The sequence below is a fragment of the Hemiscyllium ocellatum genome, chromosome 2 (assembly GCF_020745735.1).
Source record: "Hemiscyllium ocellatum isolate sHemOce1 chromosome 2, sHemOce1.pat.X.cur, whole genome shotgun sequence".
NCBI classification, from domain to species: domain Eukaryota; kingdom Metazoa; phylum Chordata; class Chondrichthyes; order Orectolobiformes; family Hemiscylliidae; genus Hemiscyllium; species Hemiscyllium ocellatum.
Window position 1 is genome coordinate 112694541 of NC_083402.1, and position 72089 is coordinate 112766629.

The following is a 72089-nucleotide window of genomic DNA, read 5'->3' on the forward strand; positions in this document are numbered from 1 at the left end:
TCGTGTGATGTATTGGAGTGAATGTTGTAATGTTCTGTTTAGATGTAAGCAGCATCATGTTTAACTTTAGTCGTATCCTCGTACAACCCAAGCAACACTTATGCCACACAAAAGTTAAGTAATGGACATCTCCTGCACTATCAACACCAATTTCCCATCTAAATTATAAAATATCCCAACTAGGTGCATTGAAGACTGAAGTGTTACAATCAGGGTTATGTGCTTACTTAGGCTACTGTTACATTATATTGTTGACTAGCTGACGAACAGGATAACTGATTGCTTAAATGTTCATGAAATGAATAGAGAATAAGGTAGAGGCCTCATATATTAAAGCATCACATGATGTGATGTCTTCTGGCTCTTTAAAGACATAGTGCCTCACCCAGATCTCTCCAACATTGAGACAAAGACCAAGTGTAGGCTGTGAATATATATTGCTATGCCTTTGAGATCTCCCTTCCTCTTACTTTTGTTTGAAATGTATGAATGGCTCTGCTCACCAAAAGAAATCAGTATCAGACAAATGATAAACCTATGATCTAACAGGTCTTTATGAGGAATCATGGTGGAAATGCAGACAATCACCAAAATGCTGAACCAAAGAAATAAGCATTGTTGTCAGTAAAATATTATCACGATCAGATCGATAGTGAGTCAAACACAGAGTTTATTGACAAAAGCTTTTGGAAAAAAGTCAAGTCCTCAAAGGGGTGCTTGGACTTCTCATTGAATATAGTTTGGGCTGGTTTATTTATATGATTTTATAGATCTGCAAGTTACATGTACATTTCGCAAGAAACTGCCTTCGTTCCCAATCACTGTTGTCAGCAGATATTCCAGTTTACTAGCCTTGGTCCTCCTTGATTTGATTTGTACACCCGGTGTTAATTGCTGTACAGTATTCACAAGCTCTTCTGCAAGTGCATCCTTGCCCTTTGCCCTCTTTGATTTGATTTGCTGTACTTCCATTCACAAGGTCATTACAAGTCTAATGTTCATTTTATGACTCACTTATATTATTACTGATAACTGTGGAGTCTTCCTGAGGTATTACCATGTGTTAATTACGTTGTTACAAGATCTTAATAATTAACGCTTCCTCTCTGCCTTCAATAACTTGCTCTCAAAGAAATCTCAGAAGACACTATCTATCAAAAGGTACCTTTTCCTGTAAAAATACTCAGAGTAAAAAGAAAGAAGGAGACCTAGGGAGAAGACAGCAGAATCGGAAGACAGCATAAGACATTGCGTGGACTTGAGATTAAGTTATTGTAATGCTAAGTAATTCTGTTATTGGAGCAGCATTTTTATAGAGGTTCCTCAAGCCTGGAAAAAGACTGAAATCCCGCACTTTTTGAATGAGAAGTGAGAGTGTCACCAAGTAACCACAGCTGATGTCTTCACAGAAAACAAAAATGATCTCAAAACATTGATAACAGGTTTATCCTAAAAGCCGTGCATTTATAACGTGTTCAGAGATTTAAAAACTATCTTGCGAATAGTTGCTGGTGATTATAAGGAACAGGTAGTATGAAGTGGAAAAGATAAAAATCATTAGTACTTACCCATGAGCTATGTCTTTTAGCTATCCTATTTTATCAATGCATAACTTGTCTGCATTTTTTGCATTTCTGTATCGAAATTGTTTTGTGAAACAGTTACACCAGTCAACTAAAATGTCCTGTTCTAAGCGTTTATCACTCTCTTCGTGAAGAGGAATAATGTGATGGAATTACCTTTTATTTGATTGAACGTGTGCCCACAGCACCAGTCTTTTCTTTCTTTCAGTCATCCACTGGCATTATTGCCCTATGTGAGAATGTGACATGGGGTCACCTTCTTGAACTGTTAGCCACTGCTTAATGAACTGAATGGCTTGCTGTAGTCAACTTCAAATGCAGTTAAGAGTCAGCCATATAGGTTATGGGACTGAAGTCATATATAGACTAGATTACACAAGGACATTAGGTTATCTTGATTTTTTTTATAAGCTTTGAGAGTGAATTCAACTCCTCAAATGGCAGTTGTCAGATTGGAACTCATGTCCTGGCTGGAGTGTAAGAATATTTCAGGGGCTTAACCATTACGCTATTGTACCTATGTGTATGCTAGCGTAATGCTTAAAGTATCACTCAAGATTCACCTTATCCCTTACCACTTACAAGCTTCTATATATCAATAATTCATCTTTCAAATACTTTAAATCTTTTCAGGCAAGTCTGTACACAAAGACCTCATAGCTTAAACTCTGAAAATTATTGTAAAAACTCATGATTATTTTGCACCTTACATCTGAATTTTTTTTCATCTGTCCCATCAATCAGAATAGGATGAGTACTCAAATTGTGGTCCAGTCAGAGTTTGATCACAACTCAGTTAACACAACTGATTACTATTTTAGAAGAAAGTGAGGACTGCAGATGCTGGAGATCAGAGTCAAAAAGTTTGGCGCTGGAAAAGCACAACCTGTCAGGCAGCATCCGAGGAGCAGGAGAGTTGACATTTCGAGCATAACCTCTTCATCAGGAATGCTCCTCAGATGCTGCCTGACAGGCTGTGCTTTTCCAGCACCACACTTTTTGACTCAGATTACTATTTTCACATTGGTTAAGACCTCGGTTGAGATTATCAACATCCTTAGATCATTTTTCAACATTATTCTCATCCATTCTAAAAGTATGTTATGTCAGTATATATTTAACAGCATGACTGTTTTCTGTTTCCTTTCTGTGTTTAGGAATTTACATCTCTGCCATCAATTTGATTGGCCATTGCTTAAGCAATGTATTTATTTTGGTTAACCTGTTCTACATTGAATGTGCTTTCCAAACTGCAGTAGAACAATTATAGCCAGGTGCAGTGTAGTCATATGTAATAAACAATGTTTTAAAGAAACCCAAGTTTAAAGACTGCCCTTGACCTTGCCTTCTCTTCTCAGTCTGTCTTAAACTCAAACCCATATAAAAAAATACCAAAATACTCTGCTGCTGTATTTTTAAAATGCAGGCCCTGTGTAATATATTAAACACAGCAGCAAAATTGCACAGTTTGAACAATAGTAACTGAAAAGACCTCTGATCTCTTGCTTCTATTTGATTCTTGTTCCCATATTTAAAAAATGTACAAAGGAAAAGGCTGGTCAAAGCTGCCTGTGAAATTCTTGCTAAAGTGATGAATATGCTCAGCCTTGTATGGAGGGAATAGAAATCCAAATTCAGAAGTATCAGACAGAGGTGACTTGAGTAAGAAATGCTCGTGATATGTGAAATTCAAATTTCCTCTCTAAATTGCAAGAATTCTTAACTGACAGGTATGAATCAGCCAAATTACAATGCTACAAGTCAGATCCTCCTTTCCTGCTTATTTCAGCAACATTAAAACTAACTAAGAATCTCATCATTTCATCACATTTTGTTATGATCCCAAGACTAGATTTCCATACTTTGTTATGATCTGGGTGAGAGATCATTTTCATTTTAAAGTCAACAAAATTAGAAATCTACATTTGACAAAAAGCAAAAAGCCACAAGATTTGCATGTAAACAAGCAGAAGAATTTTTTGTATACATGGGTTAACAATGCAAACAGCCAATATTATTTATCTTCTACTCTAACACCCAGAAACATAAGATGGGTAAACATGAGATAACAGGTAAACTGTGGTTGAACACATCACCAAGTACACACAAAAGTACAGGTACAGCCAGGACATATTTCACAAATATCTTTCACAACTCACCCAAATGTCAGTGCCACAACAATTCTTAAACTCTGACTTCTGAACAAAAGAATTTGCTCCTGTCTTTTAAGGATGGAGTCTTGGATTTCTCTCAACTGCAGTTCCTGTTCACCTTGGAGAACTTTTGGTTTCCTCTTTGCCCTGCAAGCAGTTATCAGGCTGAACTTGAACTTAGAATGCCGCAGCGATTGTTCATCCCTCAGTTCTTCAATCCCTTTTCCCCAAGGCTATGTTCACTGGAATCACAAGATGGTACCTTTGCATCTTATCACCAGCTTTATTTGTGTTTCCTAGCCGTGTTGAGCCTAACTCCACTGCTCTCAGGTTTTCCTATGGCCACCTATGCCAGCCTTAAGGGACAGGCAACTGCACCTTCAGCTCCACTGAGCTGACACTGCTCTCGGTGGGTTTCTCCAAGCCACAGCATGCTCAGAAATATGAGCAAGCAATCTTCTGCTACCTTCTCTGCTGTGACCTGAAAGACTGGCCTGTTAAATCCTACAACAGAGTGTGCCTCTGATCTGAGGTGAGGTCCCATGGTTCAACCTTGATATGTTTCAACTTTGGTTATTCTCTAATTTAGGTGTTAAAATCTATAGTTGAACAGAGGTCATCTCACTATTGCTAACATAATACACATCGACATCGATAAAATAAAGATTAGTTCAAAAACATAGCCTCCCTCACAAAATTTCCCTTGCGAGAGAAAGCAACCTCACTGTAGTGAAAATTTTATTTCATGGTAACTTTACCATTTCTTTACAAATGCTTATTGTTATAAACTTCCAATAAATAGCTTATTACCCACTATATAGTTAACAGGCACACATTGTATATACAAAGTTGTAAAGCCTTAGTTAAAGGAAAAAAAGAAGTAAACAATATTTAAACATTATACATGTAGTTCTGTTATAAATCAGTGCCTAATTTTATTTTCAGCTTTCCCACCCAGATTGTGGGCAGAATATGAAACAATATAATTTTCTTTCTGACAGAACTACCAGTAGCTAGGAAATAGTGGAAAAAAAACTACTGTTGCTGGAAATCTGAAGTAAAAACAGAAATTGCTGAAGAAACTCAGCAGACTTAACATTTTGGGTCCAATGACTCTTGATCCAAAGCATTGATTCTGTTTTCGCTCCATAGATGCTGCTAGACCTTTGAGTTTCTCGAGCAATTTCTATTTTTGTTTTAGCTAGGAAAAGGTGTTATGATATATGATTATGGACCATATTTTCCTACCTACTATCAGATCTGAGTGGACTTGAAATGTTAACCCTGCTTTCTCCGCTAAGGTGCTGCCAGGCCTGCTGTATCTCTCCAGCAATTTCTGTTTAAGTTTTTGATTTCCAGCATCCACAGTTCTTTGCTTTACTTCTCACAATCTTTTCATTCAATCACATGTTGACATTTAATTAGACGCTTTGAGACTAGCTTCTTTATCCCCACATATGTCATTTTTAAAGCTTTCTGGTGGAACACTGGTGGCCTCTGCCCATCTATTGAGAATGCATCATTTGATATGATATAGAAAAAATTTTCACAGGCTTCTCAACTATAGTGCTGAAGAACTTTCGGCTTTCCTTCCTCTTCTCCCCTCTAATGGAAACATGCCCTTGACTGATCCTGGAATATGTTACAGCAAATGTGTATATCCAATTAAAAAACTCAAAATATATCTTTCTCAAACACTTCCTTCCAGATAGATTTCATCATTTCACTGTTTTGGTCAAAACCAGATAAATCAATCGTTCATGATAGGGTTTTCTCTCCATTTGTTTCAAGTCATCTTCTAGTTTAGCCAAGGGATGTGCCATAGCTTTCTAACTACATTTGTATTTTCTCACTGATGTTTCAAAAGTGAAAAATTCAATCCCACAAATATCACAATTTCATCCTATTATTTGTTTGTCCTCTTAACTTCCAATTCTTTTTCAAGTTTGTTGACACTTGCGTTCTGCCAGGTAAATGTTCTTGTCAGTTCAGTGGCCTTTGTTTCAGGCCTCTGCACAACTCAACACGAGCATAGAATTCATTTCAGAATCTTTCTCCCATGGTTGCTGGCTGCTCCTTAGGCTTTTTCAACTTACTCATTAAGCTTTCAAACCATTGCTGAAAACTTTTCTCTCGTTTCTGCTTGTTTCTGCTCTTTCATGCTACACATCTCTTCCTTTCAATTCTCCAGATTGCATCCAAAATTCCAAAAATTCATTGCATTTTTCACAATGAAAATTTTATTAGATTGTCAGTCTTAGCTTTTAATTTTGTATTGACTCAACTGTTGTGGTTCATCAGAAATTCCCTTTCCTGTTCAAAGCATTTTTCCCGATGTTTAACAAACTTCTGATGCATAAAGTTCATCAATATTTTAATTGAACGTTTATCTTTATTGAAATTGCATTCACAAATTTATTATTTAGAAGCTTGAAATCCACTTTCAACTGATCCTGTGATCAATGCTTACCAGTTCTCATGTTTCATGAGCTAAAGTCAACCTTTGGCTTGATTATTGACTTTCCACATTGATTAGTTTTTCTTTAGCAGATGTAGTTTCTCAAGCAACCATTTGTGATATTTGCCTTGATTGTAATTGGTGACACTCCATAGTACTTCTGCCAGTGTTGTAGTATATGGTAAGGGTTGTTTGAGGTACTTCTTTGTCATTAATTGGCTATTGTCTCTATTGTCTTTCAACCCTATGTAATTATCTGTGGTAGAGGACAGGTCACTACTGAGTTGAAACAGAAAAGGCAATTGTTTTAATTAGCAAGATGGTTTATTGCATGATAATAATTAGTACAGCGCTGAAAACGTGTTGCTGGTTAAAGCGCAGCAGGTCAGGCAGCATCCAAGGAACAGGAAATTCGACATTTCGGGCATAAGCCCTTCATCAGGAATGAATCATGATGACGGGCTTATGCCCGAATCATCGAATTTCCTGTTCCTTGGATGCTGCCTGACCTGCTGCGCTTTAACCAGCAACACATTTTCAGCTCTGATCTCCAGCATCTGCAGACCTCACTTTTTACTTAATAATTAGTACAGTCCACATTATTGGTTAGAGATAATTACTGAGGAGTTGTCAGAGCTGTACAGAATACATTCTCCCCCATTTAAAGGCTAGTGTAGATCTCCCACCTCCACTCAAAGACTATGTAACATTAGCAGATTAGGTGGTGCTCATGCAACTTCAACAATATCCTGACTCCAGAACACAGAAAGAGTGACTGAGGGTGAAGAATCTTCACTTTTATTTTGGAATATCAGATGCTGTGAGGTCATGCAACTGCGTTGACATTCAGGCCTGTCTGATCTGCAGTTTGTTGTTGTCATATTACAACATTATTCTTTTCCCTTTAAAGAATGGGGACACATCAAAGCCAAGCCCCATATTGAAATATTTGAGTGGATGGCTGAAAGCTTGCCCCAAGGCACTGAAGGTACAAATACTGATGACAAATTGATTGAAATTAGTGATGCTCAAGAAGCTCCAGAATTTGAGGAAAATAAATAATTTGGAGGTTTGTAAGGCTCCAAGTGTTTAAAAAATTAGGGAGACATAAGAAAATGGAAGGCTTTAAAAACAAGGATGACAATTTCAGAATTGGGGCATGTTTAATCAATATCCAATGTAGGTCACCGAGCACAAGGCAAATGTGTGAATAAGACTTGGTGTGATTTAAGGGCAGGGGCAGCAAAGTTTTCTTATTAAATCTCTGGTTCATAAATTTTGCACAACTTCTAAAACATTTTTCTCTGTTACTTTTTCATTGCCAATCCACATCATATCATAGAAGCTTTCTGCATTGTTAGCCTGCTTTGAACATTACTGCTGTTAGAGGCAATACAGTCCCATGGTGCAGATCCCAAATACAATTGAGTTCTACCGTATCGCATGAACTCACTAAGGAAGCAGATGGAGATAAAAATCCAAAGTACTGCTGGGACAAATCTGTCCTTAGTAAATATATTCTGTTTGCAAATGAAATATTTAATACCAGGGCTGGGAGACAAACAGCAGACTGCACTTTAAGCTCAGAGACTATAAATCCAGCCAAGAGTGATAGAAGCAAAGGCTTCTCTCACCATTTATTGTAAATGTACTGTGTAGGATGAATTTAGGCAGTCTCCATCTTGGTTGATAGTGAGCACTGTCCCACAGCACAAATTTATTCATAATTCATTTCAAAGTTTACAGAGCCAGGCAGCATGGAAGGAGGACATTGGGACCATTGCAGCAGTGCTAGCAGTTTGAAAGAGCTATCCAATTAGTATTACTCTCTGTATCCTTTCCCTGTAGTTTTGTTTCTTGTTTTGAAAGCTGGTGAATTTGCTTCCACCACTCTTTCAGGTAATGTATTTCAACCTGCAACAACTCATTCCACAAAGAAAAATAACCACATCGTCTCTACCTCCACCCCCATCCCACCAAAATGATTATTTTTCTCATACAAAGGAGTAGATAATGTGGGAATTGCAATAAATTGCAGTGATGGAATAAGGGAGTTGTTCTTAGGTTGTGATGCTGTTGAGATGCAATGATGTGGTGGAGTAAAAGGAATCAATTTATATGCCTCATCCATGCTACATCTAATTGGAATATTGAACTCTAGGAACAAAGGAAAAATATTCCATTCACAAGTATGACTAAGAAAATAGTCAGCAAAAGAATATACAATCTCAGTGTCATGGATTCATAACAGAATAGGAATCCATTCAATAGTTCAGTCAGTCCCATTCACCCATTCTATCCTTCTTCAAAGGAGCAAAAGAGACAAATATATTGTATAAGGTTATGGTTCTGAAAGAATATCCTTACAAACCTCCAAATTATTTATTTTCCTCAAATTCTGGAGCTTCTTGAGCATCACTAATTTCAATCAATTTGTCATCAGTATTTGTACCTTCAGTGCCTTGGGGCAAGCTTTCAGCCATCCACTCAAATATTTCAATATGGGGCTTGGCTTTGATGTGTCCCCATTCTTTAAAGGGAAAAGAATAATGTTGTAATATGACAACAACAAACTGCAGATCAGACAGGCCTGAATGTCAACGCAGTTGCATGACCTCACAGCATCTGATATTCCAAAATAAAAGTGAAGATTCTTCACCCTCAGTCACTCTTTCTGTGTTCTGGAGTCAGGATATTGTGTTCGGTCAGTTTGCTATGTATATGAAATGTACAGGAACATCAATAAATACAGAACGACTGACTGTGATCTTGTAGCCCTGTAGTTAGTATTCTATTGACCTTCAAAAAGGCATGGTGGTTCAGTGGTTAGCATTGCTGCCTTACAGCACGAGGGATTCAGGTTCAATTCCACCCTCAGGTGATTGTATGGAGTTTGTACATTCTCGCCGTGTGCATGCATTTCCTCCCACAGTCTAAAGATGTGGAGGCTAGGTGGACTGGCCATGTTAAATTGTCCATAGTGTTCAGGGATGTGCAGGCTAGGAGAATAAGCCGTGGGAAATGCAGGGTTACAGGGATAAGATGGGTCTGGTTGGGATGCTCTTCAGACAATTAGTGTGGACTTGATGGGCTGAAGGTGGGCATCTACACTGTAAAGATTCTATGATTCTAGACATCTACCTCAACAAGAAACTGATTGTCTGATACGTTATGCAGACTAACATGTAGAAAACCACGAAGACACATATTGATGTGTCTGAAATCTTATTATGATGCATGCAGATATGGCTACAGTGTTTAGAACACAGATCTTGAGGAATATGGAAAGCAATAGCACTGAAATTATCTAAGTTATGAGGAGATTTAGTGCAGGATGTTCTGAGAAATGTGGAGACTCTTAATGTCATGATGATGTGTGTTTATTAATGCTATGAGCTGTGAGGAGGATGCCTGGTCTTCAATGCCATCTAAGGTTTCCTTTCACAGTCCAAAGACGTGCAGGTTAGGAGAATTGGCCATGCTAAATTGCCCCATAGTGTCCAGGGTCATATAGGCTTAAGTGGATTAGTCATAGTAAATATTAGGATAGGGTGGGTCTAAATGGAATGTTCTTTGGAGGGTCAGTGCAGGCTTAAATGGCCTCTATCTGCACTGCAGGTATTCTTTGATCAGAACATTCAACCACAGTCTCCCTAGGCTTCTCTGCCATTCTTGTGCTACCTCGTCATGGCTGCTGGAAAACACTCCCAAATCTTTGGAAGTCCAATGCCTGAAAAATCTGTTGGACAACATAAAATTGCAGTTGAATGGGTTTTTAAACAAGCTTAATACCTTATTAATTAATTTTCTAAAGTTGCAGATCGCTGCAACTTGGCTCCCTGCCAGATCCCATATTATTGGAGAGCTGAAATTAAAGTATTAGGTTGACAATCTGACATTATAGATTTTATGTGAGCAAGAAGAACAACATCCCAATTTTTGAACTAAAAATTCATCCCTGAATGTTGCCCTTTCTAATATGTTGCACTTCCAAATTTCAATAAGTTCATGAATGCCACTGTAATAATTAGACAAAAAGGCAGAAATTTTGCAACTGAAATGTGAGTGTCGTACTTACATATTTCTAGCTCATATATAAGGCTGTGTTATTTAGTTGCTTTGAGATGGGGTCCTTCAAGTACCCAAATGACAAACTGATGTAGCATTTGGCTTAGATTTTCATTTCAAAACACTATAAAGTCAAGGTTAGTTTCTGTGATTTTGTAGGAGTAATCCATAATATTTATGAGTACAATTTGTAGTGTCCCCAATGACGAGGTCAGCAGACAAATAATCTTTCTTAGGAGAATGTGGACAAATAACAAAAAGGGATAATGTTGCCATACTTGGTATATTTAGTTCACCCCTATCTATACTTAGATGCAAGATAACACAGTGATCAGTCAAAATGTGGTTGACTCTGGTGCTTCTCATCTGTGGTTTCCTTTGTACTTCCACATCCATCTGCAATATACACATTGTTTAACATGGATATGCCCTAATATATGTAAGAAGCATTCAGTATGGGTGAAAGGAACAGCACTACTGTCACCTTCTCCAGCAAATAATAAAAGAACCCACCTTCAAATACATACTAAAAATTTTAGGGAACATTTAGCTACCATTGCTATCTTTGTTCCTTTAAAATCACAATGATATATCAATTTGGCTATTTTCTAGCTTATCAGCACCTTGACCCTCTCTACCAGCCTTGGCTCTGTGACCTTTAATACCCTCACTTTTACAATATTCCAACAGTCTCATTTTAGAAACTTTCAATACAACTACAGTCTCAAGAAATTTTTGAGTGAGAATGTTTGAGATTTCCATCAATGTTTTTGTAAATGTGTGTCTACTAAACATCCTACACCACAGGAAATTCATTCATTCATTCATTCATTTTCTCTCTCTCTCTCTCTCTCTCTCTCTCTCTATTTATCTACTCATTCAATCAACCTAAATGTTTCAAAATTGGTTGAACCTTTAATCCTATATATTTGAGGGAATGCAAGGCTAGCCAATGTAACCTATCCTCATGATTTAATCATATGTTAATCTTGCATCATTCTCACGAAGTAAAGCCTAAGGAAACATTGGAGCATCACACAAACTAATCATTGCCAGCATGAATAGAATATGTTGGTGTGATTGTAATTTTGACTCCAAGCCAATTGACGACATAGAAAACTCAGTGAAGTAGATCTCATTGACTATACAATCCTTGAGTGGGATTATTAACCTGGACCAGTCAAGGGGCATTGGGCAATGAACATAAGCAGGAAATTCAGAAAGTCCTCATTTCTGGGACGGACTCCAAGCTATACTGTTCCCCTTAAAAGTAAAGGGTGACATGATGACAGGATACCAGCCTCTGTAGTTATTTCAGAAACTAAACATAAATAGTTTTCTTGATATTAGGTTTATTCAAGAATGCAGTAATACATATGTTTGCCTCTTACTGAATGAACTCAGCAGCTCAGCAGCTTCTCTTTATAAGTACTCCAAACAATTAATTAAACAAGGCCCTTCATACATGTATCTTAACAAGATAATTAACATATCATTAACAACAATTCTTGGTCCAGTGTGCATGTCACTCAAAAGATTAGAAAAGATTGTGGTCACAAAATCTTTATAGACTAAAACCAAAGGCTCTACTTTTTTGAGAGCAGCTGGTAAAGTCTTCTTTATGTTGGTGTCAGCATTGATCCGACACAACAAAGCCACACATTAAAAGCAATGTCCATGGGGACAAAGAATACAATCTCCTTTTGATTGTGAACAGACATCAGTTCCATAACATAGAAAAGGATCTTATCATCAAAATAAATACTGATGAAGTTTCCAAAAAATTAGTCACGGGCAATCATTTTTTGATGAATACAGTATTTTGCTATGAGCAAGATCAGTTGCTTCATTCCTAATTTGTCACCAAACCTGGATCAAGAGAAAAAAATGTACTGATTAGAATTTGACCTTAAGATTATTCTGGTTGCTAAAGATGGGCAGATGAATCAGATGACATGGGATGCCATCAATTTGCTAAGCGATATGAGAGTGCTGTTGTTATATTTAAGATTTAATAGGAGTATAATTGAATTGCTTATTTATGCACATTTTCCCATTTCCCTTCTCTGGCATTATGTTGTGATTCCTTGTTATAGGCAGTGGGCATTGCCAAAGCATTTATTTTTAATTAGACTGAACTTTTTTTTTGATCATATGATTTAATTATTTCACTGGCTTCCATTGGTCTGCACAGGCTCTTAGCTTAACAGCGCACTTCAGTTTTGCTTGCGAACTTTCTGCTTGTGCCTTCAAAAATACATGAGCAAACATTTTTGCGTCTTTCTGCCTTAGTTCAAAACGCCTTAGTAAAGCACAGGATACCAGTTCAAGTGCAAATATTTCAAACAGTAACCCACAAGTGTCTTCCATCAATCCTCATTGTTAGTAATTTAATGAAAATAATGCCGAATGCTGTAAATTGAACAGGTACAATTAGCAGCATCAATTTTATATATCACAAGTTTCCCCATTTAATTTTGATTAAATTTCACCATGCCTCTTTCTATTCTTGGAAATCATGGTTCTTTAAGCTTATCAGAATAAGAATTAAAGCTGGATAATATTCTCATAGCCATTGGATATACCTTTTACAGGAATTTGTATAAATTACCTTGTTGAAGGAGCCATATTTAGGATACAATATTTTAGATAGCGCAAAGTCTTATATATTGTGGCTGGATAGGCTGCTAAAAATGATGAATTTATGATAGATTTAACAAGAATGGACAATAACTGAAGCATGCTGGGAAATCAAGGCACACTTTGACCCAAGTGATTGTGCTAATAAACATGTTGCAGAATCCATGCAGCCGCAGCTACCAACAGACAGTACGTAATCAACCTGGTAGCTGCAGACAACACCACACATGCCCGAATTTGGGTTTGAATAGAGTTGACTGGAATTCCCTCCTCAGGTCAATTGGAAATATTGGAGTGTGTACCAGACATGGAGCATCACATGCCCTTATTTGGAGAGGGCTACACGCACCCAGCGCATTCAGGAACGGTTGCCTAAGGACCACCTGCCATTGACATGTCTATACCTGGTTGGGTTTGATCGATCAGGATGAGTATAAGAATCACTGCAACACCACCCTCAGGTACAATAACGCGAGACAAACTACTGTGAAGAGAAGATACCCCTGTGAGAAGACCAGACAACCATCACCACATGGATCAAGTCTAAGATCTAGTGTGGTGGTATATGATCAGCAAGAGTTAAGTTAAAGCACACAAGATAAATTTGTATTGTGAATCATTACTTTACAATGTATTATACAATTTTGTATTTATTGAGTCAAATAAATGAATATTATTGTTTATTATTACTGAGCCAACTCGTAGTTCTTTTGCTGGATATAAGAGTTAGTAATACACACCATGTGGTAGGTGCCATAACATGCACCTGCATTGTATTTAATTTACATTAAACAGTCCTAGTAATGCATCCTAATAGTTTATTCTTCACTGTACTCTCACAGAACAAGTCATGATTCTTTACAATCATGCACTCAGCACCTTACTTGGTCAACAGACTTCAATTTAGAGCTCAATGTTGTATATAATACACCTTAGATTAGCCATGTGGATATACACAACATATTTATCGAAGCTCAATATAATTTATCAGACAGAGGGCTAGTTGCATTTGGATTATAGTCATGTTTTTGGTCCACAATTCAATTACCAGCATAATATTTGTGTTGTTCAGAAACTTATAGCCAGAAAAATTTCAATCCATTTCCACAACAGGGACTGATTGTCCTATTCAATACCCTAACTGGCTTCCTGCCACAGCCAATTAAAGAGATATAATTATCCAATTGTAATTTGTTTAAATTTTTGAGTATTTGTATTGGCTCCATATCGTTCTTGAGAACAACCACAGATTCCAGCAAGATCTAATTCAATCATCTTCAACTGCTCTGTCAGTGATCTTCAACTGTACCTTTAAGAGAGAGTGAACGCTGTTCTGCACCAAGAGCTTACAAGGGCCTGTGATGACTAGTTAGCAGTCTCAGGGTCTATTGGAAAATTCAAAATATATCATAGAGATACCTGAGTTGGTTGCTGTTTTGACAACAATTTGGTATTAACCAATCAGTTTAAATTATGCCACTGGATACTAAAACCCAATCAAGTTTGAATTTATTGTTTTTGCCAACCTCGAACCAATGAGATGATCCATTGTTTAGGGTATTAAAAAAAAGAAGGCAGTTTGAAAGTTAGACAGAGAGTAACTGCCATCGAGAGAGATTGCCATTCAAAAACACTTTTTATCAAAGAAACTTTTTTCATATGAAACATCTTTACATAAAGAGAAAGAAGACGACCCAGGCAGATCTTCAGCTGAAAGAAAACAGACACCGGAGATGACTGTATGGTTTTGAAATTAAGTTAATGTAATTTTGATACAAGTTTTTATTGGAACAGTATATTGTGAGAGACTTGGAGGCAGATAATAAGCAGTTAAGAGAAAGGGGGGGTGCTTAAAGTTGTGAATAGTTCACTTTTAAAGTTAAGGAATAAATTAATATTATTTTCTTTAAATAGTGGAATTTGGGAGTTCTTTGTCACTCATATTTTAATAGATTACAAGGCGAGGTGAGCTTTACTGGGTGTTTGGCATAATTAGCTGAAGGGTTCACCACCATGTCCTAACAAATGACAAAGTAGGGTCAAGGGGCTGAATGGCCTGTTTCCTGTTCTGATATTCCTGTGTTTCTATACAGAGTAACCTCGATTATCCAAACACGATGGGCGGGCACAATTTCGTTCAGATAATTGATTATTCAGATAATCGATTTTAACTTAAACAAGAGAAGCCACACTGATCTAATGCTGTGCTCTAATGGTGAATTTATTTAAATCTATAATTTTAATGTATTGAGTGCAAGAGAACACAGCTTTCACATGATGAACAAAATAAAGCAATGATAACATGAGAAAACTTTTTAAAAATGCAGCAGTAGCTAGCATTTGGCAAGGAGTGGTGAAGACAGCATTAAGCAAGGTCTACGATTGCAAGTGCATTTGTCAATTTCCGGGAATTCAGTCTCATGATCAAAAGACAGAAGTACTTTCTCATGCATGCATTTACGTTCTCGGCCATTTTTTTCATGAATGGCCTGGTAAAGTGATGGGAATGCTGTAAACACTTACTTTTGCAAAGGGCTGTGTAACAATCCTGACCTTAAAAATAAATCCAGTCACTGATGCTTGTGTTTCTTTATTTTTGCTAGCGTTTTCACATGTTCTTCAGTACAGGTAAATCTATTACACTTACGTCTTTAATGTAACATTTTTGCAGGACCTTGAAATCTTCAGATAATCTGAAATTTGGATAATCAATATTCCTCCGTATACCCAAGAACATCACAGCTAGAAAGATCAAGTCCAAAGATATCAACTTGCCCACAGCAATCACATCACGAACAGTCGTAGAGTTGATCTCTATGGAGCTCCTGACTTTCACATCATTAAAGAGCTATTTGAACTTGTTCCTCACTGGGACTTGGTTCAGTCCTGTGAAAGTACCTACTGTGCAGTTGTACTCAGCCTCATGAAGGACATGAAGTGGGAAGGAGAATATCAGCAGATGCAACCAATTACTTTAAGTTGGATGCGTAAATTGTCTGTATTGCACAAACCTGAATGCAATAAATGTTACTGTGACAGGTATGAAGGAGAAACACGGTTATATGCAATAGAATGCTTCAAAGTTAGCTTGAGAAACAGAAGGCTGTGGCATTTTAAAATAATGGAAGTGTAGAGATGAAACAGATGCTCTAGAATGCAGTCCCAGCTTTCAAACTGTGGGACTGGCTGTTGCATGCAAGAGTGAACAGCCTGCAAGACACCAAGTCAGCATTATCCAGACAAATGAATCAATGGTGCCTTTAATGTCCCTGGCAGAAATGCCATTCAAAATTGATGAAAAGATGTTTTGTTCTCTCTTCTATTTATGGTTTTCAGAGTCCAATGTTTTCAGTCTTGTCTGAATTATATGATGTAGTTTCTCAATTACCTGAAATTTAAAACTGAATGTCAACTGTGTAGACCACAGACACCTGAAATAGTGTGGTAATATCTTGTGGTAATCTCTCATGCAGGAGAGAGATTTCTTGAACGTAAAAACTTATAAGTCCCATGTCAGATAAGAGAAATGCAATTTATGTTCGACATTTATATGTTTAAAATTATTTGACATGATTCCACACTAAAAGTTAGTGAATCAACTGAAGAATCACAGAATTTGAAGAGTGTGTTGGAATTAGGTCATTTGGCTGAATAAACATTACTTAATTTTAAATATATGTTTATTAGGAGGTATATATGGAAATGGATTACCATTGAAACAAGACATTGACATGTATAAGCTGTTGAAATTATTTCAAAAAGGTAGTCTCAGTCTGTTGTTCCTTACCCTCTCCAGATCAACACCAGTGGAAACAATTATTATAGCCTGTACTGTTACTGCAATCTATTTATTTTGTAATTATTGGAACAGTTTAACACTACAGCAAAACATTGCATTATGTTACAACACAAAGCTGCCTCTGACTCACCACAGAGATTTAGGTATGACCCACACTGGTGAGGAAGAGCTGGCCAGACTTCAGTCACTTAGCTGGCTGTGTTCCTCTTCTCTGAGATTCAAGTTCAGGATCCTGCTTCTGTGCTATTTGTTCTTAGGTTACTGTTTTTGATATCTTCAAAAGTGCTTACTTTCATATGTTTCCTCTGATCATCCAGAAAGTTTGATTCCTGCCAAGGACCCTTGTATCCCTGAGATAAACCATCCAAGAAGTGTATCAACAAGGTATGTCTGTTATATTGTCCTCCTTTCTGCCTTTAATTTAGTAACCTTGATAACCACAAAGATCAAGCAGCCGTTACCAGCCCTAATCTGTTTAATTAGCAGTGCCTGGTTCTGCTTTGCACAATGGGCTGTTCTTCCTGTGAAGTGGGCCACTCTTCCCATCTTCTTTGTGAAGACTTAACAGTTAACCTTATTGCTCTGGTTAGATTCAATCATACAGCTCCAAGCCTATTTCAGTGATTCTTCTCAGCAAAGCAAAAGTTGTATAAATTGGTGCAGAAGCTATTTCTTCTAAAAATACTCATTCTGGTCCATAGGATTTTGGATCCTCTCATGATCTACCCAGCAAGTTCATGCTGGACAGGATTAAATGTATTTAAATGAGGACCAGTAGGGTTGCAGTCTAGAAATTCTTGAGATAACCCAAGGTGACAGTTCCGTCCTTTAATCTGTTGGAACCAGAAGGGTTTCCCTTTCTTCTGCTGGTCCATTAAAACTGTTGGCATTTCCTTTTCCATGCCGCTTCCCCTTGCCAAGCAGATTTTGGTAAGCAGACAGTCCTTTGCCTACTGTACACGGTAGGCCATCAATACTGTGTCTGAGTCATATGCAAAGTGTAGAACCCAGACTTCCATGGGGTCATGAGTTTCCTGTCTGATTCAAGCTGTTGCCAAGCAGAGATCTCCAGGAAATATGGCAGCAGAACAGGAACGAGCCATTAACTCTTATTAAACAAAAAAATAGCCTATTTCTCTTTTGTGCCTCTTCAGGACTTTCTGAAGCACTTTACACTCGGTGAGGTGACCTTTAGAACTGTAGTCAATGTTGCAAAGCAAGAAATTTGACAGAAAATTATGCACTACAAGCTCCTACATTGAGCTATGTGATAATCATAAAATCATTGAATAGTTACAGAGCAGAAGAGGGTCATGTCAACCTTATGTCCATGCCAGGTCTCTGGAAGAGCAACTTATCCAGTCCCGCCTCCTACCAAAATATGTTCACTTCAGATAATCTTTCAATTTATCTTCAGGCAGTGCATTCCAGATACAAACCATTCATTGCATAAAATATATTTTCATTATGTTAAATTCGCTTTTTTCTTTGAAAGTCATCTTAAATTAGAATCCACTGTCTCTTGACCCAACACAATAAAGAATAGTCTCTTCTGTCCTACTCCTTCTGAGAATGGTCCTAACCCCATTCTCTGACATTGAAAGTTTATATGTAATGTCCTCTTAATTTTCCCATCTCTGATGAGAACACAAGCACTTTTTCCAACCTACCCCTAAATCTGAATTTCCCATTCCTGCAACTATTATTATGGATCTTTTCTGCATCCTCACTACTGGCTTCACATCCTTTTTAAATTCTGATGACCAGCATTGAACATTACACACCGCTTGAGTTAGAACTAGTGATTTATCATGATCTCCTTATTTTTGTGTTCCATGACCCTACTTTTAAGGCAAGGGATCACAAATTATTTATGAACCACTTTCTCAAGTTGTCATTTTCAATGATTTGTGCACACGTAACACAAGGTCCCTCTACACCTGGGCAAATATCCTTTACGGTCGGTTCTGCTATAATGTATGTTTCTTCAAAGCAAATTGAGTTTAACACAATGGAAGAATTTAGACCGTTATTTGTAGAGTGTGAACTTTCCTTACCTGTATTGGCTATAACATGATTCTGACCCTATTTATTTAAATGATCCAGCTATTGTGTGATTTTCTTCTCACACAGGATCGCATGAGAACGAAACTATCACGTTATGTCAGACCGTACAGCTATCTTACCTCTCCTCATTCCTTCTAGCAAAATGAACCCCTTCACATTTATCTGTATTAGATTTCATCTGCCATTTGGCTTCTCATTCCACCAGAACAAGTCCAGTTCATAATATTTCCAGATTTGATGCCATTTGCAAATTTTGGGATTGTGCCCTTACACCAAATGGTCATTAATATGGAGGAGGAAAAACAAAACTATCCTCATACTAACACCTACTACAAACCTTCAACCAGTCTCACAATTCACTATTACTCCGTTTCCTGTCAAGAGTGTTGTGCTGGAAAAGCCCTGCAGGTCAGATATCATCAGAGGGGCAGGAGAATCAACGTTTTCAATCCTGATGAAGGGCTTATGCCCGAAACATCGATTCTCCTGCTTCTCAGATACTGCCTGACCTGCTGTGCTTTTCCAGCACCACACTCTGATCTCCAGCATCTGCAGTCCTCACTTTCTCCTAGTTGATTTCAGCCCCACTGAGAAGCCTCTTCCAAGGATGCCTGTCTTGAAGAAGTTATCCTTCTCTTTCTACAAGGATTCCTGATGACGGGCTTATGCCCAAAATGTCGATTCTCCTGCTCCTCGGATGCTGCCTGACCTGCTGTGCTTTTCCACCTTTGCATTCTCGACTCTGATCTCCAGCATCTGAGGTCCTCACTTTCTCCTATTATTCTGTTTTCTGTCAATCAACCAAGTTCATTTCCATGCTACCACTATTCTTTTTATTCCACTGGTTCCAATTTTAGTGACATGTTTGTTATGTGCAACTTTGTCAAGTACTTTTTGGAAATATATGTACACAAGTTAACAGCATAACAATCATTAACTTTCTCCATTACCTCATCAGAAAAGCTCAAGCAAGTTAATTAAATATGATTTGCACTTAACCAAGTTCATGCAAATTCATTTTAATTAATCAACATTAAAAAAAACACTTTCCAACTAGGGAGGCTAAACTGATTGGTCTATATTTGTTCGACTTATCTTTACACCTTTTTTTCTGAACATAGATGTGACATTTGGAAATCTTCAGAGGCATGGCACTATTCTTGAATCCAAGAAGGATTGGAAGACTATGGCTAACTCCTCTGTAATTTCAATCCTGAAGTCAGGATTCTTGAATGCATTTCATCCGGCTTTGGTGACATGTAAACTTAAAACATTCAAGTGTCTCCTTTTCTGAAATTTTAGCCAATTCTAGATCATAACCATTTTCTCTGTAATTATGACTTAGCCAACATCTTCTCATGAATGATCAAATGTGTGGTTTTTAAAAAATGTTGTCTGAGAGATTAATGGTGTGCAGGATACTGCACAGAGCTCATCCTTTCTTTTACAAAATGACAATATGGGAATTTTAAGGGGTAACTGAGAAGGGAGACAAAGCCTTAGTTTTCCACCTTATCAGAAGACAGCTTACCTGACTGTGTGAGCACTCCTTCAGCACTGGCACTCAAAAGATCACTTAAGTGTTGTGCTAATATTTTTGGAGTGGGACCGGATAAAGGAGCGGAAGGGAAAAGCGGGAAGTTGTTTAGGTACTGGGGTAACAATAGTTGTTTGTGTTCGACATATTTGTCATCTCTGAGGTCAAAGGCAAAAATACTAAATGTTTGAGTAATCAATAGGATTTATTCCCATATTTCTGTTTACAGCACAATATTTAACATGATAAACCCAAAAGAGGTTTATGTTTGGAGTGAGGATTGCTCATTCATTAAAACTTTTAACAATCATAATATTTCACAATGCAGAAAAAAATTGAAATTTTAAAATTTAATAATTTATAAAGTTTGAATCTTTCCAGTTCATTTTGATGATTTTCCAGTTAGGCTAATATGGTGGAAAGTAAAATGTCATCATCTGACATAAGCATTGGTGAACATTCTTAAAATCTTCTTGTAATTGGATCACAGAGTAACACCTTGCACTTAAGTAGTTTGAAAATTTTGGGTCGATAATGCAAGGTTTATGTTTTTGGTGACATCTAAAAAAAAAGACCATATTAAAAAGAAAGGAAGAATGAAAAAAGTGACTTAGAGAAAGAGGATGACTGGTCTTTGGAAAACAATTGCTTACTAGTCAGCACATGGATCAAGCAAGAGGTCTGGCAACAGTAGCTTTGTGTGAAGTAATGTCAGCACTTCTCAAACAGGTTAGTAGATGTTTGCTGCAAGCTTTAGAGCTGCAACAATTCCCAATTGTATGTAATTGTGCTAATGCTGATGACTTTCATTTTTTTGAGCAAGCTGACATTTCGTGTCCTACCACATGTTTCGGATATAGCTCAATCCTGAATCAAGAGCCAAAACACCGAGACCAGGTGGGCTTCTTTATAATTTGGTAAGAGTTTACATTTAGCGTGTTCCATTTGGCAGCCTGTTCTCCATTTGATAGCAAGAAAATTGGGGGGACATATTCATCAGTTTGCCTAAATGTCATTCTCATAGATTTACATTGTTCAACATTTGGATCGGGTGACCTTAAATTTCTATGCCTGTGTTAGGTCGCTAAAATCGCCATCCTCACTTCCATATCGTCCAAAACCAAGAATTGCTATCAACCAGTTTGCATTATCTGCAGCATAATAGAAATGTTACCGAAACTAATTGTCCTGGACTTGTTTTATTTTCCTCTTAGCAGATAACACCAATCTCCTCGGCATGTGTATTTGTTGTAGAACACCCATGCCCTCAGGTAGTTCACTCCACCAACAATTGTCCTCCACAATCTGAGATGAGTGAGCATCTCCTCAAGCTTCTGTTGCACTGTATCATAATCAGCAATGGTTACTCTCTTGCTGTGGGGTGACCTCTGCACAATACTATACCAGTGGTTCTGGTGAAATTTTGGGATCTTCTTCTGCTATTACTGGTAGAAACTAACAACGATCTTCATGTTGTTTCTTTTCAACTATTTGTGAAGAAGGTTGGAGTTTTTCTTCCTATAAAAGGTGCAAATATAAATTCATTTGCTTCAATGTATGAAGTTCTTGGGTCACCATCTGCTGGCAATTCACCCTGAACTATTTCTCTTGGCAGCCTTTTGTCAGTGGAGGTTTTCTGTTCCACACTCTAGGTAGGATGAAGAGGCGGATACAATCACAATGAACACTGAACTCATATTGATGACATCATTTTCTTCCACATACTAAACAACTGCAATAACTGACTTCTGCCATACATAAGGAAGTTACTCTGATCTCACTTTTGAGTAAACATGCATGAGCATATTCTAATCACTCTTGGTCATGAGGAACAATTGCACAGTATCGAAATTATTAGATTCAATCCAGAAGCCTGAATTAATGACCTGGAGTCTTAAGTTCAAAGCCCATAATAGCAGTTCAAGCACATCTGACATCAGTGGTGGGCAAGCTATTGGAAAGAATCCTGAGGGACAGGATGTACATGTATTTGGAAAGGTAAGGACTGATTAGGGATAGTCAACATGGCTTTGTGCATGGGAAATCATATCGCACTAACTTGATCGAGTTTTTTGTAGAAGTAACAAAGAGGATTCATGAGGGTAGAATGGTGGACATGATCTAAATGGACTTCAGTAAGGCTTTTGACAACGATCTTCATGGTAGACTGGTGAGCAAGGTTAGATCACATGAACTAGAGGGAGAACTAGCCATGTGGATACAAACTGGCTTGATGGTAGAAGACAGAGGGTGTTGGTGGAGGGTTGCTTTTCAAACTGGCGGCCTCTGATGTGCCACAAGGCAGGACATATACACTTAATGATAATGTCCTGGGAATGTTGCTGAACAAAGAGACCTTGGAGTGCAGGTTCATAGTTCCTTGAAAATGGAGTCGTAGGTAGATAAAACAGTGAAGAAGGCATTTAGTATCTTTGCCTTTATTAGTCAGTGCATTGAGTACAGGAGTTAGGAGGTCATGTTGTGGATGTACAGATCATTGGTTAGGCTACTATTGGAATACTGAGTGCAGTCCTGTTCTCCCTCCTATAGAAAGAATGTTGTGAACTTGAAAGGGTTCAGAACAGATTTACAAGGCTGTTGCCTGGGATGGAGGGTTTGAGCTTTAGGGAGAAGTTGATTTGACTGGAGCAATTTTCCCTGGAGCATTGGAGGCTGAAGGATGACTTCATAGAGGTTTATAAAAGCATGAGGGGCATGGATAGGGGAAATAGGCAAGGCATTTTCAATGGGCAGGGGGTGTCCAGAACTAGAATGCACAGGTTTAAGTTAAGAGGGCAAAGATTGAAAAGAGACTCAAGGGGTAACTTTTCCATACAGAAGGTGTGTGCGTATTGAATGAGCTGCCAGAGGAAGTGATGAACACTGGTATAATTACATTTAAAAGGCATCTGGATGAGTATATGAATAGCAAGGGTTCAGAGGGATATGGGCCAAATGTTGACAAAGAGGACTAGATTTATTTGAGATATATGGCTGGCATTGACGAATTGGACCAAAGAGTCTGTTTCTGTACTGTATATTTCTTTGACTCTATGACTCTATTTAACAGAAAATTATGAAATACAAACTGACCACCAGTAATAATGATCAAAAACTACTCAATCGATGCAAAATCACATGTTGTTCACAAATACCTTGATAAAAAGGAATCTGTTTTTCTATCTGATCTGGCATGTGACTCCAGATTCATTTTAACTGCTCTCTGAAAAAGACTCGTAAACTGTAAGACAACCTGGGATGGAAAGTATATACTGAATTAGCTTGTATCATATCCCAGATTCCAGGAAAGATTAAAAAAAAAACTCAGTTAAGGACACTAGAATGAGCATTACATTATGGTCCTGCACATGACATCCTATATCTCTGAACAAAATAAATGTAAAGTCATGCTTCTCTCTGCATCACCTTGTTGTGGAATCAAAGTTCCTTTCCAGTCAATTCAAGTCAACATGTTATAGTGGTGTTTTATAAGGGACTGGAAAAGTTAATGATGTAGCTACTTTCATTTCATCCAATCTGATGAAATCACATAATCCTTCAGTTGAAAAGGAACTCAATACAAGGCCCCAATGAAGACAGATGTGACCTCTCCGGCTCCTGACAGTATTTGTAATTATGCCAAACTTATCAATGTAACTTGTATCTATTACTATCTAGCAATAAACTACATCTCATTGCATAAGACAAGTTTCTCTTCCCATTAAGACACTATCTTTGCTTATCATCTGCCATTGATAAGCATTAGGTCCATTGACTCAGCAGAAAAAAATAAATTTGGGAAATGATGGCCTATCACTAGACTATTAATCCAGAGATCCAGGTAATCTTCTGGGTAACCTGAGGTTGAATCTTGGCCAAAAATCAAGAGTGGGAAAGTGGTGGATTAATTTGTTTATGATTTTGGGTTTCTCTTGGTGTAGTGGCAGTGGAAAAGACAGTCTTTGTTCAAGTTCCATCTGCTCCAGAGATGTGTCAAAGTATCTCTGCTCAGGTTATTTCAAAAATATCTAAAAAAGACAATTGCAGATAGAAATGTACCAGTCACAATCTTCATAGCATATACAGCTAACATTCCCACTGCTAATATTAAGAGAGTGCTTTGCTAGATTTCAGAGTTAACATTTGCTCTCTTAGGTGCAGGTAAAATACATCATGGAATTATCTTCAATGATTCAGGCAATATTTTTTCCTTGTCAAGACTAGTAAAAAAAAATTGTTTCATCATTACTGCTATGCTGTTTGTAGGGCATGGCACAGTTCCACTTCAAATATATTTCATTAGCTATGAGAAGCTAAGCAACTTAAAATCAACAGAAGTGTTATATAAAGGCTCACCATTCTATAACCAGCATCTATTTTTTCCCCCATGAATTAAGTTTCTTAAGGAAAGGGTATAGATCTGATTTGCGAAACAATGTTTTAAAAAAATGAATAGTAGCTAACTCCTTAAAGTTTCAAGTTTCATCTTGTATTGTCATATGTGGAGAATGTTAGGTTGAGATGATGCAGAAGCAAATGAAAAGAAATTGTCTGTACTTCCTCTTTTCATGTTAAAGTGCATCGTACTTGAAAATTGGTGACATTTCTTTTGCCTTGTACTTTTTTAAGAAAATCAGTCTCTGATTTTCTTTCTTTGATGCATCTGCAATTCTTGTAGATGTTGACCTTGCTCAAAATAGTGCCAGTATCTCCACTTGCCTCCAATTTCTGTGATAAGATGAAGCAATTATGTGTCATTCTGTTTTCATGCAGTATTAGAATAAAAATTTAACCTGACATTACCAACAGTTTAAACAATACTTTGCCAAGCTCCCTGCTGACGGTTAAATAAATTCTTCCAGCAGATATCAAGACCAGCAATTACAGGGTGTTCCTGAGTAGAGTGGTTACTGAAGTAGTGGAGTAGTAGTATTAGAGGTGCTCAGGGCTATGAGTTCGAAATATCGACTGGATTCTTCAGGCTGACAGTTACATGATATCTGAAAGAAGACATGCTTAAAGTGCTTTCACAACCCCAGGATATTCCAAAGCATGCTATTGAAGAGCATTGATTACTCTAATGTGTGGTAGCATAGTGGCTTAGTGGTTAGCACTGCTGCTTCACAATGCTAGCAATTTGGGTTTGATTCCAGCCTTGGGTGACTGTCTGTGTGGGGTTTGCACATTTTCCCCATGTTTGTCTGGGTATCTGCTGGGTATTCCAGTTTCCTCCCACAGTCCAAATGTGTACATTAGGTGGACTGTGTGGTGCTGGAAAAGCACAGCCGGTCAGGCAGCATCCGAGGAGCAGGAGAGTCAATGTTTCGAGCATGAGCTCCTCATCAGGAATGTGATAACATTCATTTCTGATGAAGAAGTCATGCTCGAAACTTCGACTCTCCTTCTCAGATGCTGCCTGACTGGCTGTGCTTTTCCAGCACCGTACTTGTTGACTTTGATCTCCAGCATTTGCCATGCTCACTTTTGCTTAATAAGGTGGATTGGCCATGTTAAATTGTCTGTGGTGACTAGGGATGTGCAGGCCAGGTGAGTTAGCCATGGTAAAGATGCAGGATGAAGGAGTGAGGCTGCCTTTTGGAGTGTTAGTGCAGACTTGGTGGACTGAATAGCCTTTTGTCACACTGTAGGGATTATTTTCATGTATTGTTGCCAGCCATATTTTTTGACATGGAGAGGTGGTCATAAAAGCTATCTTGGTTGGCTAGCCTACCACTTGCCTGTTCACCCCAACATGGCATCCATAGTACCCTAAATGGGAGGACACAGTAATGAACACTCCCCCACCCCCTCCACCCCTGTCATATTTAAAGTAATAGATGCAGAACAATTAAGGTTGTTCATAAACATAGTGACCTGAATAGTGTGCAATGCAAGCCAAAGGTGGATGAGATAGTGAAGGAAAGGTTTGTGCTAAGGTGGAAGGCACATAGCAGAATGATAAAAGCAATGATGGTATGAGATGAAAGGAATTTTTAATGTAACAAATTCAGAAACATAAGTAGTTCTTGAAGAAGTGTAAATGGTTAAAATAAAACCATTACTGGCACTGGCTTCCCAAGGAAATAGGAGCAATGATTCTGATATAAAATTGCTGAACTTATGATTAAACCTGGAAGGTTACAATGTTTCTGGTTAGATAAGCTGCTGACCTTTGAGCTTGGGTTAAGCTACAATGAAAGTATCAGAAGCTGAGGAAAGAGTTGGCAATTCCAGTCTCTCTCAAACAGAACACTGAAAGCTCGAGTCAAATGTTGGGACTTGTGCACATCACCTTGAGTGTCACTATGGTGCATCACTTCAGGGTTGGTACATTTGTGGAGATACTGAAGCAAGAATGATCCATGTAATTGGTTCTCATGAAAATGGGGAAAGAATTGAATTTCGATAGTACTTTTCATAAGCTCAGGGCATCCCAAAGCTATTGCAGCCAGTTATGTACTTGCAAAGTGTAGTCACAGTTGGAAAATGAGACTTGCAGCAGACAATTCGCACACAGCAAGTTTCAACAAACAATAATGTCATCGTGACCAGATGATGAGATTTTTTCAGTGCTGTTGTTTGAGTGATAAATAGTCAACAGAAAGCCTGGGAGAAATTCCATGTATACTGTTGGTGGAGAGGCTGGGGGCTGGAGGGAGTGGAGGGGAGTTGGGGGGGGGTGGGGAGTGCAGAATGAATTACCATTACCAAGGGTGAGCCATGGGGTACAGATCTCTGGCACAGAGTGTATTCTTGTTGCTCAGAGGGAAGTGGGGAGAGGAGTAGAGCATTAGTCACTGGGGACTCCACAGTTAGGGGGACAGATAGGAGATTCTATGGGAACAACAGACACCCATGGGGTTGGTGTGTTGCCTCCTACCAGCCAGGGTCCGTGACGTCTTGGCTGGTGTTTGACATAGGGATCGACATAGGCACCAACAACATAAGCAGGAAAAAAGACGGGATGTCAGGAATAAATTCAGGGAGCTGAAGTAGAAACTTAGAGCTAGAACAGGCAGTGTTATTATATCTGGTTAGTTACCTGTGCCAAGTATTAGCGAGGTGAGGCATAGGGAGAGAGAGAGAGAGACAGAGAGAGAGAGCAATTGAACACGTGGCTACAGGGATGGTGTAGGAGGGAAGGATTCAGATACCTGGATAATTGGGGCTCATTCTGGGGTAGGTGGGACCCCTTCAAATGGGATGGTCTACTCCTGAACTGGGAGGTAACAATATACTGGGGGGGAAATTTGCTAATGCTCTTCGGGAGAGTTTAAACTAATTCAGCAGGATGGTGGGAACTAGTGTACAGGAGGTTGAGAGTAATGAGGTCATGAATAAGGTTTCAAGGTCACAGGAGTGTACCAGCAGGCAGGAAGGTGGTTTGAAATGTGTCTACTTCAACATCAGGAGCATTCAGAATAAGGTGAGTAAACTTGCAGCATGGATTAGTACCTGGGACTTCAATGTTGTAGCCATTTCAGAGATAAGGATGGAGCAGGGACAGGAATGGTTGTTGTAGAAGGAAACTGCAGGGGATGGGCACAATTTAAATGTAGAGATTGTTCAAGGAATAGTTACTGCGAGTCCTTGATAAGTATGTACCTGTCAGACAGGGAGGAAGTGGTCAAGCAAGGGAGCCATGGTTTACTAAAGAAGTTGAATCTCTTGCCAAAAGGAAGAAGGAGGCTTATGTAAAGATGAGGTGCGAAGGTTTAGTTAGGGCACTTGAGAGTTACAAGTTAGCCAGGAAGGACTTAAGTAAAGAGCTAAGAAGTGCCAGGAGGATACATGAGAAATCTTTGGCAGGTAGGATCAAGGAAAACCTTAAAGCTTTCTATAGTTATGACTACAGAAAGTTATAACTTATAACAACAAGCAAAACTAATGTCATTTACAAAATACCTTGCAAGAACTGTAATAAGCACTACATTAGACAAACAGGCAGAAAACTAGCCACCAGGATACGTGAACATCACCTAGCCGCAAAAACATATGACCCATTCTCATTAGTATCTTTACATACAGATGAGGAGGGACACCACTTTGATTGGGACAACACACCCATCCTAGGACAAGCCAAACAGAGACACACATGAGAATTCCTCGAAGCATGGCATTCTCTCCGGAAATCTATCGATAAGCACATTGACTTGGATCACATTTACCATACCTCCCGAGAAAAAGAACAGGAAATGACATCACCACAGGAAATGACACCGCCAACTCAAGGAAACCTAAACACATAAATAAAACGTGGGCCATACCACCAGTGCTTCCTCCGGAGGCTCACTGGTGATGTTACCTAGTATGCTAAAGAAACATCTGAAAACAAACCTTCCAGATCAGCAAGCAAACCTACATCCAGAAACTCAACTTGAGCTACAAATCTTCTCAAAACTCACTTTCTACAGTTATATCAGGAAAAAAAGAATGTCTAGGGAAAGATTAGGGCCAGTCAAGGACAGTAGTGTGATGTCATGCATGGAGTCTGAAGAGATAGGAGAGGGATTAAATAAATACTTTTCATCAGTACTCACACAGGAAAAAGACAACTTTTTTTAGGGAGAATACTGAGATACAGGCTATTAGACTAGACAGGCCTAAGATTCATAAGGAGGAGGTGTTAGCAATTCTGGAAAGTGTGAAAATAGATAAATTAACCTGGGCCAGATGGGATTTGTCATAGGATTATCTGGGAAGCTAGGGAGGAGATTGCAGAGCCATTTACCTTGACTTTTATGTCATCATTGTCTACAGGAATAGTGCCAGATTACTGGAGAATAGCAAATGTTGTTCCCTTGTTCAAGAAGAGGAGTAGAGATACCCTGGTAATTATAGACCAGTGAGCTTTACTTCGGTTATGGGTAAAGTGGTGGAAAAGGTTATAAAATATAGGATTTATAATCATATAGAAAGGAATACGTTGTTTAGTGATATTCAACATGGTTTTTTGAAGGGTTGGTCATGCCTCACAAATCTTATTGAATTCTTTGGGAAGGCGACCAAACAGGTGGATGAGAATAAAGCAGTTGCTTTGGTGTGTATGGATTTCAGTAAGGCATGGTGGGCTATTGCATAAAATACGGTGGCATGGGATTGAGGGTGATTTAGTGGTTTGAATAAAAAATTAGCTAGCTGTAAGAAGACAGAGGGTGGTGGTTGATGGGAAATTCAGTTACTAATGGTGTACCATAAGAATCTGTTTTTGAGCCACTGCTGTTTGTCATTTTTATAAATGGCCTGGATGAGGGCGTCGAAGGATGGGTTAGTAAATTTGCGGACGACACTAAGGTCGGTGGAGTTGTGGACAGTGTAGAAGGATGTTACAGTTTACAGAGGGACATAGATAAGCTGCAGAGCTGGCAAATAGAGTTTAATGTGGAAAAGTGAGAGGTGATTGACTTTGGGAGGAGTAACAGGAATGCAGAGTACTGGGCTAATAGTAAGATTCTTGGTAGTATAGATGAGCGGAGAGATCTTGGTATCTATGTACATAGATCCCTGAAAGTTGTCACCCAGGTTGATAGGATTGTTAAGAAAGCATACGGTGAGGGATTGCGTTTCGGAGCCATTAGGTCATGCAGTAGCTGTACAAAACTCTGGTGCGGCAACACATGAAGCATTGCGTACAGTCTGGTCACCGCATTATTGGAAGAATATGGAAGCTTTGGAAAGGGTTCTGAGGAGATTTACCAGGATGTTGCCTGGTATGGAGGGAAGATCTTATGAGGAATGGCTGAGGGACTTGAGGCTGTTTCATTAGAGAGAAGTAGATTAAGACGTGACTTAATAGAGGCATATAAGATGATCAGTTGATTAGATAGGGTGGACAGTGAGAGCCTTTTTCCTTGGATGGTGATGGCTAGCACAAGAGGACATAGGTTTACATTGAGGAGTGATAGATATAGGACAGATGTCATTGGTAGGTTCTTTAGTCAGAGAGTAGTCAGGACATGGAACGCACTGCCTGAACAGTGGTGGACTCACCAACATTATGGGCAGATAAATGTTCATTGGAAAACATATGGATGATAATAGAATAGTGTAGATTAGATGGGCTTTACATTGGTTTCACAGATTGGTGCAACATTGACGGTTGAAGGACCTGCTCTGCATTGTAATGTTCTATGCTCTATGTTCTTTGGTCTTCTTCAAAATGTCATTGGATACTTCATCTCCACTTGAAATGGAAGACTGAACTTTTGTATAATGTTTCACCATGCGATGATACAGTGCAGAACTCCCTCAATACCACTCTGAAGTTTTAACTGTGACACTTTGTGTTCTTATGTCTCGTAGTGTAGGATATGAGCGAGTGGCAAACCATGATAAAACTGAGTCAAAGCTACATCTGCATTTTTACACACTCAAAACGGACATGATCAAAGTAGGCAAGTGGTCACCCACCTTGTCATCTGTTCGACCTTTCCTTGTACATAATTGCTGCCATACCACATTTGAGTGCGATTTATTGAAAGTAAACTACCCTGGAATATTTTAAGTGACTTCATAAGGCATCATATAAATGTCAGTTCCTCTCTCATTAAAAATTGAAACAGTCGCAATAAATTCACTGATCCTCTGTTACCTGCAGTGAATAGTTGTCAAGAGGAACTCAGATTGCAGAGTGGGTTTCAACACTATAATAAAAATACTTTGAGTCATTCTTTATTGGAATGTATTTCCCTGTGGAACAGGAATTTGGTCAATGCACCCTTTGAACGAGGAAAAGAAACACTGAATGACAATTCCCCCTCCATCTAATTTTAGCACAAAATCAGGACAGGAGTCTGCTCTGTGGTAGCAAAATTACATAAGATCTGTTTACACTGAAATTCTACCCCAGAAAAGATTGCATATTAAAAGTGGCATATCAGCTGAAATAGACAAGCACTTCAGACCCCCAGCAGTTTACTCTTTTCAAAATAGAGCTAACCAAATCAGCAGTACTCCTGCTGTGTTTTGAATCCGCTGTGCTTATTTTCATTTTGTTATGATGCAGACATTTAATGTGTAGATGTAACAGGCTTGCAATTCCACAGCTCTGAAAATAGGGGTGAGAACTTTGATGCTGTATTAACTCGAACATGCTGCTTTTAAAATAGGCCACATGAGTTACCTGCTAATGCAATTAATCATTGTATTTAAATTACCTTATGCACACTAGACCAACTGTAAGTACCATTCAATAAGGGCTGTGGATTCATGTACTAGCACCAGTTCATGATAATGTAACTACTTAAAGCCGGCCTGAACCATCTAAATTGGAGGTGCACTGCAGCAGTAACATCATTTGCTGCATGTTATACCTAGAATTGATTTGACATGCAATAGACTCGAGAATGCATAACACAGTAGAGAATGGCATCAAGATTTTCTAAAACGGCATTGTAGGTAGAGAAGGGAACTTTAGATTAATAGTATAAAGGCAGTGGGAGTGTCAACCCAAAGATCAGAATGCAGGTTGCAAAAGGTTCAATGATCTTACACAAATCAGTGAATGCATCTTAAGATATCATCATACGGAAGGGCCATGTTGGCCTTCCCATTCTGCCAACCATTAATGCCCACTTAAGGCTTTTATCCTGCAGAGGCTAGTATTATCCTTTGATGGGTGGAGGATTATGGCACCAAACCTATCCCATAGTGAGGCCTCATACAACACAATAGGTGAAAGTAAGGACTGCAGATGCTGGAGATTAGAGCTGAGAGTGCAGTGTTGGAAATGCACAGCAGGTCAGGCAGCATCTGAGGGCAGGAGAGTCAATGTTTCGGGCAAAGGCCCTTCATCAGGAATGAGGCTGGGAGCATCGGGAGTGGAGAGATAAATGGAACGGGGGTGGAACTGGGGGTAAGGTAGCTGACAGTGCGACAAATAAATGGAGGTGAGGGTAAAGGTGATAGGTCAGAGAGGAGGGTGGAGCTGATAGGTGGGAAGGAAGATGGACAGATGGGATGGGTCATGCGGATGGTGCTGAGCTGGAAGGTTGGAACTGAGATTAGATGGGAGATGGGAATTGAGGAAACTGGTGAAATCCACATTGATCCCATGGGGTTGGAGGGTTCCAATGCAGCAGATGAGGCGTACTTCCTCTAGGCATCAGGTGGTTAGGGAGTGGAGATGGAGGAGGCCCATGACCTGCATGTTGTTGGCAGAGTGAGAGGGGCAATTGAAGTGGTCGACCACGGGGCAGTGGTGTTTGTTGTTGCGGGTGTCCCAGATATGTGTGGAATTGCAGGTGAAACTTTGATGGATGTGGAACACTCCTTTGGGGCCTTGGACGGAGGTGAGGGGGATTTCCTGATGAAGGGCTTATGCCCGAAACGTCGAATCTCCTGTTCCTTGGATGCTGCCTAACCTGCTGTGCTTTAACCAGCAACACATTTTCAGCTCTGATTTGGGAGTTGCAGAGGGAATGGTCTTTACATAAAGCGGATGGGGTGGGGAGGGAAACATATCTCTGGTGGTGGAGTCCATTTTTAGGTAGTGGAAATGGTGGAGGATGATGTGATGTATACGGAGGTTGGTGTGGTGGAAGGTGAGGACCATTGGGGGTTCTGTCCTTGTTGCGGTTGGACAGGAGAGGTTCGAGGGCAGAGGTGTGGGAAGTGGGTGAGATTTGGTGGTGGGCTTCATCTAACACGTGGGTGGGAAAACTAAGGTCTTTAAATTGCAGTCTTACTGCAATTATACAGGGCCTTTGGAAAGTCCTGGATTATCATGAGCAGTGTTGGTCTCCTTACCAAAGGGAGGATATACTTGCCATAGGGAGAGTGTTGTGAAGATTTAATAGGCTGATATTGAGGATGGCAGGACTGTTCAATGAGGACAGATTGGTTCAACTGAGCCTGTAGTCAATAGAATTTAGAAGAATGAGAGCAGCAGCGTTGAGCAGACTGGATGCTCCACCAGGTGGGGAGGCTGAAAACATTGGTCCCAATCTCAGGATATGGAGTCAGCTACTTAGGACTGAGAAGAGGAAACATTTATTCACTCAGAGCTAGTCAACATGTGGAATTCACTTCCATTGAAGACTGTGGAGTCATAGTATATTCAAGAAAAAGATTAATAAGTTCTTTTAAATATTAAAGCATTTAGGAGTAAGAAGAGAAGGGAGGAATATGGTTTAGAGATAGATCGCCCACAGACATAGTGAATAGCAGAGCAAGTTTAAATGGCTGAATAGCCTCCTCCTGCTCTTTGTCACTGTCTATGTTTCTAAGCTGAGATTGCAAAATTCAGGATATCATTGTAAGCTAGAATTATATTGATAAATGGTATATGTGTCCTTAAGCAGACCAGTTCCAATGGGAGATGAAGTTAGGAGATTTTAGTGATATGATCCAAGCTCATGTTATTATTGGACATGTCAGATTCCTGAATGAATCTGACTTGTTATCATATTTTGTTTGCTTTCTTTTAATGAGTGGCTTTTCACTGAAATGCAAGCATGTAACGCTGTAGATTTGGTGTCACCAATAAAACAGAAGCTTAACCTCTGCAGTGGGGGAGATGCTTGAGTCTATCATCAAGGAAGAAATAGCAAGGCATTTTGATGGAATTTGTCCCATTGGGCAGACACAGCAAGGATTCATGAAGGACATGTCATGCTTCACAAATCTTTTGGATTTCTATGAAGACATTATGAGTAAAGTGGACAATGGGAACCCAGTGGATGTGGTATACCTAGATTTTCAAAAGGTCTTAAACAAGGTGCTGTACAAGAGGCTGCTGCATAAGATAAGGACGCATAGCATTATGGGCAGAGTGTTAGCATGGAGAGAGGATTGGTTAGCTAGTAAGAAGCAAAGAGTGGAGATAAATGAGTGCTATTCTAACTGGCAATCAGTGACATGTGGTGGGCCTCAGGGATCGGTGTTGGGATCACAATTATTCACAATTTATATAGATGATTTGGAGTTGGGGACCACATATAGTGTGTAAACATTTGCAGATGGCAATAAGACAATAAAGTGTGCAGAGGACTGTGAAACTTTGCAGAGGAACATGGATACTTTAAGTGAGTCGGCAAAGTTCTGGCAGATGGAATACAATGTTAATAAATGTGAAGTCATCCATTTTGGTAGCAGTAACAGTAAAAAGGACTATTACCTGAATGGTAAAAAGTTGCAACATGTCGCTATGCAGAGAGACCTGGGTGTCCTTGTGTATGAATCACAGAAGGTTCGTCTGCAGGTACAATGAGTAATTAGGAAGGCAAATGAATTTTGTCCTTCAGTGCTAAAGGGATTGAGTTTAAAAGCAGGGAGATTGTGTTGCAGATGTGATGGGTGATAGTGAGGCCACTCCTGGAGTGCTGTGTGCAGTTTTGGTCTTACATGAGAAAGGATGTACTGGCACTGAAGGGGATGCAGAGGAGGTTCACTAGGTTGATTCCTGAGTTGAGGGACTTGCAATGAGGGGAGACTGGGTAGATTGGGATTATATTCATTGGAATTCAGAAGAATGAGTGGGGAATCTTATAGAAACATGTAAAATTAGGAAGGGAATAGACAAGATAGAAGTAGAGAGGATGTTTCATCTGGCAGGTGAAACCAGGACAAGAGGGCAAAGCCTCAAGCCACATATAAAAATGCAAACCCATCAATTCTGACACTATCATTACACAGTACTCAGATACCACAGATACCTGTCATTCACATCTACAGGTTTAACTTAACTATTTATTTCAATTCCTGTTCTTGAGAACTTGACTTTTTCCTCGTCAGTCACACAACCTAAAAGATTGTTAGTTTCAAATAATGCCATCAGACTTCTGTCTAAGCACTTTGGATCTGAAGGTTTCAACTGAATTGTTTCATACATCCAACCACAACCAGGGCTTCTGTGAACTGGAAACAAAATATTTTCAATAATTAGATTATTTTCCTAAACAAAAGAAAAATCAATTCCTGATTCTTCTATCTGAAAGCGAGCTAATATTCTTCAATGTTTACTCTGCCCACCTGTAACATGTCCACAATGAAAATAAATTCCCATCATCACCTCAGGAATTCTCTCTCTCATACTCTGGTTTTAAAATAAGTCATGGCTCCAAAAGTACTGGCAAATTAATTAATAATTCCATCATGCACATAGACAAAAATGCACGTAACTCATTCAAAATCCAAACTGTAAAATAAATGATGTGAATTGTAAAATTTTGGAAAAGATCTTGATCTTTACTTTAAACAACATTTAAGATGTGAAGCATTCATTGAATCTGTAAATAACAGTAATTGTCTGGGAAAATATCATGAAAAAGACAGAGATTATTCTTGGAGCTGCCGACAGCAAGTATTACTCAAAAAATATTGCAATTAAAGCAGATATCACAATTAAAACCACAGGATATGGAGTTCATTTAGTAAAGCTATTAAGAAAATAGGAATCATTTATTCAAGCTGCCAAAAGCAAGATTCTTTCAGATTCTGCCACAAAAATGATGGAAATTTTACCTGCAAAATGCAGGAATCCACTATTTAGCCCTGAAAGATTGGAATCCTCTATTTTAATCAGAACAATCAGGCTTCTTCCAGTTTCACTGCAAGACATAGGAAAACCTTTCAGTATCAATGTAGATAATCAATAATGTTATAGCAAAATCAAAAGTCTTTTAAGGAAGAAAAATAAATAATCACATGAGGCTGACAGAGCAATAGAAATACCAAGTATTAGCAGGTATGTTTTATTTTGCAGATCAGCTAAATAGAATATAGAGTTGGAAACTTAGAATAAAATCAGTTCTGAAGATACAGGACAGTTTTCATTAAAGGTATTAAAACAGAAGTTCAACAAGTTCATGCATTTCAACCATAATTGGGAATATAACTTTGAATGTTATAGATTGCCAAGATGTAAAATAAGCAACAGATAGCTTTGAAGTAGTACTAAAAGCCTTTGACAATGACTTCATCCTCGAAGCAAGTGCAATTCATGATTAAGCAAGGTTTAGTAGCAGAATTCAACATCCAGTGAATCAATAAATGACAAAATTAATATTCTGTACAGATTAAGGGAGAAATTTGAATATAGTGATTGATAGTCAGAGTTCATAAGAGTCAGAGTTGTTGTTTGAATTGTTGATGAGTCTTTGTCAGATTTGTTATCGTCAAAAGACAATGATACGCAAACAATGTCCAGCATGAAAGGTTATGGACCAGACCAAACTCCCTGAAAACACATCAAGAACATAGCCTACACCCTAATGTTTTCTTATTTTAAAGGCAAGTGCCAGGTATTTTGGTCCCAACACAATTTGATTGATCAACCTCTCAGACATGCAGCAAAACACACTTTGTTCATCCACTCTAGTTGAAATGCAGTCAAGATACAAGTAAAAGAAAAAAATTGGTTCAACTGCAACTCTATCAAAATACTTAACAAAATAATACATTGTTCATTAATTGTTGTCATACAGTAGCATCCCATAAGCACAACTTTGGCAAAGGCAAACTCAATAACATAATTGTCTCACATGCAAGTCTAGCAATACCATGAAGGAAAAAGAGATTATTCTTGGAGCTGCTGACAGCAAGTATTATTCAGAAAATATTGCAATTAAAGCAGATATCACAATTAAAACCACAGGATATGGAGTTTATTTAGCAGCAGGAAGAGAGCCCAAGCTTTTAACTATATCAAAGAGTAAGAGAGATGTTGCAGCTTTCACAACACCCACAGCTACCGAAAGTTAAATTAAAAGTCCTCATTTTGTGGGAGCTTGACCTCACCCATTCAAGCTGCTTTTATTGTTCCAATGTTTTAAAAAAAGACCCAGGCCACACAAGCTGTTTACTTTATTGGCTTGAAGCAGAGTGCTCAATACCTGTCTCAAACTTCCTTCACAAAAAAAAACAACTCTCAAAACCATTTTATCATTACAGAAGAGTAATCCTAAAAGATCAACCAATCACAGGTGATCAGCAGGATAATCAGTCATTAAATATAAAATTACAAAAGACAAACCTAAAATAAATCAAAAGAGAAAGTAGGTTAGATATTAAATGCTAAAAGTCCTTATCAACACTTTAAAAACAAACTTTGCAGGCACAGACACAGCTCAGTGATTAAAATAGAATGTTTTGTCTGTATCACAATAGATAATTTCCAGAAAGTGTTCTAAAATAGGACACAGTCACAAAAAAAAATGAAATCAAATAGCTACCCACACAAAGTGGCTAATAAAGTATGAATGTCATAATGAGGAGAAAAAGATCCAAGATCAGTCAGATATGGAATTACTGTTCAAGGAACATTTGGCGAAGGAATAGCCAATGTGAAACCGTTGGTCAAAACAAAGATAGAAGACTTTATAGGTTCCCCAGACTCAAGGAGCAGAACCCAAACAGAAGACAAAATCTATTAAGATAAATTATGTTGGTTAAGAAATTTGTTTCAAGATGCAAACAAGATGGAAAATAGCAACTATAAGACCGTAAGATACAGGAGCAGAATTACATAATTCGACCCATGGAGTCTGGTCCACCATTCAATGAGATCATGGCTGTTCTGATAATTCTCAAATCCACTTTCCTGCCTTTGCCTCAAAACCTTTGATTGCCTCACTGACTGAAATTCATCTCTTTCAGTGTTGAATATTTTTGATGACATGACATCTATTGCCTTCTGCAGTAAAACAAGAATAGAAATCCTTCCTCGTCTCCCTTTTATATAAGTAAAATTGCATGTCTGTATCTTCCGGCAATCTAAGGATATCTTCCTCATGACTTACCATTCCACCAACTCTGTGTCTGCATGGGTTTCTTCCGGGTGCTCTCATTTCGTCCCACAGCCCAAAATGTGCAGGTCAGGTGAATTGGCCATGCTAAATTGCCCGTAGTGTTGGGTGCATTAGTCAGAGGGAAATGGGTCTGGGTGGGTTATTCTTCAGAGCGTCGTTGTAGACTTGTTGGGCCAAAGGGGCTGTTTCCACACTGCGGGGATTCTAATCTAATCAATTTATTGATCAATTCTCCTACATTCAAGTCTAAATCATTAATATAGACCAATAACAGTAAGGCCCTAATGCTGTTCCATGCAAAACCCCATCGGACACAGACTTCCAGTCACAAAAGCACCCTTGAACACCACCTTCTGCTTCCTGCCAATCAACCAATTCAGGATTTCATTTGCCAAATTACCTCGAGTCCCATGAGTTTCTAGGTTCACCAAAAGCTATGGCAAAACCAACCCTTCTTGAATAACACTACCACATTGACCTGAATCCTCTGGTTCCTCTCATGGTCAGAGTACTGAGTGGAGGAGCTGGGAGGTCATATTGCGGCTGTACAGGACATTGGTTAGGCCACTGTTGGAATATTACATGCAATTCTGGTCTCCTTCCTATCGGAAAGAATTCAAAAAAGATGTATAGGGTTGGAGGATTTGAGCTATACGTAGAGGCTGAACAGGCTGGGGCTGTTTTCCCTGGAGCATCGGATACTGAGGGGTGACCTTATAGAGGTTTACAAAATTATGAGTGACATGGATAGGGTAAATAGACAAAGTCTTTTCCCGGGGGTGGGGGAGTCCAGAATTAGAGGGCATAGGTTTAGGATGAGAGGGGAAAGATAGAAAAGAGACCTAAGGGGCAACATTTTCACACAGTGGATGGCACGTGTATGGAATGAGCTGCCAGAGGAAATGGTGGAGGCTGCAATAATTGCAACATTTAAAAGGCATTTGGATGGGTGTATGAATAGGAAGGGATTGGAGGGATATGGGCTGCGTGCTGTCAGGTTAGACTAGATTAGGTGGCATATCTGGTCAGCATTGACGGGTTTGACCGAAGGGTCTGTTTCCATGCTGTACATCTCTATGACTGTATGACTCTATGTGGCCAGAAATGTATTGATAATGATTGGCTATTCCTCTGTTAATTCCTCCTTTGCCTCATTCAATAGCCTAGGTTACATTTCACCCAGCCTTGGAGATTTATCTACCATTAAGCCGGCCAGACCACTTAGAAGATCTTCTCTTCCTTTACTAATTTGTGTAATTGTTTCACAATCCTTCTCCTTAATGTCTATACCCATATCATCCCACTCACTAGTGAACACCAATATAAGCATTCATTTAGCAATTTACCCACGTCCTCTGGATCCATGCAAAAATTATCACTTTTGCCTTTTATGGGCCCTACTATTTCCTCATTTATCCATTTGTCCTTAATTTATTATAAAATAATTTAGGACTTTCCTTTATTTGGTCTACCATTATTCTTTCATGTCCCTTCTTGCTCTCCTAATTTCCCTTGTAAATTCCCTCTTACACATTCTATCATACTATAGGGCCTCTGCCATTTTAAGCCCATGGTATCCGCCATAAGCCTCCTTTTTTCTCTTTATCCAACCCAGTATATCCTACAATATTCAGGGTTTGCTCGATTTGTTGGTCCCACATTATTATCTTTATTTGAACATGTTTGCCCTGTTCTCTTTCTATTTCTTTCTTGAATGCTGTTCTAACTGTTCTGTCCTGATATTGCTCTAACACAAACCTATCTAAAAGTATTTGCTTCCAGTCCACCTTTGCCAAATCATATCTGATCTTATTACCTTTTCATTAGACTTGCAAATGGTTTGCCTTTGGCACATCAGACCTAGTAACATCACAGATCCCTACCTTTAAAAAAGATGCTGATAGTCAACCTATCATATTATGAACAATATCGCAGGCAACCGCATACAAAATGGTGGCCAGTGGTGAGGATTGTTCATGCATACAACTCAATAGAGAACTTTCCTCAATTGGTGAGGTGTGGATGATCCAGAATGCCTTCACCAAAAAGGCTGGTGATTGCACAACCAAAAGAGAATTGGATATTGATTTTAAAACAATAATGATTGCAAAGTTATGGCGAAAGATTAGGACCATGTGACCAATTGGCAGTTCTTTGCAAGAGTAGCTACAGATATGAGGAATAAAATGAATTCCTCATTCTCTGTCTAATTCTATAATTTTAAGACTGCTGCTGTAAGTCATTGTAGAACAGAACAATTAATTTAAAAGAGTGAATCAGTTATCACAATGCATTCATGTTTATCTTTGTTGCTTTCACTACTATAGTACAATAGTCTTCTTCTCTACAGAAGGATTTCTAAACTGCTTATGCCTTCATCAGACCTTCAACAGTGATTACTAAAATAAATAATGTGTCTTTTGCTGAGTTGGAATACTTACATGCTGCAGGAGAGAATAAAAATGAAACTAGATTTTCTTGTCTCACCAAAGTTCTAACTATCTTTGGCTCAGTGGTTAGTGCTGCTGCCTCACAGCACCAGGGACCTGGGTTCAATTCCTGCCTCGGGCAACTGTCTGTGTGGAGTTTGCATATTCTCCCTGTGTCTGTGTGGGTTTCTCTGGGTGCTCTGGTTTCCTCCCACGGTCCAAAGATGTGCAGGTCAGGTGAACTGGCCATGCTAAATTGCCTGTGGGGTTAGGTCCATTAGTCAGGGGTAAATATAGGTTTGGGTGGGTTGGTCTTCAGAGGATCGGTGTGGACTTGTTGGGTCAAAGGCCTGTTTCCAAATTGTAGGGAATCTAATCTAATCCTGCTTCTGAAGTTAGCACAGGTTAACACTCAGTGAAGTTTAGTTTTGTAGACAAAAAGAAAGTAATTCAAATCTATCTAGGAAATTCTCAATGTTCAACCAGGCTGAATCAATCTGTTCAATGACTCTTCAACAAAGCTAAATAAGCATCAGAAAATGTCCATGGTACTGATACAAAGATTGAGGGATGATATAGAATATAGAACTGGAAACTTAGAGATCATGAGGTCCTTTCATCATGGTCTTCATTCAGCTGGAAAGTTGAATGAAGACCATGATGAAAGGACCTCATGATCTCTAAGGCACAGAGGTCTAAAAACAGATGCCACGGTCATAATGACATTGAATTTTTTGGAGTTCCCCATGCGCAACTTAGCGACCATTACAACAGCAGTAAAACTTCAAAAGTACTTAATTAGGTAAAAAAAAGTTTAATTTTGAATAGTGTTATGCAAATGCAATTTATTCTCTTTTACTTCGGAAGATTGAAACGAGGTCAGCAAGGCGGAGCTCATAGAATATGAGTTCCCAGATTGGGGCTGTTACATGGACTAATCAAGGAGTCCTAGCTAACATATATAACCAGGAGTGTCGGGGATTCTGTTCACTCTATGAGCTGGATCTGAGCTAGCTGGGTCAGTGCATGTGTAAATAAAATGTGAATTCATTGGGATATCTGCTTTCATGGAGTTATTTTAGTATGTAGGAAGCCAAACTTTGCAGAATAACAATACTTAGAACATAATTTCAATGTTAATTAAAACAGCATGCTAAGAAAATCCAGGTTCAAATTAGAGAAATTAAACATTAAGACTGACTTCTGGAATCTGATCAACATAAGGAATGCAGTTCTAAGTAATGTGGTAGAAGAAAAGTTCTGAAGAAGTCATTGGGTCTTATAATTAGAAACAGTAAGTTAATTATTCTATTGTGAGGCTAGACATTTGAAATACACAGGAATGCTGGAGATACACAACAGATCCCATACCATCAGTGAATAGAGAGAAGCAGGAGTATCATTTCAAGGCAGCAATCTCTCATCAATTCTGATGGCAGATTATCAACAAAAATAATTGGTATTAATTGTCAATTGTCTTGAACAATTCAACTCATTTAAGTCTACCTTTTGATTTTGAGGCAGTTGTATAAATATGAAACTTGTCCTGTAAAACATAGCTGGATGGAAATTCAGCTTCGGTGCTTCTTGAGCTCAAAATAGAATAACAACTTTGGAGAGTATGCTAGCAAATGAGGGCCTGGGAATCACTTAAAACTTCAGTCTTGGGTCTCAATTGCAAATTTTTGCAGACTAGTTGTAAACTTCGATCACAAAGAAAATCTCAAGTAATATTCATATTTTTTGTAGAAATATGAATTCCTAGTTGCTCCTTCATTGCTTCACTGCCAAAAATAGATATTGGGAGGAAGAAAAAGACAGTTTTTAACTGAATGTTGAATGAGGTTAAGGGATACTTGGAATCTTCACACTAATCAGGTTACTTGGAAAAGCTAAATTTAGATAAATGACTAAAATATATACTAAAAAAGATAGCAAATCAGGATGGATGTGCAAGCATTAAGATTCCTTTTATTGTTATTTTTGTTTAGAGTTGTGTTTTGCAATTTCTTTTAATACTTATGGACTTGTAAACAACATTCTATTTTGAAATTAGTTTCTACAGATAAAGGGAGAATGCATGAAACAGCCTGAATATTTTGTGTATACTTCCAAATTCACAGGAAATTCAATGAGCATTCTGGACCCAATTTTGAACTGCCACTTATAATTTTAAAAATTGGTGATGGACAGGCAAAAATTGGGTTCGTATCATGGTGACTTTCAAAGTGAGACAGATGCAATTTTGTGTTTAGTAAATCATGCACGTTTCCAATTGATTAATTTATGTGCAAGCAAAAAGTGAGGTCTGCAGATGCTGGAGATCAGATCTGAAAATGTGTTGTTGGTTAAAGCGCAGCAGGTCAGGCAGCATCCAAGGAACAGGAAATTCGACGTTTCGGGCATAAGCCCTTCATCAGGGCTTATGCCCGAAACATCGAATTTCCTGTTCCAGGGCTTATGCCCGAAACATCGAATTTCCTGTTCCTTGGATGCTGCCTGACCTGCTGCGCTTTAACCAGCAACACATTTTCAGCTCTAATTTATGTGCAAAGTCTGTTAAGGGCAATATACACCATAAAGATGATGCTGGACCTTTCTCTTAATCAACCTGCTCAGAGATGCTATTACACATTTCTGGAACAGATGGAACTTGAACATGGGTATCCCAAATCAGAGGTAAGGTCACTACTACTGCACCACAAGAAGGCCCTCAGATGCGATTTTCAGGAAGTCCCTTAATTAGGGTCACAGCCCTTTCTTTCAAAGTCAATCAGAAGCTTGTTTAAGTCTGCAATTTAGGGACTTAAATGAAGTGTAAGTCTCTGAAAATCATTCTAACACACAAATGAGCAAGATGGGCACTCAGAGCAGATACACGAGTTGCCAAGCAATTAATCTATGATTCATGAACAGTGGTTCTAAAATTAACTGGGAAATATTTGGTTTTGGAGGGAGCAAAGTGGATACAGCTATACAGTTGAGAAGAACATTCTGTAGAACTCCCAAATGAAAGTGTTCAGCTGCTGTTTATTCTTCACCCACAGAAAATGCTTAAAGTGATGACAAGATTCAAGTGATTTTCAGCTTTCTGGTGGTTTAATTAAAAACTAAGCTTGACTAACACCAACATATTTTCACTCATGCCAACCTCAGATATCTTACACACAAATGTTACAAAGTTGAAGGCTTGTACTGTACCTTTAAGAGAGAGTAAAAGTTGTTTTGCACTGAGAGCTTGCAGGCACCTATCATGAGACTGACTAGCAGTCTCAGAGCACACTGGAAAATTGAAAATATGTAACATTTTGCTGTGAAAAAAATACCTGAGTTTTGGTTACTATTTTTTCACAACAGTTCGAATTTAACCAACCAGCTTGAATTATGCCCCAAGATACTAAAACTCAAATGAATTTAAATTTATTGTTTTTGCCAACCTCGAACCAATGACACAATCCAATAGTGAGTTTTGAGAAGATTTGTAGCTCAGGTTGAGGTTCTGGATGCAAGTTTGCTCACTGAGCTGGAAGGTTCGTTTTCACATGTTTCATCATCATACTAGTAACATCATCAGTGAGCCTCTGGTGAAGTACTTGTGTTAGTGAACCACATTCTATTTTTGTGTTTCGGTTTCCTTGGGTTGGTGATGTCACTTCATGTTCCTTTTCTCTGAGGGTGGTAAATGAAGACCAGGTCAATGTGTTCATTCAATCCTAGGACAAGCCCAACAGAGACATACACAAGAATTCCAAGAAGCATGGTATTCCAACCAGAACTCTATCAACAACACATTAACTTGAACCCCATTTAACACCCTCTGAGAAAAAGAACAGGAAATGACATAATCACATATGAAAATGAAACTTCCAGCTAAGCCAGCAAACTTACATCCAGACGATCCGATGTTTGGGGTATAAAGAAGCAGGCACTTTGAAAGATAGCCAGAGAGTAACCAACTGCCATCGCCAGAGTAACTGCCCACAAAAACACTCTCTATCAAAGGTACATTTTCATATGAAACATCTTTGTAGCAAATGATGGATGATGGCCCAGGTGATCTACAGCCAGAGACAGGAGGACACTGGAGATGACTGCTGCTGTCTGGTTTTGAAATTAAGTTGATGAAATTTTAATACATGTAGTTACTGGAAGTATATAGTTATTGAGTTGGAGACAACAAGCAGTTTGGAGAATGGAGGCTTAGAGTTGTAATTGGTCATTGTTTAATGTTCACATTTAGAGTTAAAGAATAAATTGGTATTTTCTTTTCTTTAAATAGCGGAATTTGGGAGTTCCCTGTCACTCATACTTTAACAGATTACAAGGTGAGGGGAACTTTTCTGAGTGTTTGGTTTAGTGAGTAGAAGGGTTCACTATTGTGTCGTAATGCAAAGCACACTCCCACACATTTGTCCAACAACCCCCACCACACCATTCCACTCCACTGTTGGCTCTAGCAGAAAGCCATCTGATTTTGGTTCCTGAAACTTTGAGGCTAAACTTACATGAGGCCTGAAGCTAAAGATGGCGTGGGCCAGCTTACTAAATGCCTCTTCACTCTGTGCAGGATGTGGCTTTATTTCACCAATGAATCTGTCCCCACACCTTCCATGTGAAACCCAGCAAGCAAGTTACCACAATCTAGGCTAAAATGTCACCCCAGATGTACAAACCTATAATTTGAATTTAAAAATTGCTGTTAGCTTATAAGACAAAATAATCATTTGTTGGGGAAAAAAAAGTTCTGCAAGAACTCCAGGCAACAAAAAAGCTCAAACTTAAAGCATGTTCAGATTCAACAACACTATCTAATAGAAGGGTAAATGTAAAGAAAGGATGAAAAGAAGCATAAAGCACAGTAAAATGAGTGCAAAAAGCCTATGGAAATTATTATCAATTTTAGAGCTAAACAAAGGTATCGAAACAGAGACTGATAGGGATCGATAGTGAGATTTGGGAATGTTGAACAATTGACTGTCTTGAATATTGAACAGCTTTCACCCTTTTGGCTTCAGTGAAATGTGGACATTTAAAATAATGCAAGATGGTACTAAATGGGTCTGGGATTATTCACATCACTTGTGGCAAAATTATTGTTTTGAAAGCAGTCTAACTTTGAGCAATACAGCATTGGCAGCAAACCACTAGTGTACTTATAGATAGCTGAAAAATCAATTTCCTCTGCATATATGGCAAGAAAATATGATTTTTTTGGATGGCATATTTATATGATGACAGAAATAGAGTCAGAAAGTCTGCTTATCGAGACCACTGCATTCATCCCAAAGAACAATCTTTGAAATGAGAAAATTTTTAAATCGAGGCTTTTCAAACCAATCAGTAACAATTAGCTATACACACATTTGGTTTGAGAATTGATGTCAATTGTGAAATTGGGAAACTCTTTTTTGATGAAACATCAACCCTTACAATGGCAACATATTGATTGAACAAACTATAACCTTTCAAAAGTTCTTCAATAATTTTTTCACATGGTTTCCAAAGCTACTGGTCATGTGGGAAATATCCTTTCTTCCTTCTCCTATTTCATCTTTTCCTAAATCAGTGACTCCTATTGAATTATTTTTCTGTAAGAAAAAATAAATCTCAACATCACCCATGTTACCCAATGCATACTGTATGGGTTTACATATCAGAGAAGGATGGGCGGGATGTGTCTCTTTTTTCCTTCATGATAAAAAGTGATTAAAAATATGAAAGGTTTTGATAGAGTGGGGAAGAGCATAACTAGAGGCCATAAATATAAGAAAGTTATTAAGAAATCCAATAGGAATACAGCAGCATCTATTTTTACATAGAATGCTGTGAATGTGAACTCGCTACCTCAGGGCATGGTTTAAACAAATAACATAGATAAATTTAAATGAATAGAGGAAATCTCCAAATTAATCCATTAGTTAAGATACTAAATTTATAACAGAATCAGTCATAAGGTAAGTCTGAATTTTTGGAAAAAATAAATTCATAATTAAGTTTAAACACTGAAAGGATTACCTTGAGACAGAGAGGCGCCTGCGTCACAGATTCAGGTACAAAAAAAAGTCTATGTTTGACCCTCAGCATTCTAGACAGTGTAAAATTGACAAAAGCATTCATTTTCCAAGTGCTGTTTTTAAAATTCCAATAATCTTACTGAAAATAACATTGTACAAAAAAAACCAAACTGGAGCAAGCATGTTTTAACTGCAAACCAGTCATGCCTTACTCAAATCTCCTCTTTAACTACTTTTAAAAGGTGAGACAAAGGCACATCTATCTGTTGCAAAGTCATAGTGGCACTGTGAGTAGAATCGTTTTGACATATTTGTTTTGTGATGACTAATTGGAGGTCTGCACTGGAAATCAAACTCTACTATTCCATGCATCATACCAAAAATGAAAATGACTTAATTAACCAGAATGCCAAATATATTTCACTTTCCTTATGATCTCCAGGACAAATACTATTCTCATCAGGTTCTTCAGTAAACTCAAAAATTACACATTTATTAAACACGAAATGCATTCTTACGGAAGTGGGAAAATTATTTATAACTAAACTACTGAGCAGAGTTACAACATATTCCATTTAATCTCAAACACATGCACATTCATACATGAACAGAACACAATGATATAGCTCTGCAGAGGTATTATAGGGCAGAAGGAAAAAGATTTAAAAAAAACAATACTCTGCATGTCAATGGTTTGAGTACAGAAGTTAGAATTAGTTGACTTCTGAAAGTTCCTTTGATTTCTTCTCAATGTGATCTTACTGCTGTTGCAGACTGATGCAGGATTTTCAGACCAGAGTTCATATATAGCAGGAAAGCAGTTCAGAATTCTGATATTTGCAACTTTCAGGGCTCATAATTACTTAATTGAAAAAGAAAAAGTGAAAGCAAGAACCACTTTTCTTGTCAATATTTCCAGAATCACATCTAGTTGTATTCTAAAGAAAACACAGCACCTTTCTCCAGAGGCTGTTTCTAGATAACAGAGTAGATTCCAAGTGCCCTTTCAAGTCTGTTTATCCAACAATTAATGCAATTAATAAACCCATGTTTTTCTTAAAAGCTTTGGTTTGTATACTCTACAAGGTCAGTTGACTTTTGCAAACACAGACAATTCCCAGTTTTCTTTGACCTTTTGACTTTTGAGATCCAAGGAGTCATAAAGAAGACAAGTGACCCAGAAAATGTCCAAATCTTTCATTTCCTAATTTTCATAATCCATAAGTATATTTTCCAGCAGTTTAAATGTATGATTGACTTCTACGCAGATATGAAGGTCATATTAAAATTTAAAGTAAAACATAAGGCCAATACTTCTTGTTACATGGAAAGATTATTGAATATTTACATCCATACAGATCAATTAATATATAGAGTTGAATTGATTACCTTCATTTACCCTGTGCTGTATTATATTGTTACTAAATGAGAAAGTAATCAAGAATTGATCTTTTAATAAGTGTTCTGTATTTATTAAAAGTTTGTTGTCTCATCTTAAATTCCTCAAGGACCAAAGCAAATAAATAAAATTCTAAAATTCTTAAGTTAAGTGGGCGGCACAGTGGCACAGTGGTTAGCACTGCTGCCTCACAGCGCCTGAGACCCGGGTTCATTTCCCGACTCAGGCGACTGACTGTGTGGAGTTTGCACGTTCTCCCCGTGTCAGCGTGGGTTTCCTCCGGGTGCTCCGGTTTCCTCCCACAGTCCAAAGATGTGCGGGTTAGGTGAATTGACCATGCTAAATTGCCCATAGTGTTAGGTAAGGGGTAAATGTAGGGGTATGGGTGGGTTTCGCTTCGGCGGGTCGGTGTGGACTTGTTGGGCCGAAGGGCCTGTTTCCACACTGTAAATCTAATCTAATCTAATCTAATCTAATCTAATCTAATCTTAAGACTCTATAAACTGATCTTAGTTAATGTTGATATGCTGTTCCTGGTAGAATATACCTGTGGAGATATTTGATCCTGTGATAGCTTTGCTTTTTAGAAGACTCATATGAAGGAGATCATTTTATTATAGGACAAAATAAATAGCCAGCAACACAGCGAAAGTTCCTTTAATGATCTGAAATCTCTCCTCGATGAATTTTGACTTAACAATGTGCTCAACTACATAAGCTTACCTTGCTGGTGGGTAAAGCATGTATGTCCATTGACAAATTGAGGTAAAGCAAGTATGTCAAGCAGAAAGAAATAGAAAGCTATACTAATGGATTTAGATGAGAAAAGATGGGAGGAGTGCAAATGACTATACAATCTGGTTGAATCAAATGGTGTATTTCTGTATGGTATGTCCTGAAATGTGTGCCAGACCTCCAAATTTCATTAAAGGTCAGGATTGTCAGCCACTGGTCTCTAGATTGACTCAAATGGCAAATGGCAAGCGGCAGATTCAAACCACTACAAATGCCGGAGGAAAGATCACAGAAGCGCTTCACAGGAGGCTCCCAAGCACTGAGGATGTCACTTAGACAGGGGACAAAACGTCTGCAACACAAATTCCCAGCTCGGCGAACAGAATCACAACAACAAGCACCCGAGCTACAAGTCTACTCACAAACTTTGAGCAAATGGCTTTTAGATGTGCAAGGTTGCAGCCTGAACAGTGTAATCTTGTGCAAGGATTCATAGTTATTGACAAATAACTGATCAGTTGCAGTGCCAACCAGACCCACTTTGTCATGCAGTGGGTGAGAGATAGAATAAGAGGAAAGTAGTATGGTAATCTTATGAAGCTGAAGGCATGTACTGTATCTTTAAGAGAGTTCTGAACTGAGAGATTGCAGACACCTGTGTGAACAACTGGGTGGCAGCCACAGAGTGTGTTGGAAAAATTAAAATATGAAACATTTAGCTGTGAAATGGATACCTGAGTTTTGGTTTCTGCTTTGATAACAATTCAAATTTAACCAAACGGTTTAAATTATGCCCCAAGATACTAAAACCCAATAGAGTTTGAATTTATTGTTTTGCCAACATTGAAATAATCAGATGATTTGATGTTGGGGAGAATATAAGAATGCCGACATCTGAAAATTGGTCAGAGAGCAACTGCCATAGAGAGAGAAGTTGCCACAGAGCTAAATGCCCATCTTACATTGTACTCTTAAAGAAATCAGGAAAAAAATTTCTCCTTGTCAAAATGTCCCTTTTTCATCAAAAGCCTATTTGCAGTGAAAAGAACAAAGAAGACCCAAGGAGATCATCAGCCAGATGAGTGAAGACACAGAAGAAGGCAGAAACTTGTGGTTTTGTGATTCATTTAACATAATTTTAATAAGTGTCCTATTGGAACAGCATGTTGTTACAGAGTTGGAGTCAAATGGTAAGCAGTTAAGAGAAAGAGGGGGCTTAGATTTGTGAATAGTTTTTGTTTGATGTTCACTTTCAGAGTTAGAAAATAAATGCAATTTTCTTTAAATAGTGCAATTTGGGAATTCTCTGTCACTCATATTTTAACAGATTATGAGGCAAGGCAAGTTTTTTCTGGGTGTTTGGTTTAATTAACAGAGGGATTCACCTCCATGTTTTAACAGTAAGTTTAAACTCTTTGTGGACTGTGTCCTACAGCATTGCCAACTATGACATTCTTGACATGCCTTCTGTTTCAGTAATTCAATTGCAGTCTTTCTTCCACTGGAACCAGAGACTTTAGGAATGCTGGTCCTCCATCTGTCCAAGTTTGCTCCCTGGTATTGTTTACCAACTTATTATCTGTGAGTAGAAAGCATGTGTGAGTTTATGAATTGTTGTCATGGAGAATAAATATGCATGGTGCCCAAAAGATAACACAAACGTGGGAGAGTGGGAGCAGTTAATTGTGAAGGCAACAATTGGTGTAGAGCGTGCAACCAGAGAAGAAGGATTTTTAACTATTTTAAATCCAAGACCATAAGTCATACGACCACAAGAAGTAGAAACAGGAGTAGGCCATTCGGTTTCTCGAGCCTGCTCTGCCATTCAATAGGATTGTGGCTGATCTAACATTCCTCAAATCCACTTTCCTGGATTTTCCCTGTAATTCTTGATTTACCTACTGACCAAGCATCTAACCAGCTCATATATTTATATATATATATATATACACACACAAGGATTTTGCCCTCACAGCGCTCTGTGACAAGTCGTTCCAAAGCGTCTCAATCCTCTGAGAAGAAATTCCTCCTCAACTCAATCGAAAATTAGCACCCGTTTGTTCTGAGATTATGCCATGTGGTCCTGGACCCTGCCTTGAGAGGAAATGATTTGGAGATGCCGGTGTTGGTCTGGGGTGTACAAAGTCAAAAATCACACAACACCAGGTTCTAATCCAGGAGGTTTAGTTGGAAACACTAGCTTTCAGAGCGCCGCTCCTTCATCAGGTGGTTGATGAAGGAGCGGCGCTCTGAAAGCTAGTGCTTCCAATTAAACCTGTTGGACTAGAACCTAGTGTTGTGTGCTTTTTAACTTTGAGAGGAAATGTCCTCTTAACATTTACCCTGTCAAATCCGTTAAGAATCCTTTCATGCATCTAAACTCCAGTGAGCAGTGCCCCAACCTGGTGCAGTCTTCTCAGCAGTGATGTAAAACCTGCAAAGCATTCTTTTCTAATGCTGTCTTGTCTTATTTACATTAGACATCTGTTTAGGACTAGAAACAGCTTTATAAACCCTTCCAGGATAATCTGGAAAATGCTTCTATGGCTTCAGTCTTAACTTAGACTGCTTCACCATCTACCTTAATATGGTTCTTTCCTTAGAGCTCTCAAACCACCCAGTGCTGGCATGGCAACTCTCAATCTAGGAAAGAAACTTCAGGCCAAAGTTTGCATTCACCCCTCAGTGTGGGAGTGACAGAGATTCAGTTTAGCTCCCTCTCACTGGTGCAACCTCCTTGAGATCAGTTAAGAGGCAATACAGTTTTTTGTCTCTTTGGCCAAGATAGGGAAAGCAGAAGAAGATTACCTCAACTTCACCACAAATCTCTTTGAAGGACTTTTATCCAAAATTGATTCTACAGTTATTCTAGATTCACTGGTTAAAAGCAGCAATCACTGTTTGTGCATTGGTTTCCATAGCAACAGGCACATTGACAGAGCATCCTGCATTTACAACCAGTGCGGATAATCAGCCACATCACAATGATTTGTCAAGTTCCTCTTTGTACAAATCATTACCTTCATCAGTAAAAACGTGAAGTGCTCCGAACAATTCATTAGCTCAATAATTATCATTAGCAAGATAGAAAATAACTGTTTTTGAAAGAAATTAATACATACGTCCCAAATACAATCATATTTCTCCATATGTTTGTGCACCTGGCTGACATAATTAATCTCTGCCATCATCCTCCTAAGCAATTCTGATGCTACAGTCGGTTTTATCAACTGATGGGTAAGCAGCAGAGAGTTAGCAGTCAGAAGGAAAGGTGTACTTAAGTGAATCTGGAGTGAGAGGGAGACTCTTAAGTCACATGCATGTCACAAGGCATAAATACAGCATAGTGAGTAAACTGAAGCTTTTTCTTCCGTTCATTTTATCCTTTGTTTTGATTATTGGATCTGCTTTCCCTGTAATTTCTTGCAATTCATTCAACAGTCTCGCTTCCTCTCCAATGGAACTGGAGAGAATATATGGGGTGTGCAGTTAATGTAATGTTATTCAGTTCAGGTTTGCACCCCTAAAGTGAACAAATAACTGCACTTGAGTTTGGCTGTCTGCACTTTTAGCCAACAAAAAAATCTGTCCCTGTGCTGCAGTGTAATTCATTGCAAAGTAAATTGATAAGATGCTGTTTCCATATTCCCATCTGTGCTCAATTATTCTGTGATTCCACTTCAGGAGTGTAGCCACGTTATATTTGCTCTATCATGTGAAGTGCCTTGAGACATTTCCCAGAGCCATTTCAGAACGCACATCTGACTTTTTCGACATGACATCAAAGAGCTCAATCATGTCGCTGCAGCATACAAAACAGTAATAAATAAAGGAAATGAGTTCCCTGCTGCAAAATCTATAGCTGCAGAAATTCAGAGAATCGCCCTCCTCTTGCAGGTTGAAAACTTTCAAAGAATCAACTGAAAGTAATATCTTGCACATATACTGTCTATGTTGTTGATGAAAGATGAAAAGGCTTCAGTCAGACTGACGTCTAATGATCCATCCCTCAAACTTAGCTATAGTGGCCAGTAATTCAGCCACCATGTTGAGTACCCAGATTTCTCAAAGCATTAATGCCTACAGGTACACAGGCGTTTAGTATGGTGACAGTTTAAGAAGGTGTTTACTACACTTGGCATAATTGGTCAGACCTTTGAGTATAGGAATTGAGACGCCAAGTCAGGTCCCCCTTGGAATACTATACATAGTTCTGATCACCCTGTTATAGGAAGGATATTATCAAACTGGATAAAGTTTTACCAGGACGTTGCCAGGAACAGAGGGTTTGACATATAAAAATAGGCTGGAAAGACTGGGACTTTTTTCACTGGAGCATAGCAGGTTGACAGGTGGCCTTATTCAGGTTTATAAAATCATGAGAGGCATAGATAAGGGTCTTTTCCCTTGGGTGGGGGAATTCAAATCTTTCAAAACAAGGAGACATATTTTTAAGGTGAGAGGGGAAAGATTTAAATACGGATGCGAGGGGCAACATTCTTACACAGAAAATCATTTGTATGTGGAATGAATTGTCAGGTGCAGGTATAGTTACAATGTTGAAAAGGCATTTGGATACATCCATGAATAAGAAAGGTTTACAGGGATATGGGCCAAGCGCAGGCAGGTGGGACTAATTTAGTTTGGGAACATGTTCGGTATGAACTGGTTGGACTGAAGGGACTGTTTCCATGCTGCTTGACTATATGAGACTGCCCTTTGAACTCTTATGTGGCACAAAACTGAAAAACCTTTGTTGATTAAGATGAAAAAAAGTGCTTTCTTCTACTGCAGCATTGTCCCTCTTACAATGGAAATGTGTGGATTATGCAGATGTGGGATAAATACTAATTGGAAGGATGAACATACAGCTTTTATCAAGGGTCACAAACATCCAAGTAAACCTGATTCTATCACTGCAGGCTATACATGACATAGGTATCTCATTCTGAAGAGGCAATTGAATAGGTTCAAATATTGGAGTCTTTTACATCAACTGCTATAAGGACCAAAAGTGCTATGATGTGTATATCTTTATATAATGTTGAGATAGCACATTCTACTTAACTCTTACCATCTTCAAAGATCTCATCCTAAAGTAGATGAAGTCCAGTTGGTTCTCCTGAAAGGAAAATAATTTATTTTGATTGCCTGGTTTCCTCAAATAAATCTTTTTTTATGTTTTTATTCCAAATGCAAAACACAGACAATGAAATATAACAGCAGTCATCTTCATTTTTGACTTCCTTGGGCTTTGCTATTGAAAGCAATACAAAATATTTTATACCAAAGAAATATGCTCTTCAACCCAACAGATTCATGGTTATAATTATGCTTCACACAAGTTTCCTCCCACCTCACTTCACTTAACCACATAAACACACCCTTTTTTTTCCCTGCATGTCATAAGAGTCATACAACACAGAAGAGGCCATTTGGTCCATCGAGTCTATGTCAACTGACCTACACTAATCCTGTTTTCCAGCACTAAACCATAACCTTGAATGTTACAACGTTTCAAGTGCATATCCATGTAATTTTTAGGGTGAGGTTTCCTATCCCTACTACCTTCCTAGGCAGTGCATTCCAAATTTCCCAACACCGTCTGGATGAAAAATTATTTTGTCAAATCCATTTTAACCCTCCTGACATTTACCTTAAATTATGCCTTCACATTATTGACCCTTCAACTAATGGGAACAGGTCCATCCCATCCACTCCTGTCCATGCCTCATAATCTTATATACCTCAATTAGGTCCACTCTCAGCCTTCACTGCTTGAAAGAAAACAATCTGAGCCTATACAGCTTCTGTTCATAGCTAAACTGCACCATCCCACGCAACATACTGGTGAATTTCCTCTGCACCCCTCAAGTGCAATCATATCCTTCCAATAGTGCAACATCTAGAAATGCACACAATACCTCAGCTGTGGTCTAATCAAAGTTTTGTGTAGATCTAACATAACTTTCCTATTCTGGCCAATCTCTGCTTTTAATTCATATATTTGAATATCATCTGCCTGGATTGTATGACTGTCAGTGAGCTAGGGTAGAATTTTCACCTCCCTAATGTGGTGAAGGTAATGGCAAGTTTGGTGACAAAACAAGTTTATATGAAAACATCAAATCTTTAATGTTGAGAAAAACAAATTCCCAGCCTTCCCCTTGAGACTTGAATGGCAGCTTCAATGTCTCGCCCTTTGGTAGTGACTAAACACATGCATTTTTATCTCATAAAAACCCATCGAGCCCTATTTACATCCCATTTCCAATTCTCCCCTTCTCTACCAAGAAACTAAATGATGCAGGTTCACAGCAGATAAAATAGAGTGAGTTCATGGTGGCTTTAGCTCACTGAATGCCCGAGCTAGGCACCATGTAACTCCTTTTCCTGCATTATGTCTCTGCCAGCTCATGGTCACCACCATCCTTGACCTTTGATCATGCAAGTTGACATTGGTAAACCACCAAACCCACTCCCTCATCATGCTGCACTCAGCCAACTGAAGCCTATCACTTCAAGCCTTCTTCACATTACTCTTGCACTGACAGACATCTACAACCTGTATGCTTCTGCTAGGTTGCTTTGCATGCCAAGATTTCCACACATCCAGTACAACTGCCAAATACATGTCCTGCCCTCATTCAATTTGAATGTGTCTGTTCTATTTGTCTCAACTAATCCCAGTGCTGTTGAGATTGCTACAAAGACATTTATTTTTATTGAATGCTTGAGTTATGAAGGATTGTGGAAAATAATTTATTTCAATTTATTTGTCTGGAATACTGTACTAATTAAACATCATTTTGGACATTGGAAGTTCTTTTTTATAACTAGACAATTGCTGCAAAAGTTTGCTGTTAGAATGGATGAGAATGCCGATTTCAAAACATAAATAGATCAGTCACTATCTTGCTGAATGGCCATGATTGAATTGTGGAACAGACTCGATGGGCTGAATGGCCTAATTTCAGTTCCTGTGTCTTATGGTCTAGTGGTCTTACCTGCACAGGATAAATACATGTAAGAAAATATCCCAAGGCATTGACCAGAGTCTTCAACAAGAAGGAAGAAGCAGAGAGATTTAAGAACAGAAAGGTGAACGTCAGGGGAAGGTGACAGCCCGGTGGTATTATCACAAGACTATTAATCCAGAGACCCAGATAATATTCCAGGGAACCAAGTTTGAATCTGACAATGGTTGATGGTGGAATTTGAATAAAATATAAATCTGGAATTAAGAATCTACTTTGATAACGAAATTGTCGATTGTCAGAAAAAAACACATTTAGTTCACTAATGTCCTTCAGGAAAGGAAATCTGTCATCCTCACCTGGTCTGACCTACATGTGACTCCAGACCCACAGCAATGTGGTTGACCCTCAATTGAAATCTGAAATGTCCTAGCAAGCCATTCAGTTGTATCAATCATTATAAAGTCTCAAGGAAATGAAACTAGACGAATCATCTGGCATTGACCCAGGCACCCAATGGCAGAAACAGCCCTGTCAACCCTGCCGACTCCTCCTCACTAACATCAGGGTGCTAATGCCAAAATTGGGAGAACTGTCAAATAGACTAGTCAAGTAACAGCCTAACATAATTATACTCATGGAGTCATATCTTTCAGACAATATCACAGACATTACTGTCACCATCCCTGGATATGTCCTGTCAAAAGGCAGGACAGACCCAGCAGAGATGGCGACATAGTGGGATACAGTCAGATGGGAATTGTCCTGGGAGTCCTCAACATTGACTCCAGATCCCATGAAGTCTCATGGCTTCAGGTTAAACATGGGCAACTGCTGATTATCATGTACCGTCCCCCTCAGCTGATGAATCAGTACTCCTCCATGTTGAATAACACTCGGAGAAAATACTGAGGGTGGCAAGGACACAAAATGTACCCTAGGTGGGAGATTTCAATATCCACCACCAAGTGTGACTTGACGGCAACTCTACTGATTGAGCTGGTTGGGTCCTAAAGGACATAGCTACTAGACTGGGTAGTAGTGAGGGAGCCAACAAGAGGGAAAACATACTTGATCTCAACCTTACCAATCTGCCAGCTGCAGATTCATCTGTCCATTACAGTATCAGTAAGAATGACCACTGCACAGTCCTTGTGGAGACAAAGTTCTGCCTTCACATTGAGAATAACTATCATCATGCCAAACAGGTCAGGCTTTGAATAGATCCAGCAAATCAAGACTGGGTATCCATGAGGCATTGTGAGCCATCAACAGCAGCAGGATTGTACTCCAGCACAATTTGTAACCTCATGATCAGGCATATCCCACACTCAACTATTACTATCAAGCTAAAGGATCAACCCTGGCTCAATGGAGAATGCAGGACAGCATGCCAGTAGCAGCACCAGGGATACCTGAAGATGAGATGTCGACCTAGTGAAGCCACCAAACAGGACTACTTGCACGCCAACAGTATAAGCAACAAAGAGCCCTTGAAGACAGAAACAGGGGAATATATTATGGGGAACAAAGAAGAATTGAATTGGTACTTCAGATCTGTGTTCACTGAGGAAGACACAAGCAATCTCCCTGAGGTAACAGTGACTGAAGGACCTGAACTTAAGGGAATTTATATTTGCCAGGAATTGGTGTTGGAGAGACAGTTAGGTCTGAAGGTTGATAAGTCCCCGGGGCCTGATGGTCTACATCCCAGGGTACTGAAGGAAGTGGCTTGAGAAATCGTGGATGCGTTGGTGATTATTTTTCAGAGTTCGATAGATTCGGGATCAGTTCCTGTGGATTGGAGGGTGGCTAATGTTGTACCACTTTTTAAGAAAGATGAGAGAGAGAAAACAGGAAATTATAAACCAGTTAGTCTGACCTCAGTGGCGGGAAAGATGCTGGAGTCTATTATATAGGATGAAATTACGACACATCTGGATAGTAGTAACAGGATAGATCAGAGTCAGCATGGACTTATGAAGGGGAAATCATGCTTGGCTAATCATCTGGAATTTTTTGAGGATGTGACTCTGAAGATGGACGAGGGAGATCCAGTCGATGTAGTGTACCTGGACTTTCAGAAAGCTTCTGATAAAGTCCCACATAGGAGGTTAGTGAGCAAAATTAGGCTGCATGGTATTGGGGGCAAAGTACTAACTTGGATTGAAAATTCGTTGGCTGATAGGAAACAAAGAGTAGGGATAAACAGCTCCATTTCGGAATGGCAGGCAGTGACCAGTGAGGTACCACAGGGATCAGTACTGGGACTGCAGCTTTTTACAATATATGTTAATGATATAGAAGATGGTATGAGCAATAACATTAGCAAATTTGCTGATGATACTAAGCTGGATGGCAGGGTGAAATGTGATGAGGATGTTAGGCGATTACAGGGTGACCTGCACAAGTTAGGTGAGTGGGCAGATGCATAGCAGATGCAGTTTAATGTGGAAAATTGTATGGTTATCCACTTTGGTGGCAAGAACAGGAAGGCAAATTACTACCTAAATGGAATCAATTTAGGTAAAGGGGCAGTACAGAGAGATCTGGGTGTTCTTGTACACCAGTCAATGAAGGCAAGCATGCAGGTACAGCAGGTAGTGAAGAAGGCTAACAGCATGCTGGCCTTCATAACAAGAGGGATGGAGTATAGAAGCAAAGAGATGCTTCTGCAGCTGTACAGGGCCCTAGTGAGACTACACCTGGAGTACTGTATGCAGTTCTGGTCTCCAAATTTTAGGAAATACATTCTGGCTATTGAGGGAGTGCAGCTTAGGTTCACAAGGTCAATTCCTGGAATGGCAGGATTACCTTACACTGAAAGACTGGAGCGACTGGGCTTGTAAACCCTTGAGTTTAGAAGACTGAGAGAGAATCTGATTGAGACAGATAAGATTATTAAAGGATTGGACACTCTGGAGGCAGGAAACATGTTTCCACTGATGGGTGAGTGCCGAACCAGAGGGCACAGCTTAAAAATATGGGGTAGACCATTTAGGACAGAGATGAGGAGAAACTTCTTCACCCAGAGAGTGGTGGCTGTGTGGAATGCTCTGCCCCAGAGGGTAGTGAATTCATTTAAGAAAGAGTTGGATAGAGCTCTCAAAGATAGTGGAATCAAGGGTTATGGGGATAAGGCAGGAACAGGATACTGATTAAGGATGATCAGCCATGATCATATTGAATGGTGGAGCAGGCTCGAAGGACAGAATGGCCTACTCCTGCATCTATTGTCTATTGTCTATTGTCTATTGAGCTAAGTGATCCCATAGTCAATGAATCAGATCTTAGCTCTGCAGTCATGAATAGTGATGGATAAACCCACTAAACTCACTGCCAAGGCAAGGAGGAGGCTCCACAAATATTCCCATCTTCAATTCTGGAAGATCCCAACACATCAATGCAAACGATAAGGCTGAAGCTTTCACAGCAATCTTCAGCCAGAAGTGCAGAATGAATGATCCACCGCAGCCTCCTCCAGTGGTCCCCAACATTACATATACCAGTCTTCAGCTAATTCGATTAACTCTAAGTGATATCAAGAAATGTTTGGAGGCACTGGATACTGCAAAGACCACGGGCCCAGACAACATTGCGGCAATAGTACTGAAGACCTGTGCTTCAGGACTTGCTGCTCCCCTAACCAAGCTGTTCCAGCATAGTTACAACACTGGCATTTACCCGACATTACGGAAAATTGCCCAAATATGTCCTGTGCATAAAAAGCAGGACAAATATAATGCATCCAAATACTGTCCCATAAGTCAATTCTCGATCATCAGTAAAGTGATTGGAGGTATCATCAACAGTGCTATCAGGCAGCACCTGCTCAGCAAATACCTGAATAGTGACACTCAGTTTGGGTTCCACTCAGCTCCTGACCCCATTTCAGCCTTGGTTCAAATATGACAAAAGAGTTGAATTCCAAAGGTGAGATGAAAGTGACAGGCCTTGACATCAAGGCTGCATTCGACCGAATGGTGCATTAAGGAGCCCTAGTAAAACTGGAATCAATGGGATTGGGGAGATCCAGTGGTTAGATTCATAGGAAGATGATCATGGTTTGAGGAAAGATTAGATTCCCTACTGTATGGAAACAGGCTCTTCAACCCAACAAGTCCACACTGACCCTCTGAAGAATAAACCACCCAGACCTATGCCTTACATTTACCCCTGATTAATGCACCTAACACTATGGGCAATTTAGGATGGCCAATTCACCTGACTTGCACAATTTGGACTGTGGGAGGAAACCAGATCACCCAGAAGAAACCCATACAGACACGGGAAGAATGTGCAAACTCCACACAGACAGTTGCTCGAGGTGGGAATCAAACCCGGATCCCTGGGACTGTGAGGCAGTGGTGCTAACCACTGAGCCACTGTGCCATTGTTGGAGGTCAGTTAGCTTAGCTCCAGGACATCTCTGCAGGAATAGCTCAGGTAATGTCCTAGGCCCAACTATCTTCAGCTGCTTCATCAATGACCAGCCCTTCATCATAAGGTTTGACGTGGAGATGCTCGCCGATGATTGCACAATGTTCAGCACCATTCACAACTCCTCAGATACTGAAGCAGTCCATGTCGAAATGCAACAAGATCTGGACAATATCAAAGTTTGGGCTGATAACTGGCAAGTAATATTCAGGCCACACAAATGATCATGCTATGACCATAACCAATAAGAGACAATCTAGCCACCACCCCTTGACATTCAACAGTGTTACCATCACTGAAACCCCCATTCTCAACACCCTGGGGTTATCATTGGCCAGAAACTCACTGGACTCACCACATAAATACAACGAGTACAAGAGCAGTTCAGAAGCTAGGAATACTGCAATGAGTAACTCACGTCCTGACTCCTCAATGCCTGTCCACCATCTACAAAGCACAAGTCAGGAAAATGATAGAATACTTCCCACGTGCCTGGATGAGTACAGCCCCAACAACACTGACGAAGCTTGATGCCATTCAGGACAAAGCAACCCACTTGATTTGAATTGTATCCACAAGCATTCACTCCCCCAACCCACCCCCTCGCCCCCCATCCCCCTTTCCCTCTCCCCCACTATCTTCACTGTTGCTGGGTCAAAGTCCTGGAATTCTCTCCTTAATGGCATTGTGCGTCAACCCACAGCTGATGGACTGCAGTGGTTCAAAAGGCCGCTCACCACCACCTTCTCAAGGGCAACTAGGGACGGGCAATAAATGCTGGCCAGCCAGTGACACCCACACCCCAAAATATGAATGAAAAAAATCAGGATTTATTCAATTAAAAGCAGATCCACTATTGATGATACAATAAATTTGGGCTGCTCAAGACATTAGAATTGCATGATGACAGAGATCGCACCAGGTTATTGAGTAGAGAAGAATAGAAATATTTAACACTAACTCAAGAATAACTGTAATTGTTACTCTCTTCTATGCTTTAGCTAATAAACCATTTAAATTTAAATAATATTCTACAGTAAAATTTTTAATAAAATAAATTTAAATCATTTAAATAGTTTCACATGAATTACACTGCAGTAAATGCATTGGTGAATGACTTTTCCAATGTCACAACAGAGCAGTATGTTCTCTGATTTATTCATCTTATTATTGTTTGTCAGGAACTGGCTGCTGATTTTGTCAACATAACACCTTCCAGAAGTTTTTGGAAAGTCCTGAGGGTGTCATTGGTGTCAAGGCAATTTATATTTAAACATTCAACAGCCAGCTACTCCACAAATGAAAATCAGCTATTCACATAGAATATCTTTCTTGAAATGCACATGAAAAAATGGATGGGTGCGATTTGATTAATCTTTGTTTTTCTGTTGGGAAAATGTATCTGAGATTCCTGTTAAAACATAGGATTTGTGCCATTGAAGCTCTAGTGGGAATCCTGAATGGGGAGGTTTTCATCTCTTTGAGTTGGCAAGGTTGATGCCAGATGTTATTTATGCCTGAGACTTACCAACACCTCAGCAACTGAATGATTCACTAGTTTCTTATCTGGGTTGATCCAGCTAGCCTTGAGGCTTTAACAGCCATAAGCTAGATCATTTTGAGCTGTGGAGATGCCCTGTAGGGTGGTTATTGAAAATCAGGATGCTGAGAGGATTATTCCACATCCAGCAAAACTTAAAGTCATTATTTAAAACAGAAACCAGTGAGCAGAGCAAAGGTTCGTGGAAAATTCATACAAATTGATGGCAAAGTGGTTAATTTATGAAAGGGTTTCTTGAAGTGATAACATCTTTAATCTTCACATGCCATGAATGAGAATACACTACGTTTATAATTTAATCAGAATCCACTGATAGAATATCCAATATGAAGTCACCTGATTTGACTTTTGTTGCATTCCTATCTCAGAGCAGTGAATACACTTCAAAGAACATGATTAGTTGTACAGCAAGCTTTAAAGGAACTATATGTGGTGTGATTGTCATGAGACAAATTTGGATAACCAAAAACTCTGTTTATGGTGAATTTGTCAGTCATTTGCACTGGCAGAATTGGAAATCTAGTGGAAGGATATCTGTGAATAGCTGAAGATCTGGAAGGGTAATGCTGAATTAGCTCAACTCACACACACATCTTGTATAACCAATAAAATCACAGGCAAACCTCGAGAAATGGAAGCAAATGGTCTTGATCATGTCCTGAAGTGTTTGCCTGAGAGATATTTTTAAGGCAGACAAAACCAAGATGTTTGTTAGATTGCTCATGTTTAATGATGAACTGTTTAATGGTGGATGGTTAAGAAGGTATGTGCCACTGCTACAGTCTGTGCCAACATGAATGGCACTGAAAAGCTGCCACTTTGTGTGATAGGAAAGTTCAAGAAGCCACGGTGCTTTGTGAATGTCAGGACACCACATCCATAGCATGAGATATGACCTCCAGCAGTCTTGAGTCATTGCATCATAGAGTCATAAAGCACGAAAACAGACCATTCAGTCCAAACAGTCCATGCCGACCATAATCCTAAACTAAACTAATGCCACCTACCTGCACTTGGCCTGTATCCCTCCTAACATTCTTCTTCATGTACTTATCAAACTGTCTTTTAACTGTTGTAACTGTACCTGTATCCATTAATTCTTCCAGAAGTTCATTCCACACATGGAAAAAATGTTGCCTCATGTGTCTTTTTAAAATCTTTCTCCTCTCACCTTAAAAAATTGCCCCCTGGTCTTGAAACACCTGCCATTGACCTTCCCTCCAACCCTCATTGTTTTATAAACCTCTATAAGATCATCCCACAACCTCCTACGCTCCAGTTAAAAAGTCGCAGCCTATGCAGCCTATCCTTATATTCCAAACCCTCCATTTCTGACAATATCCTGGTTATTTTTTTTCCTGAACCTTCTCCCACTTAATAATATCCTTCAATGACAGGGCAACCAGAACTGGACTCAGTACTCCAGAAACGGTCTCATCAACATCCTGTATAACCTTGACATGATGTCCTAACCCCTATACTCAAAGACCTAAGCAAAGAAGGTAAGCATGCTAAATGCCTTCTTAACCACCCTGTCTAAATGCGATGCAAATCTCAAATAATATGTGCTTGAACCCCTAGGTCTTTCTGTTCTACAGTACAACCCAAGGCCCTATTCTTAATTGTACAAGTCCCACTACTGTTTATTTTACAAAAATGCAATGCTTCACATTTATCCAAATTAAACTCCATCTGCAATACTTCAGCCCATGGACCCACTGACCCAACACTTTGTAATCTTAGATAACCTGCTTCACTGTTCCCTATATCACCAATGTTGGTATCATCTGAAAACTTATTAACCATGCCTTCTATATTCTCATCTAAATCATTTATATAAATGACAAACAAGCAGACTCAGTATGAACACTATTGGTAACAGGCTTCCAATCTGAAAAACAACCCACCATCACCACCCTCTGAGGTTTGGATCAATGGATTAATGGAAGTAAAGTAGACTATCTTCCTGAGGAGTCTGATGAATATCTGTCTACTCAACTCCCTACAGCTGCAAAGTCTATAAGCATGCTCCAGGATTTCACACACCAGCACAAAAACAAAGAAACATGCTTGACTGAATTGCTGACAAGGAAGATCTCACTATGTTTGTCCATTAAATAACACAAGGTCACTGAGCGTTAATTCCCAACCACATGTGATGCCTTTTACTGGACAATATCAGGCCATTGTAATTTGTGAACACATTTGAACAAAAAGACATTTTTCACATTTACTGCATCCCAGTGATTTCATCTTTTTTGACATGCTGCATCTACAGGTAATGTCAATAACATATTTAGGAGTCTTCAGCTATCTTGAAGCTTAGTTTGATATAAATGTATGCACACACTTCTTGTCCAATTTATTATAATTTTACTCAGATGCTTTTTTTTGTGTATTAAACTAAATAAAGGAGTAGTGGCAATGGTGACATGGATTAAAACATGTCCACTAATCTCTAAGGTTTTATTTTATTATTTCGTGTGTTGCTGACATCACTGGCTAGACCAGCATTTATTGTCCATCCTTTGTTGCAGTTGAGAAGGTGATGGGGAGCTGCCTTCTTGAACTGCAGTCCATTTCTTGTAGGTAAACCTACAATTCCATAGAGGGCAGGAGCTCCAGGATTTTAACCCAGTGACACTGAAGAAACAAGAATATTTTACCAAGTCTGGATAGTGAGGGGAATTTACAAGTGCTGCTTCTGTCCCTATCCTTCTAGATGGTAGTGATTGTGGGTTTGATGGGAGCTGTCTAAGAAGCCTTGGTGAATTGCTTCAGTGCATCTTGTAGATGATACTGTTATTGAGCATTGGTGGTGGAGGGAGGTTGCGGATGTTTGTGGATGTAGTGCCTATTAAGTAAGTTGCTTTGTCTTGCCTTGAAGCAATCCCAAATGGCAGCTGTTGAAGTAAACCTCCCTGATGGAGTATAAATGAAGCAAGTATCTTGATTGTCAGTTCAATGGCACCAGTCAGAATCCACCATTTGTATAAGTTTCAGACAAATTTGACTGTTTGATAATTTATCCAAACTCTCATCAATCATCACTATAGAGGGTATTTCTCAGCACTGACCTGTTGAGCTGTGTGAGATCAATGAAAGTTCACATGGATCCATTAGGTTTGGATGCAGTAACCATGTCTCAGAAATGCACAGTTGGCTTTGAACGAGGGAAATGAGAACCATTCTAGTTATCTCTACAAATTGTTTCTCAACTTGTTCAATTAAAGGATATGGAAGCTTCTTTATGCAGAAAGACATAATGGTTGTGCATCTTCATTCCATGTGATGCTGTCTTCAGTAATGAGCTTCTCTAATGAATAAATAATTTAGGATGTTCTTATTCAATGAAGATCTCCATCTTCTGCTGCCGTAACCTTTTTGACCTTTTGAAGAAGCTTGAGGGCAAGACATACATTCTGCTCAAGCATAAGAGCGAGACTTCTCGATTATGGATTATGTATCTTTTTTTTAACTACCTGATGCTTACTTGTGTTGGAGAGTTGCTTAGCGTACCTTTTATGTTATGTCACATTTGTTAAAGTTAACTGTGCTACAATAAAGAGTTATTTTCTATTAATGATGAAAACAGGTGTGAATTCCTTTTGTTCTGAACAGCAATCAGTCAGGAAAATTGATCATGGTCTAATTGTGATTTAAGTAAAAAATGAGGTCTGCAGATGCTGGACATCACAGCTGAAAATGTGTTGCTGGTCAAAGCACAGCAGGCCAGGCAGCATCTCAGGAATAGGGAATTCGACGTTTCGAGCATAAGCCTGATGAAGCTTGATTCCTGATGAAGGGCTTATGCTCGAAACACTTAATTGTGATTTAAAGCATGTTGGGATGACTTGATAGACAATAGGGTACGATTATTGGTATATTTTTCAAAGTTAATTCATGGCATATTATTGCTATATGCAATCTTATTTTGTCTGTTGCTTTGTGGATATCTTCCCAACCTAACAGTTTTCTAATTTCTGTGCTCTTAGAGCCATGGAAAAGTACAGAATGGAAAGAGACCTTTGATCCAACTCGTCCATGTCCACCAGATATCCTAAACTGATCTAGTCCCTATTCCCAACATTTAGCCCATATCCCTCTAAAGCCTTCCGATTCATGTACTGTTTTTTAGAATCCCTGCGATATGGAAACAGGCCCTTCAGCCCTACAAGTTCACACCGACCCTCCGAAGAGTATCCCTTACCCAATTACTCTACTTTTACCCCTAAACTACACATCACTGAACACAATGAACTATCCAGGTTCCAAACCATATGACACTTGTTTTATGTTCCTTAATAACTTAACTTCAGTTCCTCCTAGCCGTTTTTTTTGTTTTCTTTCCTGATATCTTTGTATTTTCCTTTATCAAACTTCTTCCTGATATCAACTCACTTTGCTAATGCAACTTGCCCTACCCAGTCTGATCAGTAGCATTGTGATTCACTCTTAACTGCCCTTTGGAATGGCCTGGCAATTCACCCAATAAAGGCATATATGGGTTGGGCAATAAATGTTAGCCTCACAGGTGTTACCCAAATCCCATGAATGAAATTACCAAAAAAAGATAATAGCATCAGTTTTAACTCCATATCATACTGGGAAGGTGCATAGAGTTTTCCATAAGAATTCTCCACCTCTATAATGCGAGTAAGATTTGACCATGACTGAGGTTGCAACTGAAAACTACATCCAAAGACTGGTTAGGCTAAATTTCCAGATGAAGCAGAACAAAGTTGACTTTGTGACTGTTCATGGAGACAAGCAAGGTGTTGGATTGGTAGCCAGGGTTGTGTCAGAAGGATTTTGCTGTTGAGATTGAGGGCATCAGGGATGGTGGTGGTGGATGGTGGGTTGGGGATTCAGGGTGTGAGGGAAACAAAGAGGGGAATTACACATCACAGAAAGAGTTTCCCCAATCCTGCCATGCACCTTGAAAAAGCTAGCAGAGGCAATGGAACAGATTTCAGGCAGCTTATCACCACTTTCTTAATGTCATTTAGAGGTTATAATGAATGATAGCTTTACCAGTGACCTCCACTTTAATTAAAGAATGAAGTAAATATAAAAAGTAAAAAATAAGAAGGACGAGGCGAGAAGAAAACCTTACTTAATTCACTAGTATTTTCAGATAAAAGATCTACCTCTTGACGCCTTTCAACGAAGGGTATCTGCCATCATTACCGAGCCTGATTTGCATATGATGCTGGACCCACAACAGTGTGGTTGGCTGATGAAGGGAAAATCACCACAGACCTGCCACACCATAGAGCTTCTGTCTTTGTACAGACAGATGACTGATGGTGTTTAATCTGAGGGTCACACACCTCAGGGAAGGGGAGAGGTTGATTCCTTCATGGCAACCATAGCCAATGTCGGAATTGAATCCACACCATTGGTATTATTCTGCATCACAAAACAGCCACAGAGTCAGACAGTCATAGAGATATAAAGCATAGAAACAGACCGTGCTGCTGATCAGATGTCCTAAATTAATCTCGTCCCATTTGTCAGCATTTAGCCCATATCCCTCTAAACACTTACTACTCATTTACTCATCCAGGTGCCTTTTAAATGTTATAATTGTACCAGCATCCACCGCTTCCTCTAGTAGCTCATTCTACATATGCACCAGCCTCTGCATGAGGTTGCTCCTTAGGTCCCTGTCAAAATTTTCCCGTCACCTTCAACCTATGCCCTGTAGTTTTAGACTCCCCTACCCCAGGGAAAAGACCTTGTCTTTATACCATTTAATACCCCTTATGATTTCATAAATCTCTACAAGTTCATACCTCAGCCTCTTGCGCTCTAGGGAAACAGCCCCAGCCTATTCAAACTCTCCCTATTACACAAACCCTCCAACCCTGGCAACATCCTTGTAAATCTTTACTGAACTTTTCAAGATTCACAACATCCTTCCTAAAGCAGGGAAACCAGAATTTCATAAAATATTCCAAAAGTAGCCTTGTACAACTATAACATGACCTCCCAACTCAATGCACTGACAAATAAAAGCAAGCATACAAAATACCTTCTTCACTATCTTTCACTATTCACATCTATCAGCGACTGTACTTTCAAGGAACTATGAACATGCACTCGAAGATCTCTTTTTTTCAGCAACACTCCCCCAGGTCCTTACCATTGAGTGTATAAAACCTGCCCTGATTTGCCTTTCCAAAATGTAGCACCTCACATTTTCTAAATTAAACTCCATCTGCCACACCTTGGCCCATTGGCCCACTGATCAAGATCCCATTGTACTCTGAGGAAACCTCCTTCGCTGTCCACAACGTCTCCAATTTTGGTGTTATCTGCAAACTTACTAACTATACCTTATATATTCACATCCCCACATCTTTAGTACTATTTTGTAGCCAACTGAGCTAATCAACCCTCTGATTGAACTATAATCTATAACTGCTCTCTGAAATAGTTTAATTCAAGTTGAGGATTATTAGGGATGGCCAACAATTGCTTGCCTTGCCAAGGATAGCTGCTTTCCATAAAATAAAAGAAGAAATAAAATAATGAAACCTTTTTAAAACAATCCCAGCAGCCACACACTTAGTTTTGGTCAGGATACTCTGAGCCACATGAGGATCTGCTGTTTTCCTAGACATCTGCCACTATGATATGGATCTTTTTTAACTTCAACATACAGTTATGAATAAATCTTGCCAAGATTAGAGCTTTGAAGAGCACTGACAAACTTTGAGGTGCACAATATCTTTGAACACATGATTAAGAGTACCATCTCCATACTCATAGACAGAGGCAAATATTCTTCAGAGATACAAATAGAAGATGCCCAAGTAACTCCCATTTCATAGAGCCATAGTGTCATAGAGTCATACAGCGTGGTAACAGTGTCATTGATCCAACTGGTCCATAGTGACTAATTTTCCCAAGCTAAACTAGTCCCTCTTGCCTGCATTTGACTCATATGCTCAAAATCTTTCCTATTCATGTACCTATTCAAACGTCTTTTAAATGTCACATCTACCACTTCCTCTGGCAGTGTATTCCACATACAAACCACAATTACAATATCAATATCTTAGTTAAGATTTTAAAACATAATCTGGAGTAATCATAATAATAATGTGTTTCTACCACATCTTGAGACAGATAAGGAAATCAATAACTCTGTTCTAAAGGATGAAAGGGAAATATGTCAGAGTATTGTCTCGTTAACACTTAACGGAGTTGATGTTTGGTGCCATAGTGATCCCGCGGTTGGATCCAATGGTTCTGTAGCTATAAGGGGAGAAAATTCCCATTGTTCATTCTTTGGAAAGCATTTTTAAATGCATTCATTACAGCCTGAGTCTATCATCTGCAACTATTGAAAAGGAACAGTTTTCTCTCATTGTGGGTTATAACAGCTGTTGTAGCAACATCACTTCACTCTCGATAATCTACCACAGACTTTTAGGATTTAGTATCAATCATCATGCTTGTAGCTTTGTGCTTGCAACAATTAGAATTGTTTCTTACACTTCATTACCCTGCAATTACAGAGTTTACCAACTGGTTGAATATAAATAAAGTTTTTGATTAAAGCTTTAAATGATGCAAACCTTCATCGTGCATTTTCATCAGTTTTCAATATGGTAATTTCAGTGTAATAATTTAAGCTGGTGTTTTCCCAAAGATTTCAATCCTGTCGGAAGGCATCCACACTTTTGACTCTGATACCTCACAGTGTCATTAAGTGGCTTTGAAATAGATTTTTTTTCTTGGATGAAATGAATTTCATCATCAATTTCTCAAAAGTATGTTTTCAGAAATGGGTCTATTGCACAAAATTGTGACCCCCCCCCCCCCCCCATCAGCAGAATTGGAGAAAGCCTTCTTTTTTTTTGCCTAGCGAGTGCTACTGATAAACTGCTTTTGGCTTCACCATTGAATCATTTAAAAATCTATTTTTAAAGATAATCATTTTTTTTTGACCTGATTCCTCCACAGATAAATTTATGACAAGTATTTGAGTAAACTATGGCAAAATAACAAAAGTTCCTTTTGTCGATGCACTCATCAAAATGTTTTCTGGCAACTATTTTCTATCTACTTATTTTCTTCTTCTTGTTAAAAATGATTTTACAGATGACACTTTGTTTGTATTACCTGCAGGACTCTTATGTTCACCTCAGGGGATTAGAGAAACATTTCCCAGATATTTATGCATTAACAAGCTCTTGGTTATACTTTTCCAAAGAGATGACATCACTGTGTGGGTAAATAAATGTCTATGATTCTCCAGTTACCATGTTATTTGGAAAAACTTGATGGGCAATGTGACTTGTATTTGTCTGTCTTTCTCATAAGAAAATTTACTATTTTCCCAACCAGTGTGAAATCAGACTGCATGTATTTATTTCTATTTTAGGTGACCAAACACAATAATAAAACAATCAGGATGATAGTTTTCATTTTCAATAATCTCTTCCATAATCAGATGGGTGAATGACATTTTGTAAGCAATAGTTATGGTCACAAGCTTCAGCCACAAAATAAGTTACCCAATAGGTAAGAGGGGAAATGAATCTGAGTAAACATAGTCAGAGGTATCATGTCACAAAACAGAGTGGGTATTTGGCCAGTCCAAATATTACATTCTAAAGGGGACAAACACTGTAAAAAAAAAATCTGTGCCGAGACTGGATAGCATGGAAACTAGCTATTGGTGAGAAAAGAATGCTCATTATAAAGTCAAGTCTCTTTAAACTGAGGGAAAACTGGAAAAGATAAGGAAAATATAACCTTTTTTTTAGCTTCCTTTCATATTGATGTGTTGAAAGAAAGCTTCATAAAAAAGATCATTGAAATCTGAATGCAAACAAAGTATTGCAACTCTGCACAGCTGGCATGATTTTTTTATTCCAACAATGAGGGCATGGAGGTAGGACTTATTTGTGGAATTAAAATCATATCAAATGGAACCTTTTGCAGCCTCTTCCAGCAAAGTATCATAAGTGTAATTGCAGCAGATGGGCTGAGCTGCTTGCTGAATTACTTTTCTTTCCTGTTTGACCTGTGCTTTTTGAGAAGGTGAATTAGCATCTTAATGACTTATTAAAAGAACTGAATTAAGAAAGCACGGCTTTTGCAATGGATTACCCTAATTGTGTACCATCCATTACTGACCTACTTATAAGTTAATAAAAAAAATCTCCATTCCTTTATTTTCATTTATCCAACTTAAAGTTCATTTACCTGTCAAACATTCAAAAAAAAATCTGAGTGATCAAGAACAGCTTGCAATAATGTAGCACCTTTGACATAGTAAAGTCCTAAGATTCTTCACTGTGATATTATCACACAACATGTAACACTGAACCACATGAGGAAATAAGCTTGCCAAAAGCTTGAAAGAAGCAAGAAAGAGGAGAAGAGAGATTCAGAGGAGAAATTCCAGGATGGAGAATTTCCTGAGCAGAAAGCACAACCACCAGTGTTGGAGTGACTCAAACTATGATGAACAAGATGAAGAACTGGATGAGCACTGAGATCTCGGAAAGTTGTGAGACTGGAGAATTTTACAGAGATAAGGATGAGTGAGGCCATGAAACGACTGGAAAATAAGGATGTGAGTTTTAAAATCACAATACTGTCAGATTAAAGTGGGTGAGTGAGCACAAGGGTGACAGTTTAAGTGAAATTTAGTCCAGGTTTTGAAAGCGGTAGATAAGCAACTGAATCTCTGTCCAGCAATGTTATGACGCTGGAGGGAAAGAATAGCACCTGATAATTATACTCTACCCAAGACCCATAAGGTTGCTGTTTGCTTGATTGGCGAGAAAATGCTTAACAAAAAAACTTTTCTATAAAGTACAACATCAAATTATGGAAAACAGTTTTACTTCAACAATTCAGGTGAATCATTAGTTGCAGAGCATGGCAAGTGTGGTTACGAAGGTGATAATGTACAACAATGGAAAAGGTTCATTCATGAACTAAAATTTAAAATGTGAATAATATGTTTTGTACTTGCTGCTACCCTAAGTTTATATCAACTAATATATTTAAGTGACAACTTAAAGATGTTGAAAATTTCCCTCGTTTCAGAAAACTATCTTCTGCACTTGGAAAATGTTTACTTTTCTGAATTATTTTTTAACATGAAGTGCATCACTGGAGAAGAATTATTTTATATTGCAGTCATTTCTAATCCATAGTGTCAGTCCAAACATTTTTTACTAAATGAAAAGTTTCATGATAACACAAAATACACATAGAAATATCTATATGATAACATTACCCATCAATTGTTAAACCTATGCTGGCATAATCATCTAACGTAAAGTATGCAAAAAGTGCTTGACTTGTCCAAGATATTTTATCTGTTTTTGCACAGGAAAATAGTTACATTTAGGATGGTAATACCAAGCGCATTGAGAGATGGAGCGGGAGTTTGCAAGAGGCAGCATAACATTCAGAACATTCATTAAGTTGAAAAGGCTTGACAACATA